Raw genomic sequence first — 72,089 nt, 5'->3', positions numbered from 1 at the left:
CTGCCTACATGTTGCTTAGGTTCAAATTTGTTACCATAAGTTCTAGTGGAATTATTATTGAGATATTTTGAAATCTTAAAATCAGGAAAGTGTGGTGGTGGGGTTTGTAGCTAGAGTCTTTTGATTGAGAATTTCATCAAAGTGTCTGCCCTCATTGTTGTAATATGTTGCATTTAGATTGCAAATTGCAATCATAGTTGTTTTAGGTGAAAAGTGCCATAATGTCGACGTCCAACTCCTACTTCAGGAAGTTATTTTAAAAATTACATTTTTGATGAAATAATAACATATCTCAATACTTTAATCTGCACTTTTTACATAATTATGCAAAACTAATTTTACCAACTTTTGATCTTGTAGTGCCTACACTTCTGACCATTTATACTGAAAGCTTTTCGTTTATTTAGGGTCCGATATACATTGGATACTGATGGTGCATCTTTGATTGTGCGAGCCACCTTACAACTAAATGGTGCTGTAATACTGTCGGGTGTATGCACATGGTCCGGATGATCAATTTCTATTAGTGTGTATGTTCTTGGTACATATCCATAAAATAATTATAATAGTATTTTTGCATTCAATTTGATCTTCTAATACGAAAGAAATTTTCATTGTTATTTTTGAACGTTTTATTTTACAATGAATATATTAAAATATTTATCTTAATGAAAATTTTTAAATTTTTATTTTAGATTTTGTTAGGTCCACAGCTTATAAATTATATATACTCGTTTTTCATATTAGAAGTAGATAATGAGATTAATTAATTAGCTAGTTTAAAGCAATGAAAATATTATTGTTTATTTTATTATCTCTGTTTGGTGAATTTGAGTTATGAGTTGTTTGGTGAGTGCACTAATTTTTAAAATTATCAGGTGTCTACTCTTGCTAAGATATATTTGATGGCAAATTTTGTTGTTGTTGTTGTTGTGAGTGAATAAGCCCATTGAGTTATTAAAAAGGAGGTAACAAGGAGAAACAAAGTACAAAAGATAAGACAACGAACAAAGAAAGCAAAGCGAAAACACTATGCTCACCCGAGGAGATGGGGAGAACATAGTACTGTAGAGAGCAAAAAGGTGGAGGAAGGAGAGGCAATGAAGGCGGCCAGTCGGCCCAGTATGGAGACAGAGCAGGCTCGGCGAAGAAAGACCGCAATTTCTTTCTGAGATCGGATTAGTCGCCGGATCTCTCGTTGTGGGTGAGTCAGATGCAGGCCCAGGAAAGTTTAGGAGCAGCAGTCTTGGTCACCCTCTGAGGTTTCCGATTGGTGAGAGTCTGAATCTGCATGATCCAGATAGAATCCTATTAGCAGGTTTAAAGATTGTGTGCAGTAGATGAGAGCATATTTGGAGTTTGAAATACGATTATTGTGTTCCGGCCCGAATATTCCGGAAGATGCTCTGGAGCGAGGTCCCAAAGAGCTCAGCTACGAGAGTAGAATTAATAGCCCTATCTGATTGGTCGGATGTTTCGATCTGTGGAAGGTAGGGTTTCGTATCAAATAAGCATTTGAAGAAAGACCAAGATTCGATCGCGGAGTAGGCGGTTTAAGAAAGATGGTCAATGCCCGTCTCGATTATTGTTATTGACGTAGAACTACGTACATTGTATCGTTGGCGTATAGGTTTCTGACGCTTTTTGAGCAGTTTTCAGGGTGTTAAATTTTTGTTATCGAGGCGAGCCCAGCAGGAGAATAAAGGTGATTTTGCTGGGGACTTAGTTTTCGAAATTTGGAATAGAGTTGATTGCGAGAGTCTGCTGTCGATTAGAGTGTAAAAGGATTTGTGCCGGTGAAAGTTCCGTCTAATGACGGGGTGGGATCATCACTCGATGGGTGGAACAATCCCGGTAAGTGTAGTAGAAATTTGGCAAAATCATTTTGCGGTGGCGAGATCCTAAAGGAGTTACCACAGGGAATGGAGATATGAATAAATTGTTTTAAAGTAATCCAAGGAGTAAGGCGATCCAGAAAGAGAGATTCCCATCGTGTTTTGCTGACCTCCGGCTCATCTATTGTACCAAAATAGTCTCCATTGCCAAATTGAGTTGATTAAGCGAGGATCGAAAATGGATGAAATGCATAGTCAGTAATTCCGCTAAAGAGATGATTTATTTCTTGGAGGTTGTGAGGAAAGCTTGGGGAATCTACTTGTATAAATAATTAGCTTTAATGATCTTGGACGACAAGATTAGGAATTACAGCAATTATAAATTTCCACCACCATTTTCAAGTAAAGCTTTATTGAATTCACCGGAGATCAGATGCCCATGACCACCCATTGCTTGAGGGCATGACAAATTCTTTCAGCGATTAATCGTCTTATCCCCTTAGTTCCCGGTCGGGAGGACGCTTTCGAGGAGAAAGTCTCTCTGATTTGTCGATCTCTTGTACTTATGACTGGTGGGAAGTTTGAGCCCGACATCGATAAAGCTGGTATAGAGGATAACCGCGGAATTTGAGTAAGAGTTAAAGCGATCCCCGATTGAAAGGTAGGGTGCTCTCCGTGGGTGCGACAGGTTTCTTTGAGCAGTTCGATCGACTGTCGCGTCGGTTCTTGGGTGCGTCTACACGAAAAGGGGTACGCGTATGGTGAGTGGGGAGGCAATGCTGTTACAATTAAAGGATTCTTGCGGGTGGGAGATTCGGTTGTTAACGAGCAAATTAATTGGAATATAGGGCGCTTTTTGAAAAGTTGATTGAAAGGGCCGGGCGGCGACCTTGAAGAGGTAAAGAATTAATTTAACAATTTTAAGATCTTCCATGTCCACCAGCAGGGCGCATGGCAGATCCTTCGATTATATTGTGATGGCAGATGCTATTAGATTGGTCGAGTTGTACAATGGGTACTTTGGAGGTGATCTCGAAGCGATAGAGACATGGCACTAAGAGTATACGGTAAAGAGGCGAAAGAAGAGGAGAGAGAAGGTCACCTTGTCTCGAGACCTCTTTCGCTATGCAGATATGTAACCACCCGCAGAGTAGTGCAGAGTGTGGCATGAGAATTTGAGTTTTAGCTATTTTATGAGGGAAATTTTGTTTGTTTTATTTGAGACAATAAAATTGATCAAGGTTGTAAAATCAATTTTGTGTCAACATACATATATCACGGTATCGATGTACTTAAATAATCTGTAAAGCACTTGCATGTCTCTCGGGGTTCATATCATATGTATGCAACTATTTATCGTATGCTAATTTTATCGGATTGAATGTATGATAGAATTGAGCTTGTAATTTATCAATGAGATTCTCCAAACAAATATGTAACAATACTCTTTTATTTGAAGAGAGACTACAATTTATTCACTACCAATTACCTAATGGCATATTACTAGTTGTGGTCAAACAGGAAACGGAAATAAAGCAGAATCGTTTATTTCCACTTTTTGCTTTATATGTTGCTATCCAATTAGAGTCCTTATTTTTGAGTTTTATTAAGCACTCATAAATCTTCGAAGTTATGTCTATATATCTATCAAGTTCTCATTGTGAAATAAATGTGACAAGCCATGGATTTATTGAGACATTTACCAATTCACGGTAAGATAGATAACTATATCTTGCTTGAGTTCAAATCTATTTTTATCAACTTCGACAATAAATAGAGACAAAGAACACGAAGAAGACCCTCTCCACGGTGAGGTACACAGAAAGGAAAGCAGAAAAATAAGGTGCAGGAAAATAAAGGAACATCTAGGCTGTGCGAGAGCGCTTGGGTTTAGCGGCATCAAGGCTGGCTTTGCCGGATTGTCAAGTGGAGTGTCCTACTCATGTAGCTTGCTAAATCATGGTGGTCGTAGCGATTTGGTTTGGAAACTCTTGCGTTTAGGGAGTTGAGGGTGCTTAATCCATGTGTGAGAAAACTTCGTTGAGAGAGTTGTTGTTGAGTGTCGACAGTTATTGTTGAGAACCAAGAAAGAAGCATAGCGTAATTCTTAATAATTATTAAATAATAAGGTAAAGCAATTAGTTGACACGGCGTGCAATTATTTTATTCGACCCAAATATTCCACATAATGGGCTCTTGAGGGTGAGGTCACCAGGAGGCTACGGTGTTGAGAATTTAGGAGGATGGCCAGCCAAAGTGGTCCGTATCTTAGAGATGGTTTGTGGAGATGAATTTAATTCGAAGATTTGGACGAGAGGGCAACCAAATTGGTTCCTTGAAATCGCTATCTAGAAATGGGTGTTCCATTGTATCAAAAGCTTTGTGCACTGAAGACATAAGCATTGTTTGGAGATTACACCTCTTTTTGAAAAGATTTGTTGAGGTAAAGTAATTTATACTCCCGCTAGCCATACAAAATAATAGGATGCTGTGGTCGCATCTAGTTCAAAATTTAGATGGCGAGACAGCAGCGTGCTACCCATGTGCCACCAGTACTATTTTGTAGAAGGATTTGGTGAAAAAGTTCCGTCCAATGCCAGAATGTGTGCGGTCGTCATGATTATTAGAAACGTTATGGGATTACTTTCAATAGCGGAATAACTCATGTTTATTGTGATTGTGTGAAAAGATTCTTTGGAGCATTGAGTTGTTGGAAGAATTGTGCTAATAGTTATCCGGGGAGGATGTACAATTATTAAAAGAGAGATGGCGAGAGAGATAGCTAAAGGGTTCGAGGTGATCTGTCAAACCATAGAAAGTGTTAGAACCACTTACCCGAGTTTTGGAGATGCATGGGCGAAAAGAGGTAATAAGGTGGGTGTTAACTCCTCACTGTGGGAGAAGATTTATTTTTGGGTGGAGTGTAGAAATAAAATTCTAGTTGAGCTTCCCTTTTTAGTAATTGGCTTTTAATAATCTTGGCTCAACCGCTATTTGGGTTGCAAAGAGGCTTTCACCATCATTTCTCAGAGAGTTTTTGTTGAATTCTTTGAGAAGGTCGTGTATTTCCCAAAGAGAGTTCATTATAAAATTTCACTTAGTTTTTCTTTTTCATTGTGATCTTTTGTATTGTTGTTGTATGTTTGATAATTTTGGTTTCATATGTTGTGAGTGTTGAGATTATTTTGTGGACTAACATAATCTAAAGGCTGATAACATCTCTATGCTATATATGAATGTGATATATTGGGCCATTTAGCTAGGGATGAATACTTTTTATTTAACCATGTTGTGCCCTTGGATCCACTCTTCAAAAATTACCCAAGTCAGGCCATTGTTTGGGCTCTCAAAAATGGCATATAAATATATGCTTGTGATGTGTTTAAGTGGTGTGATGAAAAAGTTTTAGAGAAAAGGATTCTCACGAACCCTGAGTGCACGTTATTTTTGTTTTTATCACAGGAAATCTCCGATGGCAAACATTCGAATACACCATATGATGAGGTAACTTTTTAAATATATTTATTATTACATCCTTTTGACAATATACTTCATATATTTTTGGATGTTTCGTTGATCATGGCATAGTTATTGATTTCAAAAATATTGATTATTATGGGAAATTTCCAGCAGTTATTTGTTACATAATGAATGACGTATTTATATTTAATTACAACCAAGTTCACAATGACTAATTTTTATTAGATAGTTAATTGAACATAGTCGTAGGTATATAATTCGAGATGTACTACCATTTTTATAATTTGAATGCACTTTGTTTTAAACCTGGCACAAGGCTGCCTCCAAATGTTAATATTTCATTCAATGAATCCAATTCATAACTATAACATAAACATTAATTTTTATTTCAGACAATGAAATGGACATGCATGCCATCATCTTTTCTTGTAACCCAAATTTCTTATGCTTGTTACATGGCTCTATTCTCTTTTGATTATATATATATATATATAATTGCATAAATTTTAATTGTTTTATTAATCTTCTTTTTTGCTGTTTTATTATCATTAAATTTGTGTTGCAACATAATTATAAGGAGGCTTATGAAGCTAAATTTGAGCCACTAGAACTCTTAAGTTGTTGAATAATTTGATTCCTTTTTGTTGACAACAATCTGTACTCAATAAAAATAAAATATTCACAATTTTTTTTTTTTCTGGTCAAAGCGTATCTTGTCTTTATCACGAGTTATTTTCCTTGGTTAACAATAATTGTCGTTTTGCCAATATTTGCAGCTTCTTCCATTTTTTTTCTCCCCCATAAAGGGAATAAGGTCGCTTTTGTAATGTTATCCTTAATCATTTAAATAAAATTACTTTTGAATTTTTAAATTTTTAAAAATGTAAATCAATCTCCCATGTAAAATCATTTTCCAAACTTCAAAACATAAATGATTTGATCATTTGGTTTGAAACAAACTCGAAACCCCTAACAACAAAACTTCAACCCTAATTTTTTAGATTATTATTGTCAAAGATTGTGTTTCTTAACTATTTCAATGAATATGAGATTAAGAAACTTGAGTTGCAAATATCATGTGATTAATCTCTTTCTAATACCATTAATTTGTAAAAATCAAATATTTGAGCTTGCAGTCCCGGGTGGTTTTATTGTCTATTTGTTTATAAAAACTAAGTATCCAAATAAAATAAGTATTATCCAAACCACATCACTGGACCAAATCATTAGAATGTTACATTGTAGTGAGATATAGTTCAGCTATTAATTTTAGATTTTATTGTTACTTAGTATTTATTATATACGGCATATGAAAATCTTCTTTCGTTGAGATCAAGCTCATGAGTTTAATATTCCGGGTTGGAACAAATCGATAAGATTACCTTTTTTTTTTACACCCACGTAATTTTATTTTGATCGATTCAAAATGACATAATTTAGAGTTTGTTTGCTGTGCAACATGCATGCCTTGCTTAACATTCATCCAACGAAGGTTTTCTTATATTTATTTTGCTTCTATGGATGCTGTTACACAAACAAAAACTGGTTTACTTTATTTTCTTTCATTTTCAAAAAAAATATAATTAGAAATACTTTTTTAAATAAAATAGTATAAATATTAATATACTAATAAAATAAATAGAACTATAATAGTTTGTTTTTCTTATAATGAAAATGAAGTTATAAATATTATAAATGGATCATCTATAGCAATAATACTCATAGTGATCGGCATTCTGTAGTAATATTCTAGATGTCACTGTAGTAGCCCTGATATTATTCTTATTTCACCTACTGAGGTATTTTTAGACCGTCGGATCAAATCAATCGACCATTCATTCAACTCTTTTAAGCCTATAAATACCCCTCTCACTTGTATATTTTGGGAGATAGAAGAAAAGAGATGAAGAAGAGATAAGATGAAGAAAGAAAAAGAAGTAAATTCTCAAGATGTTTGGTAAATATTCAAATTAATCACTTTATACTTATAATTATCTATGGAAATTTATATAAATGTTTATATTGAGGATGGGTTATTAGTTGCTTATACAATACGTTATCAGCATGAATCTTCTCCTAATCTTGTTTTACATATCCATTTAACTTTAATGTAACTATATTTCAAGTATTTGTATTTTCTTTTCTACTTTCTTCTAATCATCTATTATATTTTATCGAGATTGATTTTTAATGGCAAATATCGCAAAAAGAGAATTTGAAACTCTTCACATTTCTGGGAGTAACTATATATCATGGAGCCTTGATATTAAACTCCATTTGAAAGCAAGGAACCTGGGCAAAATTATTGAGGCCAATAACGATGAGCCTAATGATAATAGGGCGAAAGCCTTAATATTGCATCATATTGATGATAACCTGAAGAATGAATATTTAACCATTGAGGATTCTCAGGAATTGTGGTTATCCCTGAAAGAACGATTTGAACATCTCAGAATGGTCTACTTGCCTAAAGCACGTAATGATTGGTAAAGTCTCAGGTTTCAAGATTTTAAAAGCGTGCAAGAATATAATTCCGACCTATTTAAAATTGTTTCAATGCTACGTCTCTGTGGAGAAGCAATGTTAGAAGGTATGATGCTCGAGAAAACATTTACAACATTTCACGCACGAAATGTTATATTACAACAACAATATAGAGAAAAAAATTTCACAAAATTTTCTGAATTAATTTCTTGTCTCCTTGTGGCGGAGCAAAACAATGAATTGTTAATGCAGAATCATCAATCTCGACCATCTGAATCAACACCATTGCCAGAAATTATTTTTGGGCAAAGAAGATGGCGTGGTGGCGGTACCGGATTTAAATATCGCGGTGGACGAGGATATTATGGTGGTCGAGGATGACACGGTCGTGATTGGGGCCGAAATAATATCAGACCACGCAATAGCAAAATTGATGTACATCAACAAAAGCAACAAAGCCACAACATGGGGTCGGAGACAAAGAGGGATACTTGCTATCGTTGTGGTCTGGAAGGTCATTGTTCCAAAATTTGCAGGACCCCTAAATATTTTGTCCATTGTTACCAAGAATCATTCAAAAATAAGAAAGGTAAAGATATTGAGACAAATTTTGCTGACAACCCCACAGTTGATCCAATTAAGAATAATTCTACAAATAATTTAAATGTAACTGAAAATACATATTTATATGTATCAGATTTCCTTATAGACTAATTTGTAATATATCTTTCTATTATATTTTATTAAAATTATGTTTTTCTTCTGTTTTGTTAGAAATATGGCAGCTGATGAATGCATTATTGATTGCGGAACAACGCATACTAGTTTCATAAGAAAAATATATTTTATATCCTTATCAATGAGAAAGACATGTATAGCCACAATAGCAGGATTATTAGACTTGATTGAAGGTTCTAGAGAAACAACATTGATGTTGCCAAATGGGACATTCTTGCAGATGAAAAATGCTCTCTATTCTTCTAACTCTAGGAGGAACCTTCTCAACTTTAAAGATATATGCCTCAATGGATATCATTTAGAGACGGTTGATAAGGAAGGAAAAAAATATCTTCATATTACACGAATTATTTCATACCAAAAACCTGTACTTGAAAGCTTTTCCTGTATATCTTCAAAATTATATTTTACACCTATGAAAGTGATGGAATCGTATGCAGTATTAACGTAGAATATTAATGACCTAGAGATATATTTAAAATATGGCATGAAAGACTTGGACATCCGAGTGCTATTATGTTGCGCCGAATTGTTACTTGTTTTTATGGATACCCATTGAATGATTATAAAATCCTAACAAACAATAAATATGCATGCTCAGCATGCTCAAAGGGAAAGCTTATAACTAGACCTTTGACAACTAAGGTGACTGGTGAATCTCCTAAATTTTTAGAAAGAATACAAGTAGATATATGTGGAATAATACATCCATCATGCGGACCATTTAGGTATTTTATGGTTTTAATCGATCCATCGACTAGATGGTCCCATGTTTCACTTTTGTCTACAAGGAATGTAACCTTTGCAAGATTATTGGCACAAATTATCAGTGTTAAAGCACAATTTCCAGATTATCCCATAAAGGTAATTCATCTTGATAATGCTGGTGAATTTTCATCAAAATCATTTTATGATTATTGTATGGCATTTGGAATACATGTTGAGCATCTAGTAGCTCATGTACATACACAAAATGGGTTAGCAGAATCATTAATTAAAAAGACTCCAAATTATTGCTCGTCCAATGTTATTAAGGACGAAACTGCCTACAAGTGCGTGGAGTCATGCTGTTTTGCATGCTGCAACTTTAATACGGATCCGACCCACTGCATGTAATTCATATTCACCACACCAACTTGTTATGGGTAAAAAACTTGATATTCACATATGAGAATACTTAGTTGTGCAGTATATGTGCCAATAGTACCATCAAATCGTACAAAAATGGGTCCACAACGCAGATTTGGTATATATGTTGGTTACGATTCTCTCTCAATTATACGATATTTAGAGCCATTAACGGGAGATGTATTTATTGCAAGATTTGTAGATTGCCATTTTGATGAATCAATGTTCCCTTCATTAGAGGGAAAAATGATTACTCAAAAAAAGCCAAAAGAAATTGATTGAAATGCATCACGATTACATACATATGATCCTCACACCAATGAATGTGAACTTGAAGTTCAAATGATCATTAAATTACAAAATATTGCAAATGAAATACCTGATGCATTCACTAATACTAAAATGGTAACCAAATCATATATACCAGCTGCTAATGCTCCTATAAAAATTGAGATTCCTAAGCCTCAATTGAAAGAAACTCAAGTAGAAAATAAACCAAGACAAAAACGTGGAAGACCAATTGGCGCCAAAGATTCAGCTCCTAGAAAAAGAAAGCAGAAAAATAAAGAGAGGGATCTTCCATGTAAAAAGGGGAGGAAATTATGAAACCTCAGAACAAATTAATGAAGAATCAATGGGGAATGATATTTATAAAAATATTGAAAATTCAATTTGCTTTGTAGATGATAGTCAAAGAATGAATCGGCATGAGACCGAAATAAATGATATATTCATCAACAATGTGGCTACAGATATAGAAATAAATACGGACAATGATCTAGAGCCACGATCTATTGAAGAATGTCGACAAAGAAATGATTGGCCAAAATGAAAAAAAACTATCCAGGCTGAGCTAAGTTCCCTATCAAAACGTGAGGTGTTTGGGCCGATAGTATCAACACCAGAAGGGATAAAGCCAATCAGTTATAAATGGGTGTTCATGAGAAAAGAAATGAAAATAATCAAATCACGAGATACAAAGCAAGATTGGTTGCTCAAGGTTTTTCTCAAATGCATGGTATTGATTATGAAAAAACATATTCTCCTGTAATGGATGGAATTACTTTTTGATGTTTAATTGCCATGGCAGCAAGTAATAAATTAGATATACAGTTGATAGATGTTGTCACAGCATATCTGTATGGATTACTTGAAAATGACATATATATGAAATCCCTGAAGGATACACAATAACAGACATTACAAATCATCATCATTTATACTCTATTAAGTTACAGAGATCTTTCTATGGATTAAAATAATCTGGATGGATGTGGTATAACCGTCTTAATGAATATCATATAAAAAAAGGGGTACCAAAATGATAGCATATATCCATGTGTGTTTATTAAAAGGTATACTAACTGTTTTGTTGTGATAGCAGTATATGTAGATGATTTAAATCTTGTAGGCACTCCTTCTAAAATTGCAATTGCAGCATCATATCTGAGTAAGGAATTTGAAATGAAAGATCTGGGAAAGACTAGATTTTATCTTGGCATACAAATTGAACACTTACCCTTGGGAATATTTGTACATCAATCAACCTATACAGAAAAGGTGCTAAAGAAATTTAATATGGAAAAGGCTTATCCATTGAGTACTCCAATGGTTGTCCAAACACTTGATGTACAGAAAGATCCATTTTGTCCACCTGAAGAAGGAAAAATCATTCTTGGTCGAGAAACTCCGTATCTAAGTGCAATTGGTGCATTAATGTATCTTGCAAATAATACAAGACCAGATATAGCCTTTGCAGTAAATCTTCTAACAAGATATAGCTAGCTCTACACCGACACAAAGACACTGGAAATGAGTAAAAGATGTGCTACGTTATTTACGAGAAACTATAGATCTAGGCTTATTTTATCCACAAGAATCTTCATCCAGCCTCACAGGCTTTGCTGATGTTAGATTTCTGTCTGATTCTCACAAAGGGTGATCTCAGACTGGATACATATTTTCTGACAATGGTACAGCTATCTCATGGCGTTCCACAAAACAAACTCTTATAACTACTTCATCAAATCATGCTAAAATTCTAACTCTACATGAAGCAAGTCGAGAATGCCAGTGATTGCGATCTATGATTTGTTATATACAGTCATCATGCAAATTACCAACTGCTACAACAAATGCTACAGTAATTTATGAAGACAACAGTGCTTGTATTTATTAGATACAAGGAGGTTACATTAAAGGTGATATAATGGAGCATATATCACCAAAATTTTTCTACACTCATGATCTCCAGAAAGAAGGCGTTATAGAGGTTCAAAAGATTCAATTTAATGAGAATCAAGCAGATATATTCACAAAATCACTTCCCAAGTGCATTCACCAAAAATTTATACATAAAATCGGGATGAGAAGATTCAAGGATGTAAGTACTCCCGAAATAAATTAAAACTATTTATTTGAGGGGGAGACTGTACTCTTTTTCCCTTTACCAAGATTTTTATCCCAATGGGTTTTTCTGAGGCAAGTTTTTAATGAGGCAGTAACCCTCAAATACACCAAGGATAGTATACTCTTTTTTCTTAACCAGATTTTTATTCCACTGGGTTTTTCCTAGCAAGGTTTTAACGAGGCATATCCTTTGACTGTAGACACCCATGGGGGAGTGTTATGAATATTATAAACAGATGCATACTGCAGCAACAACAATGTAGCAGTCGGCATTACTGTAGCAACCTTCTAGATGGTAATGTAGCAGTCGCCAGTACTGTTACTATTCCACCTACAAGGGTCTTTTGGACCTTCGGATCAAATCAATCCTGACCGTTCATTCAACTCTTGTAAGCCTATGAATACCCCCTTAATTGTATATTTTGGGAGATAGAAGAAAAGAGAAAAAGAAGAGATAAGAGGAAGAAAGAAGAAGAAGTAAATTTCAAGGTGTTTGGTAAATATTCTAATTATTCTCTTTATACTTATAATATATCTATGGAAATTTATATATGTTTATATTGAAGATAAGTCATTAGTTGCTTATACAATAAATGAATATATATTATCATTTCCAACTCCATTGTTGAGGGTTTCTAGCTTGTCCCCATTTATATTTATATATATAAACAATATAAAGACTAGAATTACATATTATTGAATAATTCGACAAAACAAATTCCAATAATAATTCAACTCATAGGATAAAATAGAGTTGAAAAAAAATTAATACGGGGAGGCATTTAATCAATTGGGGTTCTTGTTTCACCAAAAAACTATTTGTCAAAGATCGAATAGATTTGATCACAACTTTGAATATAAAATTTAAAAGAATCAAATATACTACGATAAGTTGAATCATACAACTATAATGAAATATATGATAAATCAACATTTATCGAATCTGAAAAACGTAAATGGTTTCATTTTCATTACTCCAATTAACCAAGTTATATATATATATATATATATATATATATATATATATATATATATATATATATATATATATATATATATATATATATAAAATACCCAAGCATGACTATTGGTAGTGTAAAGATGCAAGTAATGGTTTCCCCATATATGGAGGGGAATTATTACTTGATTTGATGGATACCCATGTTTGGGTATCCATGAGGGGGGATTAATTACCCCATGGAGGGCAATTTGATTCCTGTAAGGAGGGTAACGCCCATTACCCCCAATTTGGGGGTAATGACCATTCTTTTTGTAGAGAATTCCCATTTTACCCCCTCCCCCCTAAATTTCCAATAATTATTAAATTAAGATATTTAATTTAAATAATTAAAATTAATAATGGTGTTTACAATGTTTATGAATAAAAAATAGTAATTAATTAACCAATAATTATAATAATTAAATCATAAAGTGAGAAATGTAATAATATATTTAATTATAATCAAAATTTTATAACTAAAGAAAATTACTACACAAATTATTATTAAATGAATCATGATATCATTATTATTATTTTAAATAATTAATTGTAATAATTAGATTGAATGATAATTACATAATTTAATACATAATTATAATACCTATAGTTAATTTAAATATTAAAAAAAACCCATATGTCATATATAAATATTATTTTTGGATTAAGGGTATAATGGTAATCTTCTAATATATTTTTTTCTAACTTTTTTACATTCATAATAAATTTTTCCTCCAACTAAAAAAAGTTTTCATTTCCATCCCACTCCCTAAGTTTTTATTTCTATCCCCTTCCTAAAGTTTTCATTCTCATTGCCATCCTCATTCCACCTTTCAAATGTTACCTTAATTCTACTTGATTTTTCTCTAATGCTACTTTGTGAATTTTTTGAAATTGTGTTTTTTTAATATATATATATATATATATATATATATATATATATATATATATATATATATATATATATATATATATATATTCAAAGGTAAAGTTCCTAAGATGGTCCATCTATTATAGTCACTCCGCTCTTTTTAGTTTTTTTAATTATAAAAGTTACTAATGTCATCCCTTTATTTTTTTCAATTGGGCAAAACAAGTCCCTCCGTTAGATCTTGCTTATGTGGCTTAAAATATTAATAAAAATTATTAAAATATTATAAAAAAAATTAAAAATTTTAAAAATATAGTAAATATTACAATAAATATTAATTTTTTAAATATTAAAATTTATAAAAATTTATAAAAATTATTTTAAAAACAAAGCACTGCCACATACCATGCCACGTCATTTCAGATATGAGTATGAAACTCCCAAACTCGAAACCCTAAACTAACTATCAAGTCCATCTTCTCTAATCTTAATTCCAATCTTTTCTAATCCCGTTGTGTTAAAAAAAAAAAGAAAATAATAATTTTGATTTTTTTTTGTAATATTTTTAAATATTTTTTAATAGTTTTTAAAAATTTTAAAAATTTTTATTTGTTAAAAAAATTATAAAAATTATAAAAAGATATTAATTATTTTTATAATCATTTATAAAAAAAATATTAAAAATTATTTAAAAATAAAGATTATAAAAAATATTTAAAAAATTACTACAAAAGTATTAATTAATTTTTTAGAACCCGATCTTGACCCAGTAGAATGTCGTAAAAAAAATATCCAAATTAGGGTTGGAGAAGATAGGTTAGGGAGTTAGTTTTGGGTGCCGAGTTTAGGGAGTTTAGGGAGTTAGGTTTGGGTCCCAAATTTTTAATTTTCTTTATAGTTTTTAATGTTTCTTATAATGTTTTTATAATTGTTAATAAATTGTTAATAAATTTTAATTTTTTTATAATTTTTAATGTTACTTATAATTTTTAAAAAATTTTATAACGGTTTAATCATTTCTTATTATTATTTAAGCCACATCACCATGATCTAATGGAGAAACTAACGGTTGTTTGGTAGAGAGACTTTGATTTGCCCAATTAAAAAAATAGAAGGATGTAATTAATAACTTTTATAATAAAGGGATTAAAAGGGTGGAATGATTATTAGGGATGGCAATAATCCCTAAACCCGATTTGACCCGACCCGAGTTTGACAGAAAAAATTTGTTTGACTGGGTTTCTGGTCGGGTTCCTGTAAAACCAGACTAATATAAAGCTGGTGCGAGTGCAGGTATGGGAATCCTGGTACCTGACCCAAACCCGAACTCAAACCCGATCTGAAATTCAATTAACAAATATACCTAATTATATATATTCAATTTTTTTCGTTAGGGATTTGTAAATTCCTACTTTATGGTATTGAATTTGTTTATTTTGTGTTGTTGTTTATTTTCAATTTCGACTTTATGGTGTTCATTCAAACAAAAAAAATATGATTTTGGATAGACATTTTTAATTTTAACTTGGTATTTTAATTTTATTTTAAATATTTTTCAATATGGTTACATCGTGGCGGGTATCCCCGCAGGTACCCGATTACCCGTCGGTACGGGTATAGGTTAGGATTTTAAAAACCTGTCTGATTCAGATTCAAGTATGGAGGTGAGGCAGGGGGTGTGAGTGCAAATATGATAAAATCTGCACCCAATCTGACACGTTGCCATCCCTAGTTACTATAACAGAGGGACCATACGAGGGATTTCACCTTTATTCAATCTACTCTACTTCTAATAGCTCAATTTTTTTTAGTCATATAAATTATGATTTATTATCTCATGTTTTACTAAATTAATTAACTAGAGGACAACCATGACAATTGAAACTGTCCATAGATGTACGGGTGTTCTTCCACTAATTGATGCCACAGACTTCGCATGCAAAAGCAAGAAAGTAACCCCCCAAGAAAAGAAATAATGACTCAAAAAGTAGACCTGTATTTTTATATATAATATGATGTCAAGAATGACATTATAATGCGTTTCTTTCCTAAATATTTTATATTTAAATACCATTCAGAAATGCGGCATAAATTTAAGTTGTAATACTTGCTTCTATATCCGCCATGTCAAGCCATGTGATTTTTTTTAATTCATGACATATATATATTATCAAAAATAGTAAAAAATATGTCTTGTCGGGCATACCGTTTGAATCAGCAATAATAATAATAATAATAATAATAATAATAATAATAATATTTTTTTTTTTAACAAATATGGATTAACCAAGAGCAAAATATAGGCACATGCAAGAAGTTAAATTTTACTACATGTATAAGTTAAGATTTGAATAAATCTTCTCAAAAAAATATATTAAATCCTTAATATATCAAATTATTATTAACATAATTAATAATTTTATTTAAATGAAAAATCCAAATTAAATATTTTAAACCATAAGCAAAAAAAATCATCATCATCAAACAAACCATTTCCTAATATGCTCAAACCATTGCCACTTCACTAACCAATAAAAGAAACAAAACACACCAAAAAAAAGGGCGGTAATCTCACTGGAGAGTGACCCGATCTGATACGGTCACTCTCGAAAACGCTTGGTAGCGGTCGTCCAGATCATCAGACTGGAAAAAAAAAAAAAGCAACGGCTGCCCACGCCCAACAAAACCTTAAAAAATTTTCCTTTCCAGTCCCCCAAACTCAATAAAATATCACAAAACCCCACTAACTCACTCTCAACTCAAACACACTTTTTTAAAAAATAAACCCCTTCTAAATCCTCAAAATTACATCCACCCTCCAACAACAAAACCAACCATAAAACATCACTGCGCATATAAACTAAACTCAACGAAACAAACGAAACAACAAGTCTTCTTCCTTACAAAGTTACAATGCATGCCTAATGCTAATAATGCTAAAGCTAATAAGAAGCAATGCTAACAAAGATAACAATCATTAATAATAATAATAATAATAATAATAATTAATTAATTAATTATTCAACTCTAATCACCAAGCAAACTATTAATGGAACGAGCTTTCACAGTTCCCATCTTCTTGTTCTTCTTAGCACCATTCTCATCTGAAGATGATTTGAGAGTTTCAGTGCTGCCAATTTGGCCGCGGACGCTGTTGACAGTGCGCAACCGGCCTTTGCCAAGGTGGTGCTCGCACAAAGAGTAGCCAACCAGTGTTTGCTGACAGCACCGCCAACCTCTGCCGTTCACCCGGCTGCACCTTGACCCCTCCATCAACACCGCTGGACTTCTCCTCTTCTTTACACCACTTATTATTATTCCTTTCTTCTCTTCTTCTTCTTCTTCTTCTTCTTCTTTGCATTCACTAGTGCATGCAGTGTAACAACTTCAAAATTACTAAATAGTAAGTAAATAAAGTAAATAAATAAATAAATTTACAAACCTGATATTACTATTGACTTGGGAAACAACATTTTTCATCTTTTCTTTCTCATCTTGTTCCTGGAAAAAGGGAAAAGGGATAATAAACAAGAAAAAAGGAGAAGGGGGGGAATGATTGAAAGAGGTGATCAGTGGTACCTTGAGAAGGGTGGGATCTAGAGTAGAAGGAAGGGGATGGGGATGGGGATCTAGTTGGAGATGATGTAGATCCGCATCTGAGTGCAATCGGAGTGGTTCTGGGTCACCATTTGATGGAGTTTGGAGATGGAGAGATGGATCTGGAGGTTGAGAAACGAGGCCTCTTCTTCTGATCCGCATGAATGAGAGATTGGGATGAATGGATGGATGGACGGAGAGATGGGATGGATATTTTGGACAAGGATGGGGTGGGGAATGGGGATGGATTTGGGAGGAGGTGCAAAAGGGCTCCTCAATGCCCCCCCTCTCCCTTAATAATAAATATACACTTTCTTTTGGGCTTTTATGTTAAAAAATAAATAAATAAATAAATATATATATATATATATATATATATATATATATATATATATATATATAAAGTTTTGATAGAGAATGGTGCAGTTCCGGCAATATATATATATATATATATATATATATATATATATATATATATATATATATATATATATATATTATATAAATATTATTAATATGTATTATTATGGTTATATATATGGAGATGAGTTGGAATATTCTAATGGGAAATAATAGCCGTTGAGTTGTGTGGAGATTCGGATTTGGGTAGTCTCTAATTTGACAGATGGAGTTGGGTTGACTGGCTGGCTAGCTGCCGTTTAGTTGTACTCGTGGATTTGTGTTGGAGAAATTTGTGCTAATTCTAATACATGCTCCAAAACAAGTATTTTGGCATGTCAATTAATAATAAGGATTTTTAAGTTTGAGTTGTTAATTAATTGTATTATTTAAATAAAGGTGATTTTTTTTTAAGTGACAAAAACAATAAGCTCCGCTCGCTCGAAATTATCAAATTAATAGATAGATACAGTAATATACCAATTAGGTTAGTTAAATGACTGTATAGAGATTTACTATATGGGGCTAGTTAACATGAGGGGTAATGATAGTCTACCATTTTTACTTAAGATAATACATCAAAGATCATAACTCTACAATAGTAAATCTCCCACAGGTGATCTAGTGAATAATGTATGAACAATAATGCATAATATTCTATACTATTTCTATAATATTGCACAATGCTGTTACTGTACTGATGTCGGAGAGATTGGACCCTCCGCCTCTCCACTCATGCCCATGTGCCTAGGGATGTCAATGGGGCGGGGACCAGCCCGGTGGGGCGGGGAACGGGGGAAAATCCCTCCCCGCCCTGCTCCCCATTGGGATCCCCGCGGGGATTCTCCGATTTTTAATAATATATATATATATCGAAAATAACTCATATGATTAGTTATTTATTTTTTTAAAATAATTCAATATGAATATAAGATTATAAGGACCAAATATTTGGGTTTCAAAAAAATATATTTTTAGTATTTATTAATAATGTTTTAGACTTTTAGACTTTAAGTAATACTAATATTACTCCCTTGTGATGTACGAATATAATTATATGAAAATTTTTAAAAAAATTTAATAAATTTTTTTCTTTATTTTCTATAGAAATTAAGGTAAAATTAAGATTAAATAAAATAAGCTATTTATCAACTTCAAAAATATAATATTTTTATAAAATTAATTTTATTATATATTATGAGATAAAATAATAAAAATTAGTTTAAAACAATATAATTTAGTTTTATGTTATAAATATTTTAATATTATTAAAATAATATTGGTAAAATTTCTATGAGAAATTGACAAGTGTCAAATAGGTTTTCTACTTTAATATATATATATATATATATATATATATATATATATATATATATATGATATATAATATTATTAGAATTTTATGTAATAAAAAAAATTGGCGGGGGACGGGGATTCCCCGACCCCGTGGGGATCCCCGCGGGGGAGTGAGTGGGGATAATTTCTCCCCCGCGGGGAATTTGGAGGCGGGGAATCCCCGCCCCGTGGGAAAGCAGGGATGGGGGACGGGGATCCCATTCCCCGCCCTTGACCCCGCCCGCCCACTTAAATCCCTACACGTGCCTTTCCACTAGACTAAGCCGTGTTTGGCAAGTGAAATTTTTTTATTATACATTTGAAAATACTTGTAAAAGTATTACAACTGTGTATAATAGGAGATTTTTTTTAACATTGATAAATGATCTTTTATACATACTAAATTCTCAACAATTTTTAAAAGGAAATTGAATTTTCGACTTTTCTGCATAAAAATTAATGTCAAATATTTTTTTTTTATTTTAAACAAATTTATATAAAATTAATAAATTATTATTATTATTATTATAAAAATATTTATTTAAAGTTATAAATAAATTTTATTTTTCATATTATTACTTTTAATTTATATTCACTTGATCAATGAATGGACATAAAATAATTAGAATATTTTAATATTTAAGAGTCAAATGAGTGATTAAAAATAGTTAATAATTACAACCCAAGTGTAATACCCCACTCTGATTAGAATTAGGTTTAGGATTTATCCGTAGGGTGAACTAAATGGTGAATAAAATTGGAATTATATGTAGGATTTATCCGCAATGTGGACTAAATGGTCCTGAATTGAAAAAAAAAAAAAAGGGTAAATCATATGCTTATATGTGTTATTTAATTTGAACATAGAAGACAGTTTTAAATCAAATTGTGAAACCTAACATTGGAGGAGTCAAGAATTAAACAAACAATTTCTTACATCAACTCGACTGAGTAGTTACAAAGATGTTATAAAGATGAAAAATATGAGAATTAATCACACATTTTATGTGTGACATGACATTTAATTTGGTGAATCCATGGAGAATAGTTTTGATTATTTCCTCTTAAAAATTTCAATATCTCCTTCACTATCGCGTCAATGAAATAGCAAATCGCTGGTCCCTCCATTATTATGGGCCTATTGTTCTCAAACTGTCCAGCTATGAATTATTATTGTTTTTTTATAAATCATTCTTTTATTTATCACAATGCTATACATTTAAGCATATGACTGACATAGAGGCACATCTTTGACTTACATATATTTAAGTTATATATATATATATATATATATATATATTTAATCAAGTGGATAAATTACTCCAAAGATATATGCAGGTTTTTTAAATGTACCATACACCTTCAAATTTTTTTTTTTTAATTTTTTTTTTTTTTGAATAACATACACAAAGTCGAACTCTAGTCTTTGCCCTAAAGTGTTATTGGCAAATTACATATATTCATTTATATTGAAGTGAAAAGGAAATATTCTACATAAAATTACTTACCAACGTTTCCGTTTTATCAAAATTAATTATTTAAATTATTTAATTTAATTGCAATTAATTAAATCAAAGTCTACTGATAGGGATGTAAGTGTACATACCAATCATGTAATAAAATACTAAAAAAACAGGATGTCGGTCCACACAAAAGAAGAAAATTACTAGTATTAACCCTAGTTCCGAAAATTAGCCTAAACGAAATAGTAATGTGTGTGAACAAAAGAAAAAAAAGAACAAAAACAACGAATACGAAAAATAAGGAGGACAAGTGAGGAGAAGAAATGATGTTCGGGCATAGCATCCCTCTAGGGTTTTGTTAAGTGCAGGACAAATGTTATCTATACATGCAATCCTATTTGAACCGAGAGATTTCCTAAATCATACTAAAACCTTTTTTTCAAGGGTGAAGAGTAACTGAATCAGTGCAGTGCTAATGCAGTCACCACACAATTGAATTAACACTCACTAAAATCTCGATGTGTGTTAACGAGAATTTTTTCAATAGACACAATAGGGATTATCCCTAATCCGAATTCATAATACATATGTGATTTCTCCCAAAATCTATACCACACAAAAAGCACAAAAATACTCATTAACTCACTCGGGAAGATTGAGGGAGACGACGTCTCCAAAGTACCATATTTCTAGACTTACTATTCTATGCTAGGTGGGTATTTCTACTCGTCACAAAGCACATCAAGTATGATAACTAGGGCTTTCGCTACAACAGCAATCAAACATTACAAACACGTAATGAGATTCAAATAATAGGGATTGCAATTTGGAAAATAAAAAAATCACATAGATCCACAACCAATGTCAAAAGATAAAACCCTAAATTTCAACTATGCCGAAACATTTAAAAAGTAAGCCCTCCATCAATGGAGAGCAAGCATTCAAATTACAAGACATGACAAGAATGAATGTAAACATAGAAACCCCCTTCTTAATCGCTTCGGAAGTGAATCGCCTAAAAACTCCTAAGAATTTTCCATGAACGTTGTCAAGGTAAGCTTGATGGTTATGATCTCTTTCTCTTGATGTTGGATCCAAATCTCCTCTTTAAGTCGCCTCTAAATACCTGGAGATTCACCTCCTTTCTTCCCTAACCATGCCTCCAAAAAAAAAATAAAAAATTGCCCTAAAAATCCTCATTAGGTTTATTAATACTCAGCCGCTTACGGGATTAAGGACGTGGCGGTAAGGAGCTGGAGAAGATGCGTCGCAAGCCTTACGGGAACACTTAAGGCCATAATTCCCATCCGTAAGGTCTTCTGTCTGTGTTACGGTCCAAATTACTCCCGTAAGTGCTAGACCGTAAGCTTCAATGTGCTACCCTTTGCGACCGCACTTACGGTCGTAAGCTCCTCTGGATAGTCTTTACATGCATCCTTACAGATAAAAGTCTTGCCCGTAAGGTCCTCTGGTTTAGCTCTAAACTTCCCGTTATGGGCATAAGCATACCCGCAAAGTTCTCTGGAAGAAAAAACTAGGCCGTAAGTTGCTCGTAAGCTATCCTATTTGCCTTATCTTTATTCAGTTGATGCCGAGAGAGCTTCATCTTTTTCGTTTTGGGTCTAGAATGCTTCTTTTAGTTCTCTCTCGTCTTTAAGTGCTACTTGAACCCTAAGAATGCAAAACACACTAGGTATAAAATGATATAAAATAATAGAACATTGAACACTCATCATCTACTAAAGAAAACAATTCTTGAAGACTACTCTGATAGCTCAAGCCTTACTCTTATCCACCAAGCAAACATAGCTACAATAACTTCCCACCATGCATGCTATTTTAGTGGGGAGAAAGCTTTATAGCATACCATCTTGCCATTACACCGACAATAGGCAAATCATTAAAGTCATTAGTTAATGATTCTTTAGTCTATTGACATCAAATTATCTTTTGTATAAAATATTTGTGTCCTCGCTCATGTCGAGACTGATTCAAATCTCACGTAAAGTGAAAGTACAAGTGAATAACTCCTCAACTGTGCATGCCATGAATTCGTTGGATTTGGCTTCATGGCATCTCACACGCACTCCTTCCTCAAAGATTGTTTTGTTTATCTCAACCTCATAACCTAATAAAATCTTGTTAATCTTCAGAGGTCAAGAACATTTAAAACCAAGAGATTATTCTCATTCACTATTGAATCAAGAATTCAAAGCAGTTTATATACAGAGCATTAACCAAGTAACTATAAAATCTAGCTGAGCAAAAAACTAACAAATAACAAATTCCCAACAAACTTTATATACAACTGGCTTATTACTAAAACTAATAAGCTTAATTACTAGAATAACTATGAAGTAATTAACTACCAGCTATTATAGATAGAATATTCTATGACACATATATATGACACATTAAATGTATACACCATTTATATGCTTATCTCCATTATAACTTATAATCATGTAACTGAAGATCACCTCTCTTGTGGTAATTTCTAATGAGGTTCTTACAAGCTTAGTTAACCATTTCCTCTCCTTCCTCATATCCCCTTGGTGGTCATTACAAGTGGATAAGTGTCTTGTTCTTTACCTGCATCTTTAATGTTGGCATAGCAAGTAGCAACAAGACTTTCATTAGTCAAAAATGTGATTTTGTTGATTTGCTTTTCATCTATAGGTACATCATCCCAAGAGCTACAAGTGAAGATTACACAGCTGTGTGAGACTGTTGATCAGCTACAAGATAAAAACAAAGAGCTTCAGGAGAGTCTGCATGAGATGAGAGATGACAACAAGGGGCTTCAGGAGAGTTTGCATGAGGTGAAAGATGATAACAAGGGGCTTCAGCAGAGTCTGCTCGAGATGAGTGCGGAGAGAGATGAGTATCATAATCAGATGTTGCGTCAGATGCAGGATATGATGATGGACTTCGAGGCTAGGATGCTTCAGCGCTCTCACAGTTCACTCAGGACTCACAACCAGCTAGTAATGACCATGATGTTGACCATGTAGATGAGCTTTAGTTTATTTGATATTTGTTACTATTTTTCTTTTGTTAAAGTTAGTTTTGGACATCCTTTTCCTAAATGCATTAATGAAATCATTTTTTGTTAGCTTTATTATTGCTAAAAAATTTGTCATAACAGGTATTATTTATATCAACTTTGAAAATCAATGTGATATTTTTTTTAATTATTTAGTTTTTTAGCAACGGATTACAAACCGATTAATTTGTTTCAAAATATAATTATATATATATAGCATCGGATTTGCAACGAAATAGTTTTTGTTTCTACTAAAAAAACAAATTTAAAACAAAATATGTTCCGTTACAAATTCGTTTCTATTGTTTGGAATGGCAATTATTCCGTTGCTAATCCGTTGGTACATTTTTAAACGGATTAGTAACAACATACATTCAGTTGCAAAATGTAGCAACACTTTTGAAACGGAATAATTTACGTTACTAATTTCAAAATTTTCAAACGGAAGTTTTGCCATTACAAATCCGTTGCTAAAGTCTGCAACGGAATGTTATTTCGTTTGTAATAAATTAGCAATACCTATTTTGCAAACAGAAAGTTTCGTTTATAATCCATTGCTAATTCAATTTAGCAACAGATTAGAAACAAAAAATGCTGTTTGAAAAATGCAATTCTCTTGTACTATAAATGATTCATTCTTAACATGCAATCAACTCCGTCAAACTCTCTTTATGACTGAGAGAGCTACCAAGATAAATCACGCGGTTTAGTGAAATTAATTTAGAATTCATGCATCAATATTTTACAAAGACAAGGAGCAAAACTAATTAAGTGTCAGAGTCTCATATCAACCGATCTGTATATATATATATATATATATATATATATATATATATATATAAGAGCACATCATGCACAACGAATTGAAGTTAATTAGCAACTCTAGCATATATCTCTACCTGAGATGAATTAATTGATTTCCCATCTATGCACTTTTCTTTGGCAGTTGTTCAAGAGTGTCCATCATAAACAGGAAAAGAAATGATGTGAAGGTCACCTTTGAATAATACTTTACATGAAAGAACTCCCCCTTGGAATCCAATTAATTAACAATTTCATTAAAAAGAAGCACATCATATCAGTGATCCATCGCTTCCATGCTGGTCCAAAACCCTAATATATTGCCAAGCAATCAACAAAGATGGACCACAACATATATACTATCAACTCATTGATCATGCATGTTGAGCTTGTTTTTAAGTATCCCTATATGGCTAGGTCAAGGAAAAATAAATTAGTTTTGTTTGTGGTCAATTAGGAAAGGTATTAGCTGCTTAATGCATGTGTGGTTGACCAAGCACTTGATCTCTTCCCCCTCATCATGGAAGAATATTAGCAATACAAGGTAGTCAACAATTATAAGAATATATATATATATATATATATATGTATGTCATCTCCGCATATATATATATATATATATATATATATATATATGCATGCACTTTGTTCCTATATGCGCTGCTATTCCAACCATTCTTTCTAACGCCCTCCAACCATTCTTCCATCCCCCAAAAGTGTTGAACATCATGAAACTATTTCATTATATGATTTACATCTCTCATTTCAACTTGCGCAAATTAACGAACTATACTTTGCTTGCTCCTTGACAAAAGTGTCACTCCACCTTGTTGGACTTACGTTGAAACCTCCTCTGACTGAAATCCAGGTTGGGTTTACGTTGAACCTCCTCTCAAATCCAGAAGTTATCAAACCAAATCTCTCTCTCTCTCTCTCTCTCTCTCTCTCTCTCTCTCTCTCCTCACTCACTCACACACACACACACACACACGCTATATGGCCTATTGATTCTGCCATTAGTGGTTCCAAGTTTAAATGAGAAGAGAATGGTCACCATAGTGGTCAAAAGAAGAAAAAAGGTATTTGATAAATAAATTTTTATCAGAACCCAATTTACATAATGAGTACACTGAACTGATCAGGTTCGGTTACTGAATTGGAAATTTTACTATTTTAACCAAATTAAAGCTGTTTTTATAGTTTTTATTTGGAACTAAAATCTTGAGTCTAAATTTTAAGACTCTTGTAAATGTTTTTGTAAGTCAAAAAAACTGAAACTGAATAATTTCTTAAATTTTTTTTTTTAAGATGAGCGGCTAGTTTGTTAAAAAAAACAGAGGTACGGTGTGCATAAATTGCGGAGCAATTAGAGGTGAGAATCAAATACATATAGACACTGAGACCATCCGTATACAATCACAACTCACACTCTAAAATTATGTCTTCACTCATGATTCGAATTTTTCTTACTTATAAAGAGATCTAATAGGAACCAGTTATAATAAATAACGTGCTGAAACTGAAACTAAAACCAAAACATGAACTAGAGCTTTAAAACTATGATTCAGTTATGGTTCCAAGATTTATAAAACCAAAACTACTGGTTCGAAATTCAGAACTGGAATGGGGTTAGGTCTAATTTTTGAATTGATGATCCATAACAACCGACGAGAAAAAGTCATCTGAGCTGAGTCAGACTGCACCACCCAAAAAAATCAATAATAAAAAACCTGGCTTGGCATTTGACGTGGGCCCGCACATAACATTGTTAGATTTGTGCATGTGGGCCCCATCTTTATATGGAGACCATGTTTGGCAGTTAAGGCACCGTGTTCTATTTGGGTTTTAGCCCCTTTCCAGTGTCCATGCCTCTCTGGTTGGGAGGTTGCTATCACACACAGGAAGAGATCAATCTCTTTTCCTCTTCATTTCAACAATTTAATTGAGACCACCAACATGAGATTCCCCTCATTCCCTTCTTCTTGGACCTTGCTCTTCTCTCTCTCTCTCTCTCTCTTATATATATATATGTATGTATATATATCTTTTTCTACTTCAAACTATGCATTATTTTTACAACTATATTAATTCACCCTTCTCTCACAATTTTGGCAAATAAGAAATTTTATTTTGTCATACATGATCCATCTTCAGTACATTCTCTTTCCATAATCTTAAATTCAAGATTTAATTGATTACCAAGATGAAATTCCCCATGCCTTTTCCTTAAAACAAGGGATCTCATCTTTCCTCTTCTTCTTCTTCTTCTTTTAATCAAACACTATTTTTACAAGATTAATAATCACAATTTTTACCAATAAAATAGGATAAGAATATATATATATATATATATATATTAAAGATGACAAAGCTACATGAAACAAGGAAAGATATTTAGGATACAGTAAACAAACTATAATTGTTAGATATGACTTGTATGAGTAGGCTTTTCAGTTAGGGTCCCACCATGTTTAACTTGATTGCAAGAACAAGGACACAATTAAGTCCATCAAATCTCCCTACATATTTGGCATAATCAATGTCACACTCTTAAAACTTTGAGGTTAAAAAAATAAAATCCTTTTAAACAACTTGAGTCCACATCTTTGGAGCTAATCAGTAATTGACACATCTATATTAATATATTCAAGTTAATTAATTTCAATCTATGATTTTGCAACCACATGCTAAGTACCATTTCCAACTCTGGTTTTTCAACATTCAAACACGCTCTTTTGGCTTTAAGAAATGGTTTTCTTCTTTGTTAGTCAACAAATTAAGTTTATGATTTTTGGTCTTGAATTGTCATGCACCATTGAGAAGTGAATGCATATTGTTTTCAAGCGAGAAGCATGTTTAGCTTTTCAAGTTGCATGTACTATATATATTGACGAAATGTGAATTAACAAGTTATGTGTCAGGGACGTACACATACAGGAGTATAGTTACTATTTCAATACACCTATGTTCTCATTCTGTATGTGTTAAATTTGAATTTTAAATTTTTGACAAAGATAAAAATACTTTACGTAAAAGATCCAATGCTATTAGATTAAGAAATCATTAACGATATATTTCTTATTTTATTCTACTTGGTGAATACATAAATTTGATTTATTGAAATGTTTGCTCTTGTTCATAGTCAACTATGCGTAAATAAAGCATGAAAAGGTTTTTTTTAAGCCTTTTTTTTAATAGATTCAATGTTAGTCTGCATGAATAAAATGAAGAAAAAGTTGTCCTTTGAGAATCAAATTTTGACGTGATAAAACTATTCCATTATTATTTTTCATTTGATGTAACATCCATGATGTAAAACTATACTTTTTAATACTGTTTTGAGCTAAGTTAGGAGATTGTAAGAATCAATATTTCACTACAAGAAAGTTACATTTTAAAAACAGAATATTAGAAACGGAATTTATTCTGTTTGAATTTGCAACAGATTAACAACGGAATAACAATCGTTTTAAATATGATTTTAATAACAACGACTACAAACCAAGATTTAAAAAAATACGATTTATTAAAATTTTTAAAAACTATCCGCTTTCTACTCCGCTTTTTAATGAGAAACTGAATTTGAAACGGATTTAAAAATTAATATATTATTTAAATATCATTAATTATTAAAAATATCCGTTTCTAATCCCTTTCTATTGAGAAGTGACTGAAAACTGGATTTAAAAATTAATATATTATTTAAATATCATTAAATATTAAAAATATCCGTTTCTAATCCGCTTTCTATTGTAGAAAGGGACTGAAAACCGATTTAAAAAAATTAATATATTATTTAAATATCATTAAATATTAAAAATATCTGTTTTCAAATTCCCTTTCTAATAGAAAGGGATTAGAAACTGATTTAAAAATTAATATATTATTTAAATATCATTAAATATTAAAAAAATATCCGTTTCTAATCCGTTTCTATTAGAAAAGTGACTGAAACGGATTTAAAAAAATTAATATATTATTTAAATATTATTAAATATTAAAAAAATATCCGTTTCTAATCCGTTTCTAATAAAAAGGGACTAGAAACGGATTTAAAAATTAATATATTATTTAAATATTATTAAATATTAAAAAAATATCCGTTTCGAATCCGTTTATAATAAAAAGGGATTAGAAACGGATTTAAAAATTAATATATTATTGCTTGCTATTAATGTCATGTTATCATCTCAAATAATTAATACTTATTCCATGAGAAATTATTTATATCAAAGTATTGAAATATTTGAAATGATTATAATTAGTTTAGACTAAAATTTATATAAACTTTAGTTTTTTCTTTCATAGAGTCTTATAAAATTATGTGCAAAATTATATATAAATAAATAAATTTAAAAAACTGCATAACAAGCTAATCTTATGTCAAATAAAAATGTCTTAATAAGCTTGCTTCTCTTCTTCATGTTGCCTCTCTTCAATGGATACCTCGAAGTACCCCCGCCGCCGTGCCGCCGTCGCCGCCGCGCATCTCCCTCTCCTTGCTTATCTCCGGCGTGTTCTTCTTTGTCGGTGCCATCGGGATCGTCTTCGCCATTGTCGTGCTCCTTCGCCCCCCGAGGACACGCTTAGGAACTTCCGGTCAAGATCTAGCGTTGGTGGCGGTGCTGGGTTGGAGGATCGGCCGAAGCTGCTGGGTTTCGTCGGGGTGCAGACGGGGTTTGGATCCGCTGATCGTCAGGCTGCGCTTCGGAGCACTTGGTTCCCTTCCGATCCGGAGGCTCTAGCTCGGTACTTATTCTTCTTCTTCAATGCTTTGATTTTGATTTTTCGAGTTAGAGATTTCAGCAAATTTAATGTGTATACATGGTTTGATTTTGATTTTTCGAGTTAGGCTCTAGCTCTAGTATCTTTGAGGAGTTCGATCATTAAGGGAATTTTAGGGTTCTCATTCCTAGTGCTTGATTTCTCTATTGAAGAGCTGAGAATCCCTAGTTCCCATCCCTGCCTTTTTTCCTCTCAAGTTGTTTGATGGATTGAAAACCTAATTAGATACCAGTTTCTCTGAGCTTAAATGGCTATAGAAAGCTAGAGTTGATAATTTTTAACAGCCTTTCTTTGGCATTGGTATTATTATCTACTAAACTACTACAAGTACTGGATTTGTAGAGGTTTTTTTTTATTTATTGAATTGTGTGTTTTTATTCTTGTTAATTTTTAGATCTATCTATTGATTGTTTTTCTTTGACTGTTAAAAGTGTTATTATTAAGAAATAATTTATATCCAAAGTATGTTAATTAAATAAATCATTAATTTTTTATGGAGATCAATGGCCTCTCCCTAGATGAATTGAATGAAAATGGCTTGGAAAGACTCGAAAAACTATAATCTGAGTTGAAACCATAATCATTTATCATAAGACAATAAGCATGTTCTTCAGGTTCATCTGTATCCTTTATTTTAGGTTGAGAAGAAGAAGCTGAAGGATTTGATTCAGAATTAGTGAATCGAAAGGATGAAGTATGTTTGTCTGTTGGCCAATAATGAATGCCAGTAGGGATCTTAGTCTTAGGAGTAAGATCTATAGACCAGTCTGTTCCTTCTAATAAGGATGGAGAGATAATTTTTCCTTGAATTTCCCTTATGCCTTTTGTTTCTAAATGCTGAAGGACATTTTGGATAGTAAGTTTATAGGCTGTGGCAGATGAATTTCCTAGACGTCCCTACCAAAGCTTTTTGAGATTAACAAATTTTCTCTATCCTGCATAGAATCATATCATTTTGTCTTTATAATTAATTTAAAAAATTTGCAGAAATCCCTAACACTGATTAACATGTTAGGAGCTAAATAACAGATTTCTACTCCTTTTGACATATCTACTTCCATGGAGCCAATTGTGGCTTTGTCTGGAATATTGTCAGATGAATCTACCAATGCAACCATAACTTTGGAACCATATTCATTACGATGGAGTGAATGGATTCCTATTAAGATTAAACCAATGTGAATAATATGATAACCTGCTTCATGCAGTTTATGCTTTGATTCTTGAGCAATGAAGCTCATTTCTACTTGTTTTGTAGAAGAACAGCAAGAAATGATTTCCTCACTTCTATGTTGATAAACCATAGCTTTAGTTTCCCAAAACCCATGTTTATACAGAATTTCTGCAGGCACTAAATTTGCCTTACTTTCCTGCATAGTTTTTAACTGTTGAGCAGGGTCAACCAATTGCTCTAAAATAATCTTCTTTGAATGCTTTTTTCTTTTAGCTTTTTGGAAAACATTTGAATGGTACCCTCTAATAATGTCATGGCTGGGTAAGCCATAACCCATAATCTGTCTTTATTGGTTGATTTGAACATTACATATTCCTGTACATACTTTCTCCATTCATTGGTAATGCAGTCAACAAACTGCAAACAGTGAATAACTTGTTGGGCAAATTGCATATGTTTTGGACTTTGATGGTGAGAAACGAAATGCAATGAAGACCCTGTCCACATTACCCTTCAATCAACATTAGCCATTGTTAAGAAGGACGAATTACTAATGTCATGTATGGGGGAGTCAATGTCTTCAACCATTTTTCAGGAGTCTGATCCATTCTTATTATTGTACCCAGTGGAAACTCTGGCCAGAGGGTCAAATCCTTTGCCTCGCTGTGTAGAGTTCTTGTTACTAGTTCTCAGATAATTGATATTGGAGCTTATAATTTGTAAACCTTCTTGCCATTAGTTTTTTTAATTTCTCAGAAATGCACAGGTCTCTTTCTTAATGATTCTGCCTTTGTGACAAAACAGAAAGTTTTTAGTTCAATCATTTCTATGAGTTACTCAATTGAAATGTCACTGCTCAACAGGGTAGTGAATAATATATGAAACTTGATGCATTCTTTCTCCACTGTACATGATGCAGGTTCTTTCATCGCCGGAGTCTCATGGTATTTCTTATATACTATGTTATCTGATCAGTGGCTGCGGTCTTGCGTACAGGTGAGAACAATGGTAATATATGTTCAGTGATGACTGGATAGCTTTTATTGTCCATCAGTTCTGTTTCACATGGTGCCATGTGTAGATTATTGGGTATGTTCAAACTATATCAATTGATGTTGTTCTCTACTCCTAGATGTTTCCACTTCTTTATGAAAGTTTATGTTTTGCATTCTTTTGTTTCGTCTATGTATTCTTTATATCCTGTTAATGCTTGGCAAATATGCAAATAAGATTAATGCACTTACAGCGACTTCTACCAGCTCTTTTGCAACATGGACACCTCATGCCATGTGATATGTTGTGCTTAATTTGAGATGAATTATGGCTCTTATGACAAAAGTTTTCATCATTGTTTCCTCAATTGTGATAATCCTGCCATGCATAATTTGGTTGAGTCTTTCTTTTAGCTTTGCTTGTAAGAAAAAGAAAAAAAAAAAGAAATATATATATATATATATATATAGATAAATGGAAATTTGGGTTACTCCACACAATTTATTCCATTGCCCCTCAAGGATTGCTTGGCAGAGGAAGTGTGGGAAGGTGTTAAACATAAATACTGGCAGCTAGACACATATTACCTACCCGTTTGTCAGGCTTCAAGTGACTCAGAGTGATGTTTTGATCGAATTTTTCTGTTTTATATGATTTGGAGTATGAGGAATGATATTATCACTTCAAAACTGCAGCTTTCATATAAGATGTGGCTGATGATCTGATCACATTATTAGCATAACCATCTCTAGCACATCTAGCTTGTTGAGCTGTAGATTTAGTGTTCTGGTTCAAAATAGGTCCAGGTGATAGGAATGAACTTTTCTCATTTGTTTGCTATTTAGTGCTGTAGTTCAGTTAACTTAGTGTGTTTCTGCTAGGTGTTGGTGTTTAAGTTATGCACACATTTTTCTCAAGTTGTATTCTGTACTTGTATGCTCACTTCTTTACCTCTTAAATGATCCGGCCACTTCACATTTTATGTCCACTCCTTTTTGTTGCCTATTTACATGGTTCTGCTGGTTCATGTGAACTTTTGTTTTCTGTACTTCCATAGATGGTTGACCACTAATATAGAATCAGATTAAAGTTTGTTGTAAGTCTAAATTCTTATCTAGTTTCCAAATAGATGAATATCATCTTTTATTCGAGATTTAATATCATATCTTTTTTTTCTCTTTGAGATGATCTAACGATTGAAAATACAAGTGTTCTTTTTTAATACAACCAAATTGCAGCCGGATGTATTTCTTTCAAATAAGAAAATGCTTTTACCACACAGACAAATCACCGTGCTATGTTATGGTTTCATTGTAGAGACATGTTATTATGTTATGAGTGGCTGTGATTGGTGCTTCAAAAAGAATGTTTGTTAGTTAACGTTTGGTCCTGGCGTTAAACTTCAAAGTAAGAAATAGTCCTTTCGAATTTGCTATGTTTGACTCTCATTTTGCCTCATGTTAGGAACAATTATTGAGAACTTGATTGCCTGGAGTATTTGAATCAGGTATGTTCTCTCTCTCTTTCATTTGGTTTCCTAGCCATCTGGTTTCCTATCCATTCATTGATCAGCACAAGTTCATTTAGTTTGAACAATTTTTAGATAACTGGTTTCACTTTATACATTTGAGAGCTATTTAAGTCCTACTCTGCTTGTTTTTTTTTCTATGATATGATGGTATCATTTGGAAATATTAAGGTTACCTGTCATAAACCAGGCGTGTCACTTCTGTAGATAGTTTTTCATGCATTCCAGGACCAGGACCTTTTCAAGTAAGCTGTCTCTGATGTGCCTGCAAATGATGTTATGTGGTTTGCATCCTACCTTTTTGTTACCTTTCAATATTGATTTCTGATTCAGTTATCAATTACTGAAACCTAATGCATGAGTCATGACAAACATCAGCTGCTCATTAGTGTCAATTTTTTTGCTTTCTAGTTTGATGCTTTACAGAAATAATTTAGATGAAGCTTATACCCATTATGGTCCTAGGGGTGCAATGAAGCTGAGTTGAGTAGAGCTTTGAAGTGTTTAAGCTTGGCTTGGCAGAATTGTTTGTAAACTTGAGCTCGAAATTCTAAGCTCAAGCTTGTCTCGAATTTGTAAAACTTAGCTCAGGCTCGATTTGAGCTCGGCTCAAAAAATATTTGAGCCAAAAAAAAAATCATATGTAGGGCTGCCAAAGAGCCAAGTTGTTCGTGAGCTACTCAGAGCTCAATTCTAGAAAAACCTCGTTCTTTGAGCAAACAAGCCTAGTTCGAGTTTGAATAGCTAATCGAGCCAAGCACGAGTCTCACACTACTCGGCTCTTTTAAGACTCGTGAGCCTGCATAACAACTCACAAGCCTCCTGCTCGCGAGCTTACTTAAAATTGAAAACTCTCTTTAAGGGCAAGTAAATGAAAGTATATTACATGATTTATGCTTCTTAACATTCTCAATGTTTCTTTCAACTAATTTCAATATTATTTTATATTGAAATTCATTATACATATAATCAAATTTATATTAATATTAATATTTATGTTTCATTTAGTATTATTAGATCATGATTAATGAATTGGCTCGTGAGTGAACTCATTTAGTAAGCTCGTGAGCCTTGATGAGTCGAGTAGTATGAGGCTCGAGCTTAATTTGATTAGCTACTCAAGCTTGAAAGTCAGATTCATGTTGGACTCGTTTGCTTAATGAACAAGTCCCGAACCGAGCTCCTAGCGGCTTGGCTTGATGAATCTCTGAAACTGGTAGTTTATAAGCTTTTTGGATCATGGATAAATTTTTTTGCTTTTTGACAACTTCATTGTCTGTACTGTATGTTTAATAATTATCTGACTTTGTTCTCTCAAGTCATCAACACATTCTATGAATACAGCAGCATTCAACATTCATACATGCAACTAGATAGCTTATGTAATCATTTTTCATATGTTGCCATTCTTAAACATAGGTCATTTGTTTCCCTTAATATCCATTTGTAGAATATAGTCTTTTGCATTTAAATTCTCAAATAAAAATTATATTATTTAAAATAATTGTCTTTTAAAAAATAAAATAGAGAGAGAGAGATACGTACCTTAAGTATATATGCATTAATTAGTCTTAAGAAGCATTCTAATAGACAATTAATTGCTCATCTTGTATCATTATTTCTCTCATTCTTAAAAACTTCATTATATATTGATGAGGTGGAAACCAAAGAAGAGTTCAGGAGTAATGATAATTTTTTTAAATGAGCTGTATTTATTTAGTATGATCTATTCTCAATAAATCATCATGCAGTAGTTAATGCCATCCATATGAGGAATATATTTGCAATCAAGAATGAATAATATGCCCCATCATCTTTATTGCTAAACCAGTGCCTAACTTTTAGCCCCTATATATATATACACACACATGGACACACACCACCAAAAAAAGGATATATAAAAATATATCCAATTCACACCAAGTTCCACATATCACATCAATTAGAAAAACTTCATCACTATCTTTTTCCCCTCTATTTTTTTCTCCTAATCTTTCTATTTTTATTAAATTAGTACCATTATATTCTATTAATATATATATTATTATTTTAATTAATTATTATTATGTCCATGTGTAGGCAATGGGGCTAGCAACAACATGCTTTCCATCGGTCCACTCCAATTGATGGGGCGAAAGTAGTTGAGTTCTCAATTGTTTGTTGGTAAAGAGAAGGTATCACCTCTTTCTTGAGTTCTCAATTCATGTGTAGGCATGGAATTCTCCGGAATTTAAAACTCGGTGTGAGAAAGCTACCGCAAACCGACTCACGGAGATTGCAGGACCTGGATCTGGTATATCCCGACACACATGAGGTTCCATTTCTCATGCTTCCCATGCGGATAGATTGGTAATTTGTTTAATATTTATATAAATGTGCTTTTAAATTATAAAGAATTTGTTTGGTGCTAATTGTAACAAAATTCAATTTGTTGTATTATTCTAGTTGGCGATCATGATGTTGAGCTTTATAGTATAGTATTTGTCGATACTTATTATTTTGTGTTGAACATATATACTTAAATATTTCTTTTTGTATGAATTGATGAGTTTATCTTATTTGTTGGTGTTCTAGGTTAAAAATTTATGTAGCAGGTTTTTAAAAAAAATTAGGGATATAATTTTTATTTTATTTTATTGACTTAAATGTTTGAAACGGATTAGAAACGGATTTATTTGTTTGAATATTGTTTTTTAATTTTAAAAAAACTTTAGGAATGGATTAGGAACAAAAAAGCTATTGTTTCTAATAGGGGAACAAAAATAAAACAGAAAATATTCCGTTTGGAATCCATTTCTATTTTTGTAATTTAGAACGGATTAGCAACACATCTTATTCCGTTTTAATTTTTCAAAAATTAGAAATATAATGCTTTCCGTTTCCAATCCGTTTCTAAATTTAGAAACAGAATATTTTTCTGTTTCTATTCAAATTAGAAACAAGGGTATTCAAAACAGATAAATTCCGTTTCTGATCCGTTGCTAATTCACTTTAGGAACGGATTAGAAACGGAAATTACTGTTTCTAAACAGTAATTTTCTTGTAGTGTTTCCGGCCGGTCTTTAGAAATAATTTGTTGAACACATGAGATAAATTTCATAAAATACAAAAAAAAATTTAAAATAATTAGTATAAATAATAACATATCCTTATTACTGTTTATATATGTGTGTATATATATATATATATTTCAATTTAGAGGCTTGAATTCTCATGCATTGGGAAAATATATTTGAAAAAATAGTATTTTTTTAAATTTAACCAAATAGATTTATCAACCAAATAGATTTATGTCAACTAGCTCATAAAAAAAGAAAATAAGGAAATATAATTTATACTACTAAGATTGGAAGAAAATAAAGTAGACTGTTAAAAATTAACCATAACAGATTTCAAATAATGAACACTTAAAATCATACTCGAGAAAATAATATAATAATCTACATTAGTTCATATAATTCAAAACCCAAAACTAACAGAAAAAAAACTCACTACCTCCTAGTGAAATTGTGTCAAGTCATATAATAAAATCTTAGTTATATGCTAAACAAATTTAATTTGTCAAATTAGGCAACTGTTTTTAATTCAACACAAACGTAACATCTTACAGATGGAGAAAATACCTCACAATTTTTTTTTGAATTAAATGATTAATAAGAAGTAATAAAATCATTTTTTTCAATTTACAGTTTCAAACATATAGTATAAGTGAGAATACTCTTTGGCTTTACAACCTATACAGTTATATTAATTTTATCCCAATATTTTTAAAAAAATAATTTATTTATAAAAAAAATATCTATCTCAAAATTATGGGGAAAAAATCATCATCCAACTAAACGAAATATTTTTATTTAGGACAAAAGGGAATAATTATACACACAATATATTCATGGCGGCCAGCGAAATCACAGATATCAAATTAATTAATTAATTAATTAATTAATAAAAATCACTTTATCCAATAATAATAATAATAATAATAAATTTTAAAAAAATAAAAATTAAAAAAATAGGTTTCTAGTAGGTCATTGATCTCAGGCTAGAGTCCTCTGACCCTGCCACCTCTCCCCTATTCGTACACCTCACCGCCAACAGCCGGTCGTCCAGTCAGCAGTGCACCCCCACCCACACCGCACGTGCCAAGCCCCAGAACCACAATCCCCACTCTATATTAATATTTCCCTTTTTTTCCCTTTAATATTATAAATCCCCATTTTCCCCCCCTCAGATAAAAAATAACAATTTAAAAAATAAAAAAATAAAAAAATAAAAAACCCCCCCTTCTTTTAATATTTAACAACTATGAAGGACTTATGCACTCCTCCCAAATCCCATCCCTCTTTCTCTCTCTTCTGAGTTTCCCTATCCCTCTCTCTTCTCTCTATCTATCCATCCATCCATCTATCCCATCTCATCTCTCATCCCCAATCTCTTGTTCTTCTTCATCCATGAGGATCAGAAGAAGACTTCCTGCATCTCAAGTTCCAGATCCATGTCTCCAAATCCAACCATCTCAACATCCCCAAAATGACATCCTGGAACCAACTCAACATCCTCCAGGAACTACACCACTTCTTGGATTGCACCCAGATGTGGATCTATCACTAGATCCCCATCCCTCTTGCATTCCCTCTCTAAATCCCAACCTTAAACAGGTACCTATCTAATGCTCTCCCTTTCTTGCACTACACCTTCCATGCTTTCATGTTTATGCTTCTTTTGGTTCCTTTTTCTGCAGGTTGTGACTGATAAACTAGAGCTTGAAGAGGAGGAAGACAAGAACAAGAAGAAGAAGATCAAGAAGGGTGATGTAGATGCCAGCAAGATCAGAGATTTCCATGTTAATAGTAATAATAAGAGGTTGGTTGGTAAAAAAGAAAAACTCTTTGGTTTTCACCTTTTGTTTTTTTAAATAGACTACTCTTAATTATACCATTTCCATTTGGTAAATATAAAGTGAAAAAGGAAGTAGTTTGCTTGATTCCATGCATGCCAGCTCTACCCCATCATGACATGCCAAACATGCATCTATTCACACACACTACACACACTCACACACACACACACAAACACAAACACACAAGCACAACACTAGCCAGCAAGCATCTGCATCTGCTTATTATTTTCAAGTAGTTAAGACTATGAATGCATATTGCACTTGGTTGTGTTCATGACTGGTGCAGTGGTGGAAGAGTGTTATCAGGAGAAAGAAAAGCCAAGGCCAAGGCTATTGTTAATACTAGTAAAACAAGTGATGAAGCTGTTGTGAATGTGAGTGTGAAGGAGGAAGAGGAAGAGGAGGAGAGAGTGAAGAAGAGAAGGAGCCCTGCTGTGTTGATGGAGGGCTCACGGTGCAGCCGGGTGAATGGAAGAGGCTGGCGGTGCTGCCAGCAAACGCTTGTCGGTTACTCGCTTTGTGAGCATCATCTCGGCAAAGGCAGGCTCCGGAGCATGAGTAGTGTCCGTGGCCAACTCGGCAGCACGAAGCCAATCAAAACCAATGCTCAGTTATCAGAGGATATCATTACTTCATCCAATGCAATGACTGCAAAGAATAATGGTGATGAAGATGGTGATAACCAAGAGAACAAGTGCAAGAAGATCGGCATTGTGAAAGCTCGGTCTATTAGTAGTTTGCTTGGATAGTTTAGCATGCATTTGTTGATCCTTAGTAATCCTAGTTTCTTTTTCTTCTTCCTCTTCTTCTTCTTCAACTCAAGTGAATGCTGAAGTGTTTGGCATTAATGTTGGAGATGTTGCATGATGCAGTTTGTTTGGATAGTTTTGTTGTGTTATTGGATGCGTTCTATGTTGTGGTGCAAATGCTGTGTGTATGAGTAGTGTAGTAGTATTACTGTATTAGTAGCATATATATATATATATATATATATATATATATATATGATATGAAGGAGAGCATCTTGTTTGTTTAGTGATATCTTGTTTGTTTAGTGATTTGAGACATATTTTAGCTTGTGGTGCAAGTGCTGCACTGTTGTGTTTGGGGTTGGTGCTTGTGGTATTTAATATTAATGTGGAGGTTGTATTTGCAAATATTTTATGGTTTGTGGGCGGCCATGGCCTTTTGCACGGTTGCGGTCTCTTATCTCGTATATCTTTTAAAACATGGGATCCTTTCACCTCGTGGTGAGCTTACCTGCCGATTCTTCGGCATTTTTATACTTAGGATTTGGGATTGAAAAACCTCCCCCTGATCAAGTAAATATGCCTTGCATAGTTTTTTTTTTTAATATAAAATTAATGATATATATATAGATATAAGTGATTTTTTATTTGTGGATTTGTGGTTAATGAAGTTATATAACGGCAGTTGGTAGCGACATAAGGTTTGATTTATTTGGTGGGGAAAGGAATAAATGAATACAAGTTTTTGGGAGACTATTTTGTTCTGTTATTTTTGTCCTTGTTTCTGTGTTTCTGACTCTTTCTCTGTATATGCTATCAACAAGGAAAGCATGGTTACTTTTTAATGTTTTGGAGTATTCAAATAATAATAATAATAATAATGATCAGATAAATTAAAATAACATATAAGAAAAGTATGGATGATAAGTGGTTTAATGACATCGTATTCACAATGAAAACAACTCCAAAGTTATCCACAATTAAACAAATTCTTAACTTCAAATCAGAAGCATTGACATTGTGTCTGACATGGAGCAAATTGTCAATTAAATAGTCATTAAGCCAATTAATGACACGGACAGTGCATGATAAAAACTGTCAACTACTTTTGAAGTCAAGACTGGAATCAGCAGTTCATTTTTGCATGGCTTTGAACAGTTTAGTCTGCATGGAAGTGAATTTGTGTCTTAAGGAAAGGAATGCAAAAGCATTCCATGATGAAGGATGGGCATATAACAAGCATAATAACTGGCCACTTGCATTACTACTTTCTCAAAAGAAAAGGTTTGCTTACTTTTATGACTTTGAAATAAGAGAGGCAATAGCTGGCCATTTGTACTTCATTTTCTGAGCTTATGGTTGACCATTAATGGAAGTGCATGACTAAAGTCACTACTGTCTCTTCAAGAATCCAACTTCCATCATCTAAGATTTTGCAATTTGTAAGTCCATTTTTCATTATTCCTTTTCAACCAATTCTTTGTTTTAATTCAGAGTATTTTATAGGAGACAGATATGACATAAAGCAAGCAACAAGAACCTTTGAATGATCATAATGCAGCTCCAAAAAGATTAAAAGAAACCAGAATCACATCACCCTAGTGACTACGCCCAACTTGAATCATATCATCTATATAGAGGCTTTTCCAAGCTAAACATGCCATTTTCTTTTGTTATTAGAATCAAAATTTTACTGCCTTTATGCTCAATGCCAACTTGAAATAGTAACTATTTTCCCATAACAAAATAAAAATTACACTAAATCAAGCGAAAAAATCGCCAATCAAACACAACTCAAGTCTAGTAATATATTAATATACAGATATTTCAGGACTCACCAAGTTTAACTCACTGTTGTCGCCAGATACTAGAGTTTGAATAACCAGACGGGTGCTTCGGTGTATCTGTCCTATTCGGTGTCTCCGTCCTTTTTAACCGTCTCTGCCTGTACCGCCATGCAACCTGAATGCGGGTTGCGGCCATATACCTCCAATATGGTGATTCATATCTGAAACAATTGTCACACTACGGCATTCAAAGTATTGTTTGTGAAAAACTATTAGGACACTATGAACGTGAATGACAGAATTTTACCTGATTACTCCGCGAACACGCGGGTTCCGTAAGTACCGTGAGAATGTTGCAGTGACTTCTTCAATATCTGAAGCATGGAGTGCAAAGGCTTCAACGTTCGTCGAACATTTGACCATCCTGGTAGAAATTAAACGGTGTCCTGGAACCTTAATTTTCCCTCCATCTGTAATTACAGACATTGTCCCGATACTTTTATTAAGTGCTTGACAGATGTTTTATTGCAAGAAGTATCATGTAAGCAAGAGCCTATTAATTCCAAATTATCATATGACGGATTTCTGAATAACATTAACAAGGTGATGTCAATAGATAATTATATACCTTTGTTTACTGAGGAGTATTCAAGATACCATGTCAGTAGTTCTTCACCACAAACATCCCCTTCTGACAATGGAGATGTATTACCATCAGCTCCAACTGACTCCATTTTACCCCTTACAATGAAGATCATCGTTTCGATTTGGCCTCCTTTATACAAAACATTACTTCCTTGAATGTACAACTTCTGCCTTAATTTTGCACAGATAGCATCTAAAAATGGTTCATCCATACGGGTGAAAATACGAACCTGGAGAATAAAATTGTTGCGTACGTGAGAAACAATGCCCTTCCAGCATATCTAAAGTATAAGGGTACATAGGAAATATCCATCGCCATCTAAACAAGAATTCCCTCATCACAATGATAAGCTATTACTAAATTACTTGCCCACATAAGTAGATTTATTCAAAATTAATATTTCAGAAACTTACTTTCTTGATAAACTGAAAATAGTGGCGGCGTACGTCTATCTGTATGTCCTCAGGTAAACACTCTATTAGCTCTTCTTCATTTATGCCTCTAGTGGCAGCCCAACTAAATCGTTCCGCTTGTCTAACTTGCCTACATTTTTGTCCGGGAAAAGAAAAAGCCACAGGAAAAAAGGAATTAGATCAAACAAAATAAAATAATATAAAGTTTTAACATAATTTCTGAACACGGAACACTGGGAAAGAGGGGCCTTTGGATAAGATGACACGTAATAAAAACAAAAATGCTATCATAAATTGAAGGTGAGATTTCTTCAAGTAAACCAAAAATCTCTTTTGGCAATTAGCCGCGGTTAAGAGAGGGATAAGGAAAGTTTGGTACATGCACTTATTTGTCTGTACTCTTAAATCTATACCAATACGTAGAAAAGTTTGTAACTGGTCATATAAACAAACATAAATTCAATGATCTTGTTTCTTATGACTTACTATCCAAGGTCAGGAAAGTATCCATATGATATGAGTGACAAGAATATAAAAAACACAAGCGCCATCAGATGCAATGGCAATAGATAACATTAAATGATGATATACCAAGTGTTTTAGATTCAGGAAATGGAAAGATAATTTTCAGTAATTTCATTATGTTCATGAGGTAAGGTAAAATATCATTGAACTAAAAATGTGGAATTTGTATCATTAGGATATGCAAAACAAACTTAAGACCAAACTTTCAACATTGAAGAAAAAAGGAATAAAGTATACAAACTAAATATCTAAAGAACAAATCAGTGACAAACCTCCTTAACTCTTCTGGCATACGTCGATGGCTCATCCATTGTTCAACATCACGTCTTCTGAGTTGCATTTCTAATTTCCTTAAAAAAAGAAATTATTTCAGTTTGGATTACATGAGAAGCTATGCTTCTTTTCAAAAGACATGGATCTGAACAACAAACTTGAAATAGGATAATTTTATTAGTACTTTATGTTTAATCATTTCATAAAACTCCCTCTGAACGGTAGAAGTTCCTCCAGCCAAACGAAGATGCACACTAAAGCACAAGGCTATTTCTAGAATTAGTTCTGTAATAAGTCAATCACAAATAATCAGGAGTCATATGAATCAGCTTTGTATACGATACTATTACCGAAGAACATTAAGAAATTTATGCAAAGGTTTTTTAAAATTTTTGGTATAAAAGGTTTAGTTACCGTATGCAGAATTTGTCAAATTTCAAAAAATAAGACATTCACAGATCATAACAATAGCAACTTTATGACATATAGCATGCCCAATTCATTTACTTATTCATTCTAGTTACATAAAGTGATGCTTACTAATTTTTAAATGGAAAAATAATAGTAGACAGTTTTCACACAAGCTCAGGAAAACTGTTAATCCAAGCACAAAATCAAGACACCGAATTAAAGGACTATATTTTGATAAATGCCAAAAGCCTAGAGGAGAATGTTCATGAGTTACACAAGGAAAAAACTGACAGATAATTAACACAACAATCAAATATCAACTAACAAAATGTTTAAAGAATTAAGAACATGACTTTACACATATATGTAAATAAATAAATCCAACACAACATTTCAAATGCACTACATACCGCCTTCCAAGAGCTTGAAGAAAATTCTGCATATTTCCGATGAGCAATGCAAAAAGCAGAAGTCCCAATCCAACAATCGCCATAGTGAACAAAACTTCCCACTCAAAGTAACTTGGAACGAGGTTGCCGGCTAAGGTGCTGATTTGCTTTTAGCAAGCAAGCACATTAGGGAACACACATGCAAATTAGAAGAAAAGAAATTATTTTTCTTACTTGGAAAAGGGAAGAATCACACAAGATTTGCACATTCAAATGAAATCAACAAAGACATTTTAGGGAGAAAGTGACTGCCACTTGCATACAGGAGTTCATTATATTCTTTTGGGCATTATTACCACACCTGATCATCAACCTTTGTCCATAGTTCCTAGTTCCCATTTTCACTCTTATATTATGAACCCCCCTCAAAAATGTGATGCCACAAGCTATGTTATCACTAAGATAACGATACATTGCCATATAAGGGACTGCTATCTTTCCTAAACTACAACTTTCAAAGCACAAAAGAAGAATCTTGCCAATTTGATTGCAAAATTGGGGCATCAGATAAAGTTCTAAATACAATTAGTTATTAGTACTTCTATTAAAGTAACCAAATGTCCCACATAGGTTGAGTTAGTAGATATGGATATGAATATATAAGTCTAGGTCTCTCACTTTATATAGGTTTTGGGTTGAATAGAGTTATGTTTGGTATGCATGTAAAAACTACAAAAGCAAGGGGCTCAGCAGGAGTACCTAGTAGAATTTTAACCATACAAAAACGAGACAACACTAACTCTACATATACTAGAGTAATAAGTACATGGTATTACAGTTACCCACTAGTTGCGGAACAAGACGAAGCAACAATATGTTTACTATTACTTCTGCATACAAGGTCATACCAAATACTATCATTGTGTCATATATCAATTGAATTTAGAAAATACGGAGGGAGATCAAATCAGGATCACTTTCTGAAATAGAGTGATAAACTCTTGGACCAAATCATGTTTATTCACACATGCACACACAAAGAATGCACACAGATAAAGAATAGAGAATTCAGTGTCAATATGGGTTAGTAGGTCGGGTTCAATTTAGGTCAAGTTTGACTCAACTCTTTTATGCTAATCCTAAAACCAAGCTGTTTAATAAACAGGTCAAATGTCAAAACTTGACAAGGCCACTTAATTATATGGGTTATCCCCACCCCATCAACCCATTTATAAAGTATATTATTAAATTCATATCAACCAGACTAACTCATTTAACCCATTTAAGATAATTGAAGGCTTTTTGCATTATATAAACTAAAAAGTACATGGATACCCTCATAAAGATTCTTATATACATATAGAAATCAAAGTCCAATCACACTTGTTATCATTTAATAATGGATAGAAAATAAGTGAAATACTAAAATGTCCTTTTTACCCTTTATATGTCTTCTTTGTCCATTTAACACTTCATACATAATTAAATAAATTATATATTTATTCTTCAATATGATTTGTTTTACATTTGGAGTTTGAACCAAAGTAGTCCTCATCTTCCATGGACTTACTACATAGGTATTTATATGGTATACATAATGATAAATGTGTGTATCCCTGATTTCTCTTCCACTAGTTACAACAAAATTCAGTTTGGTATTTCAAATAGGTCTGAAATATGTGACCAAACACATGTCATGCAAACATCGTAAGAGAACATAACAATACTCGTGATGTTTGATAAAAAAATCATATAGATAGAAGAAACACACTGTATTAATTAATATTATAATCCTACTCTAACAATTGCAAACAAATGATAATAGATAAAAAAAAAAAAGGAATATTAGAGGAAAAGTACCTGAAAACCCCAAAACAGGGAATATATGTATCGTGTAACAATACTATGTCTTGTTGTCAAATTAACAGCTTGTTGATAAATCCCATACTCAAAATGGCCACCATCGGAATTAAAGCAATCACTGGAAATAGAATCATTTTTCCAATCTGTCCAAGTTGGGTATGTATCAAATCTTATAATATGAGGTCTGCGTCCACAATCTATGAACCATTGACAATCAGTAATATTGGATAAATAACAGGCATCACGTAGACATTGATTCACCCTCTGAAAGAAAACAAACAAACAATGAATAAACTTTCCTCTACAACCCATTTACTCTAATGTTTATTTTATAACATTTTCTTGAAAAAAAATAGATGGGAGTATGCATCAGCATTATAAAAAACCGTGCATGCCCAAATGGGAATGCAAGCACATTTAAAATATACAACATTGAATTCACAGGCAGTTTAATGCAGAAGAACCGTGGCCAAAACAAGTAGAATGAAATCATCTCCTAATCATACTAAGCACCGGCTAATAGTATCCTTAATACAAAGAAGAATGAAATCATCATGTACTATGTCTAAATAAAAATATCCCAACAGATGAAAGCATCACATGCACATTATATACAAGGAGATCAATGACCTTGTTCAAAACCTTCCAATAGTCCCAAACCTTAAGGGGCAAATTCTTCATCCTAGGATCTCTAAGCTTCACCAGAAAACTCATCTCATGATCTCTAACATTAACAGGCAAATTCTTCATCTTATAATCTCTAACCTACTGTATACAATCCCTATGCACGGCTCCACGAAAAGAGAGTCATATTTTTTTTGTCACCCCTTGACTAGAATGTGTAGCTCCTAACATGATAGTCACTCCATTTCTAGCAAATTTAACAAAAATACCCTCCAAACTCTTCATAAAGGCAGGGAATTTGTCGAATATTCTATGTGCTATTGGAGAGGCACAACAAAGATTGGATATTGATAAGAAAGACATAGCATAGACCACATGACCTTGTCTGTAGAAAAAATTACAGAAGCTAGGATGTGAAAGTGTATGAGTACAAACAAAAGCACAAAATGTAATGTGGCATCTTTTAAAGTAAATCAGAGAGAGGACCAGTGAAATTTACAGCACATGAATTGCAAACATGAAGAGAGGGTTTCAACAACAAATGGATCAAACCTGTAAGCCAAAAAGGTACCAACATGAGCCAACAACATGTCCAGCCAATACAAACATGAGAAGATTTATAACAAAGTTTGCCCATGCTGACTCAAATATGAAACCACCTGCAGATTGGCCAGCAAGCAGTGGTAGGAATCTGAAAATTCTTGGGATATACTGAAGGAGGATAATAGTGCGTAAAAGATTTTTTGCATAGTTTGCTGATGATGTTCCCACATATTTTGGTATCAATACCAATATCATAAGCTGCATCACAAACAACAAAAATGGAAAACAAATAATGAGCTAGAAAAAAAATATATAGATAATTATATTGTTCTAAACAAGATATGAGAAGGAATATGAAGAATTTAGAAAGGGAGAATATTTGACTAGTGCCTTATTTCTTATGGTGTGAGTTATTCATAACATCAGCCAGTCAACATATAAATATTACCATTCATACAAATATTGCATGATGGAAACATGGCATTGCTCAATAGGATTCAGATACGAGCAGTGCTAAAAATGAAAGATATAAGTCCATTATGACATAGATTTTGACATAAACACATCCATTTGTGATACAATGTACTTTAAATTCATAGAATAGCCCCTTTTAAATTGTTTGGAACTTGTTTGCTTATATACCTCATAGTGTTATTAAAGCGAGAAAGGTGCTTGCCTAGGCGCTCAGGCGAGGCGAGGCGAGGCAAGGCCCTAACAGCTCAACACGCTAGGGTGAGGCGTTTTCATTGAGGCAAGCGCTTTTGCCAAGCGCTACGCATAAAAAAAAGGGCGCCTGTCTTTTTTTTTCCCTATCAGCCCTATATTTAATGCTTTCAATTAGTATTAATTGGGATTTTAAAAAGATACACTTATTAATAAATAAGGAAATAAATTTATGAGAGAAAAACTAGCCGATTTTAAAAAGCCATACTTACAAATAAGGAAGGAAATTAATTTAAAGAAGAAAAACTAAGTGATTTTAAAAAGGCACACTTACTAGTAAGGAAATAAACTTACTAATAAGGAAGGAAATACATTTAAAGGAGAAAAACTAAGTGATTTAAAAAAAACACACTTACGGATTAGGAATGAAATAAATTTATGCGAGAAAAACTAGGTGATTTAAGTGTGCAGCTACTATTTTTTAAAAATAATGAGTAAACTAAGAAATTGACTAATTAATTAGAGAAAATTGAAGAGGCAATAAAAGTTGCACTGTAAATCTAGTGATGAAATTGAAGCTAGCTTAGATGATGAGGATGATGATATTGTAAAGTTAAATAACTCATGAAAATAGAGTTTACATTTAAAAACTTTAGTTCTGGACGTTCAAGAAGTGTTTTCCTTGACTTTATGTCATGTTTTGTCTGACATAATGCTTTACTTTGACTTTAATTATTCCAAAAATTATATCACCCGCACTGAGTCAGAAAATCTTCATCTTCGATGCAATGCAATAAAGAAGTCTAACTCTTTCTCTCGGCTCATGCGGTCATTGATTCAGTAAAAAAGGGGCACATGAAGGGAAAGGGGGACTCGAAAGATAGACAACATTGAATGAAGGAAGTTTCAATTCCCTTGTGGCCGATAACTGGGAAGGCCAGGAGCGCATAGACGGATTTTCCGACTCACTAGTAGGTGACGAAGGGATTTAAAAAAAGGGTCATTTTCATCTTCTGATGAGGCTGAAAATCTTCACCTACGCGTGCACGGGCGCGGAAAAGGAAACGCCAAAGACTTCGGCCTAACGGGAATGAGCAACGACGAAATGACAAGATGAGGTACCCGAGCTGACAGGTACTCCTATAGTCACGGGTCAGAACTGGTGTTCTACCTGAATTTGGTTGCCATTTTCAGAATCATTTCCGTATGATTTTCTCTATCCTGTTCTGCTTCTTGTCCAGCTTCTAGGGACTTCGGCATCACATCGGTTAGCTGATAGCTGAGCCAGCCTAGCTTTGATCCTTGATTGCAAAGGTATAATGATAGTAGGATCGGGATATCCCCGCCCTCCGAACCGGACGTGAGGGTCTCCCCTCATCCGGCTCTCTGCAGGGGAATCTCCACTGCTTATATATATGTATATATATATATACATTTAAGTTATTTATTAACTAGCACTTTACTTCGCTCGGGCGTGCACCATTCGTGGCACCTTTCACCTTGGACAATAAAATGCCTTAGCAACTTAAGGACGCCTAACACTTTTAATTACACTAGTACCTCAGATTTAGTAGATTTTCTTTCATTGATTATTAACATACAAATAAAAAGCATCAAAGCCACAAATTATGTTGATGTTATTTTTAGTGTTCTTTATTTGTTACTCAAGAAAAACAAAATCTATAGACATACACCGATTCTTTCTTTGTTATGCTTAAAACAACCAAAATTTCAAATCAGATTTTGTTTTCTTAATATATAGTATACCTATCAGGTACAGCATCATCTACATCAAGTAGCAAGCATATTAATATTGGTTGATTCCCTTCATACCATTTACGAACAAAAGCCCCTCAGTATAAAAAGCATGTTACTCCTAAAAGAAAACTTTTGACAACTCAATATCACATTTTCTACAACGTGTGAACAAGATACACTGGGGATGGATTCAGATTGCAGGCTTCCTACACCACAAACAATTAGCACGCTGAAAGAAAAAATGTGGACTCTTATAAATAATAACCTTGAATATTTAGATTGCCATGGTTAATTTGCAAATTTCATTGACAAAGAATGCCACACAATATCACTGCAAGTAACAACATCAACACTTTTAAATCCTTAAAGTGAAGCAAAGGATGCACCAAATAACTTCAAGCCTCTGCAACTGAAGAGACTAAATCAAAACATCTGTCTTAACATATGGCCATAACATGATTAAGTAGATACTACAGGCATCTTATATATAAATACTATTTCCATCATATTAATTGTCATCTTGGAAAATTAGAAACAACAGTTAGCTATGGAGGTTATAAACAGGCTAAAGATAAAGAATTCCACAAGAAACTACTACATTCCAAGGAGATGGCATTTAATTATATCAGTTAGAAACTGAATTAGATGACAAACATTGCAAAACTGGTAAGTAAAATTTGGCATTTCATCAACATCCACAAACATTCCAGAGTTGTAACCAGTATTATTACACTGGATTGGTTGGTGAATATTGACAGTGCTCAACTTACATCTACAACACGAATGAGTGAAACAGAAAAAGAAGACAGATACAAAAGGAGAAATTTAGAAACAAGTAAAAAAAAAAAAAAGAAGAAGAAAACACAAATAATGTCAAATGCTAAAAGAACACCACTCAGATTATCAGGGTAATTAGCTAATTAAGCTCAAATCACAATTTTACGCTCAATATTCATTATCTTAGGGTGTCAAGAATATACAAGTCCACAAAGCAATAAAATGAAAGTAATTAAAATATCAAGTATCAACAATTCAAAAGGAATAGTAAAAATACAAGGCTGAATCTCACCTGAGGAAGCGGCAGGACAACAAAAAGATCGATTATAAAATAACCCCGAAGATAGTGTAAGGCAATTTTCTTTGGTTTAACTACTAAATCGCCAGCCCCAACGACTCTAGATTCGGGAGCAACATATGCCAGCCTAAACTGCAACATGATACTTTGATTAAGTGACTAGACAAGCCTTAACCAAAATAATCCACATCATTCATAAAAATAAAAAATAAAAAATAAAAAATAAAAAATAAAAAATAAAGAAAAACCACAAGGTGACCATAATAAGATTGTTAAAAGTTAGCCCCGACGTAGATGGGAACAATCTTTTAGAAAAACCATTTAGAGTAAATTACACTAATTCTCCTTGTTTATTCATTTCTCCCTCAAAAGCATGTCTCCTCTTTTACATCTTTATTTCTATTGATCTAAGCAATAAATTAAACGTGCAGAAAAGATGTAAAACATTTCTAGAAGTTTATTTCTATTGATCTAAAACATTTCTAAAACATTTCTAGAAATAAACTTGTATTGCACAAAAGAAAACCATCTCCAATACAAGTTTATTTCTATTGATCTAAGCAATAAATTAAACGTGCAGAAAAGAATCAAATGAAACGTTCAGATGATTAGATTATGTGAAATAGGTACTGTGCCATGAAAATGCAAAACATTTCTAGACACAAAAAAAAAAATATCTGAAAATGATGACCTTCTTTAAAGATTAAGTTTACAATACAATAATGGGCATGTGACTTGCAAATGCTGGAAATAATCTGAAATAAATGCAGGTAACAAAGGTTCTGTTGGACCACAAATATACCCTTTCATAATCAAACAATAACCAGAAATTCATATAAAACCTGGAGTTGTCATATTGGCAGCATACCTGAAGAAGCATATGTAAAAGGTAGAAGAAATCAGTCAAGCTCCTCACAACAGCAATAGTTGTTGCCAGTGACCAGTCCAACACTATACACTTATCAACCTACGCACACAATGACAAAACAAAGATGAACATGCTAAACTCACAGCACAACCTGTTAAAAGTCATTTGGGAAAGTTCCTAAATTATGCTCAGGTTACAAAAATTTTGTTCGCCAAGTCTTGAGGTTCAACAATTTAGTATCCCCATGCCCTCTATTGCATCTACTTATTATTGATCCTCTCCCATTCTCCAAACTTTTATTCAAGAATTCTTCCTGAAAGCTGTTCTAACTATAATGACCAACTTTTTACTAAATACAGCTTGCCTTTTTTGAACTGAAAAAAAAGTAAAAAATAAAAAACAGAACATATTGCTGATCCATCACATAGGATCTCACTTCAAGAATGCACCTACTTAGTTATTGTTTGTGGACAGGAACAGTATAGTTAGAATCATACAATTCCTTGATAGGAATTATATGATTCATTTCGTTTTTCATACCTGATCGAATCTTATAGGAGAATTGATCAAGAATCAGTAATGAATCGTACGAATCGATATGAATCAGGAAGATCAATGATTCAACTTTTGGATTCCGAGTTTTGAATTTAAAAAAAAAAAAGACAAAATAGCCCATGCAGAAAGTAAGAGTCCACCACAATGCAAATACCAAAATTAAAAAACAATAAAAAAAATCAAAACAAAAAAGAAGAATCAAAAAGATAAAAGATACATAGAAGAAGAATAGAAAATTTGTCTGTCTTTAGTCCAACAGTTATGTATCATCAATTCTGTATTTTGATTTTCTTGTTTTCCATTGCCATCTTTTTCTTTATTATTTTAAAAGTACTTTAAATCAAAATAAGTGATTGTTTAATTAATCTTTAAATTTGGTATACATGAAAATTTTTAAAGATTAATTAAAAGATAATATTTTCTTTTAATAACAAATTAATTTGTTATTGGAAAAATTCTGTCATGGAAAAAAAATCTTTTTTTTTCTTATGTTTCGGTGATTATTTAATTAATCTTTAAATTTGTTATTGCAAAAAAACCTATTCTTGAAACAACAAATGTTTATAAAATTTGTTTATTCTCAATTTGCAAACTTGGGATTTCGATTCACGATTTGAATCTTGAATTGACTGCCTTGGATGGGAAAACTAAGTGTCTTTGATCAATATTATTTTAAATAAGATACAATGAATGCAGTTAAGCTTTAACAATTATATAAAGATACAAGTCATTCAAAAGAAAGCAATGATATTAAATTTTTTCTAGTAACTCTTAGCATACTTCCACTAGTGCAAGAGAAGTAACTAGGAAGGAGAATACTAGTCCCTCCGTTCCTTTTTACTTGTTACGTTTTGGAGCTCTTCTTTATTCCTTTTTACTTGTCACATTAGAAATTTTGTGCAGTATTAAATAGTTTTTTCCAAATTTACCCTTTAATTTAATGTATTTGTACAATTTTCAATAAATCACAATCAACTAAGCATTAAATCATATACCCCACTTAGTGGAGTTTTAAATATGGGTAATTTTGGAAAGTAATGAATTTTTTATAAAATATAGGTAACCAACTAACTTTAACCAACTTTTCTTAATATGTGGAAATTAGGTAAATGTGACCCGTAAAAAGGAATGGAGGGAGTGCTTTACTACCAGATTGATGTATGTATAAGATCTTGCTTAATTAGGATTGTTGGGACTTCTTACTTTTCATGAAGCATTTTGGATAAATAATAAGAAAAATGGATAAACATTGGAAGCCTTGAAAAATTTAAAAGAATTGAAGTAAACATGTAAATGGCTTGAAAAAGAACTAAAAGAAAGAGTAAAGACAAATTATTGCGCCAAGAATAGCAGTACACTAATTATAAAAGATAAGCATTTGTACCATGAATTTGGCACAAAGTAAATGTGGCTATGCTAGGATGAAGTGAATGCCAATGAATTTTGTTCCTTAAAAAGTACTATATTTTACTTGATTTATTCTATTTTGATTAAGCATCAGTTTGTTTTCTTCTCCTTTCCTTTGTTTTTGTTTTATAATTTAAATCAAGTCTAAGCACATTATGCTTCATGAAAAATAAGGAACCTTCTTAAAAGCTAATGAAAATGTTGCAAGCAATATTTTAAAGGGCATTCTCTTCTACAGATATTTGCCTAATACAAACTGTGAGTAAGAGACCACATATTTACATATTTATCAAAATGTTTCAGCTGATTAGATTGCATATGAGGCGGTTAATTCTTCCGTTGTTTTCAGAATAAAAAAGTTTTTACCCACTAAGGAACAATAGTGCAAAATAATCTTTCTCTTCACACAATTGGAATTTCCATAGCTAAGCCAACATACTAAGCGAAAATATACACACAATACACATACAACATCTACATCGACAGCGTTACAAAGTTAAATAAACAGTTTTCTCACAATCAAATTAACATACCAAAAATCATGAAGAAATCTTATTTTATACCTCATACTGGCTTAGTGAGTGTCTAACAATGACAGTGTAATACATGAACAAAAGAAAGCAAAAGCTAGTTTCACTAAAAAAAAAAGAAAAGCAACATACCTGCCGCAGAGAAAGTAGGAAGAAAAATAATGGATCAATGAAGATAGCCACCAAGCAAGAAATAACAAAGAACTTGTTCCACTGCTGGACACGTTTCGTATGAGGATTCATGATTGGAAAATATGAATCAAAAAGATTATGAAATTTCTCCAGCCAACCATCAACATCCTCATAAATATTTTTATGGAGCTGGTCAAAATCACAAGCAATAACATTGTTTCAGATAAAATCAGATAAATTTTGAAAGACCAATAGGCTTTCTACACAGACAATATCTTCAGATCAATTGACAGATAAGGAATTTGAAGTAGGGGATAATACTCCTAAGCAGAAAAACAACCAAGAAACAGCTATAAATCATAAACAGGTATGAGAGATGTAATAGACTTATTAATGATAATAATGGAAGATAATATGACATGAATATAAAATACAGTAAAAATTCAATGAGCTAATCACAAGATCCTGCTGTAAGCAACAAGGGGAGCTTTCCTTCATGAAAATGAATGAACAAATCTATGACCACTACATTAAAAAATAATACAAACCTGATTCAGAGGCAACAAAAATGTAAGAAGACATACAAATTTAATTGTGTGGATGATTTAGTCTTGGCTCTCACATCAACTCTCATGGAACATATATAATGGAAGGAGATTAAGCACACATTGGTAAGTTCATTAAAAAAAAAAAGTACCCTGTTTTTGAGAGAAACGGATTGTTTGTAACCACTTGGTTCTGTTTTATAGGCACCAGGGCAGACAACACAGTTAGGGTTGCTGCAAATTGCCAGAGGACCAGACTTAAGCAAGTGATCATTCCTTTCACTAGCACTGATGTCAGATTGGTCCCTTCTGCCAATTTCTTCAGGTGTGACTGCATGAAACTTGTTTCGTTGTTTGCTGTGATTAGACCCAAAAACATTTCTGCTACTCTTCTGGTTCAAACCACATAAAGGTCCACTCATGGGTATAAACAGGGGATTTCGTTGATTTCGAAGAGGGCCAGTATGAAATAAAACAGCTTCTTCACTCTCATCATATTCAATCGGCGGAGGTATAGACATTGATGCACTTCGGGTGGTAAATCTTTCGAGTTCAATGCTTGTATGCAAATTGGAGGCCCGATATTCATTTTCATCAACCATTTTCAGGAATTACCCTGTAAATATGAAACAAATGAGTAAATAAGAGAATGGACGAATGTTTTGTGTGATTACCAATATATGTTACAGATGAATGATCGGTTCCAACTTCTAACTCACAGTATCATTTGCACAAATAACTGAAGATTTATGAAGGCAAAAGATATGAAATTCGATAATCAACCTACAACAAAATTAGGTTTATTGTGCAAGGATCCAAAGAAAAATCAAAGCAATGCAAGCATCAAATTCAGGAAATACATACAAAATAACTGCCATCTTCCCACTAACAAATTGAGATGAAGACTTAAAACAACCTCCTTTATGTACAAAAAGTATTAAATGAGAAGAATTCAGATTACCTATCCTTCAAATTACTTAATTTCACAGCAAAAGGATCAAATACAAACATCCAAGAAAAACCAGCAGCCCTCCCTAGAAAAATGTAAAACAAAATATAAACCTCCAAGTCCTTTGATTCCACTCTCATAAAACCTAACAAGGATACCTTTTGCAGAATAGAAAAGGAGGACAGTCACAATCAGATTTTTCTTTTTATTTTAATAATGTTTCATTTATTTAAAAAAAACATCTTTTTCACCATAAAGTGGCCTCTGGATCACTAAAACCTCATGAACTACCGTTATCAACACAATCAAAAACTTTTGCCTGGGTCTCAATTTTCTCAGCCCAGCACCAATCAAAGCAAAGAGAAATAACCAAAACACAGACCATCAAAACCCTATTAAAAAGAATCATCTTCTACCTAATCCCACGGTTGCCAAACCTCTTCAACACCCAGACCTCCGCATTTCACGAATCAAAACCAAAAACCCTGCCAAAACCCAGCAAACTCACCATTAACAAAGAAAAAAAAAAACTACAAGCATAAAAAATTCACCTTTCACATACAAATCACCAAAAAAAAGTAGCAGAGAGATGGGAAAACACAAAGACCAAGGTTGGTGAGACTTTCTGCGGGCACATAGAAGCCCTCTTTGGGCATTATCCTTTTGTTTAGTTAGAAGGGGGAGGAGGAAGCTTCGTCCACGGCGTGAGTTGTAGGGTTGTTTGATTGGTGGACAACGACGGAAGAAGACGAGGAAGGAGACTTTGTTGGTATATCAACGAAGCCAAAAAAGTGATCTTTTTCCCTAGTTCACACTAAACACTCTGCCTGCCATCACGAGTCTTCTATAAATATATATATATATATATATATATATATATATATTCTGTTTTATTTTAAGGGAAATTTAGTCATTAGAAAAGTATATATACTGTATATGTATTAATATTATATATAAAGGTACGGAAATTTCTGTTTTATATATGGATAAAAAAATGGGAATTATCATGTGTGGAAAATTTAGTGCGTGCTTGGACTCAAAGGGTTGGAGTTTGACTTTATAAATTAGTGAACTTGACCGGAGACTCCTTTGATGAGTTGATTGGTTGAATTAAATACATTTTGGGAGATATTTTTATTTTTTTTAATAGCATTTATCAAGGATCTCTTCTTCTTCTTCTTCTTATTATTCAAAAATAACAAGTCCTGTTTTATTAAAAAGTTAGGTATAATAACAGAATTGGTCTCTTTACTTTTTTCTTTCTCTTCTCTTTTGATCTCTTTGTTCAGAAGAGACTAAATAGAACGATTTTCAAAAGTAGAGAAATAAGTGGGGCATATTTCTGAGTAGAGAGACCAAAAGAGAAGAGAGAGAAAAATAAATGGACCAATTCGGGTATTATACTAAAAAAAAGTTATTCAGGGATAGTTGGAATGATGATTTATCGATGATCTAAAAATTTATTAATCCGGTAGTGTGTTATATTGGTAATAAAAGTCTTGTCATGTACACAATTATAAAATTTTTAGAAATAAAAATAAAATTAGTAAATTCTTATGTTATGTAATTTTTTTAGGAAAATGATACAGCCGCCCCCAAATGACAACATTATTTATTTAAGTTTTATTATGATTACGTGACATAGATTTATACATTTTTTTATTAAATTATTTGTCAAATTGAACTTTTTGGGCTTTGTATTCCAATGCACTAATATGATAACAACCAATGAACTTCCACTATTGTTCTAAGTCCCACATTTCGGAAGTTATTTTATAATTTTATTAGCATATCTATTTTATTTATTTCTTGGTATTATACCCACTTTAGGTTTTATTATAAAATAGCAAAAATAATGCTTTTCTCAGGATCAAAATGTCCTTATTTTCTTGAAATAATTAAAATGACCCGAATATCTTAATATTTCTAAAAAGACTTTATTTTCTTAAAATGACTAACATGTTCTTTCATACTTTTTAGTACAACAATAATATGCTATTAGTTAGGGTCAAGTATATAAATTTTTTTATTCCATGTTGCTCTATCAAAAATTAAAAGGCTAAATAATCAAAATTAAGCTCTTAATATTTTTTTTTTATATCTATCTCTCTTTTTTTTTTATGATCTTTAACTTCTAACATCTATCTTTTTTTTTATGGGGAGCTACTAGTTATTTGTCAACATGTGCATATCATCTTAAGTGATTGTCTCTTTAACTTATTGGTATAGTACTACTCCTAAGATACTTTCTAATAGAGTTATTTCTTGGTTAATCTTTGTTTGTAATTCTTACTTTCATTTCAACATTCTCATTTTGGCCATCTCCATCTTTTTTTTGGCTCGTATACCATGGCTAACTTAACAACTATTCAATAATACTTATCTTTCAATTTAACAAAGAAAAAGTATATTTAAATCTGTTATTACATATTTTTTTAATATATTTTTTAAGTTAAATAAATGTATTTAAACTTTTTAAAGTAGTTTGGATATTTTACCAATGAAAATAAGCAAGTTGTAGTTTGGTTATTCTACCTTATCGAGTTATATGAAAATATATTATAATGTGATAATTTTATTATTATTTAAACATATATATATATATATATATATATATATATATATATATATATATGTGTGTGTGTGAATGTTTAAGTACTTTAAAATTTAACTATATTATAATTACGGAGCTAAATAAATTAATTTAATTAACAAATCCATTCGTGGAGACATGAACAAAAGACCCACGCCAAGACTTAGTAAACAGTATTAATAAATATTAGAGGAAGAATTCTAGTCTGCACTTTTAAGTTATACCAGTGAACTATTCAATAGCTAATAGTATTAACAAACAGTGCCTACTTTTAAATTTAATAAAGTATTATCACTAAATCACCAACACAATAATAAATTAAATGAAGAAATTGGACCACTTTATTAAAAAGTTGGGTGTTTTTAAGTGCCAATCTGAATAATTTGATGAATAAAAAAACCATAGAGATAAGAGTTCATACCAAATTACCAAATAACAGTAAGGGGCCGTTTGGTGTGCAGGCTTGGAGTGGGAATGAAGCCTTGATGAGCTTTAATCCCTTGTTTGTGTGTGCAGGTATGGGAGTGAGAGGGGTGTGAGGGAGGAGAGAATAACCAGTACACAAGTAATGACAATGCCCCTGAATTTGAGAGGAGTCTCATTCCTTGTTGAAGACTTGATGGTGAAATGTCAAGTTTGCCCCCAAAAAGTAATTTTGCCCACGTGAAGTCTTCTTCTCCTGGTTTTTATCTCCATCTTCTGGTTTCACTGCATCTAATTAAATGGCTTTTTAATGCTCAAATAAGCAAGTAAGTTTTATTTTTAATTCTATTACTTTATATATATGTATATATTCATCAAGTAAAAAAAGATATGTATATATATATATGTTTCTTCTATTTTGACAAAGAAACGTACAATCATGATGAATGTGTTAATATGTTGAATGTGTAATGTTGAAAATAATAACTGATTCAAATAATAAAGAGATAAATAAGTAAATTTAGTTATAAATAACAATTAAACTTAAATATATCACAACCACCTATATATTGTTATTAAAATTAATAATAAATAATTGTTAAACTTAAAAATTTAATTTAAATTTTTAATTATGATAAAAGAAATAACAATGCTTACAAAATATAGTTAAAAAATATTGACATTCTATTTTCTATTTTCTACGTTTTAATCTTAATTTTAATAATAAATAATTGATAAAATAAAATATTTAATTTAAATATTTAATTATGATAATGAAAGTAAAACAATATTTGAAATATTTTATTATTTAAAAATAAGTATTATTTTACTTAAATATGTTATTTATATATAATTCTATTTAATCCTATAAAGGGTATAATAGTCATTTTACCATATTTCTCTTTTTTAACTTTTCTCATTCCCAATGAACTACTCTCTTATACCTTACCAACCAAACACACTCTTCATTCCCAATCCTCCTTCACTCCTCCTCATTTCCATTACTCTCCCACTCCTTTCCATTCTCAATCCGGAAACCAAACGGCCCCTAAGTTCTTGGTCTGATACAATAGAAATAATAGAGTACATGCATCATATAGAGAAGCTAAGAAAGCAGCATTTGCTTAACTCTTAAGCACATTAACAAACTCCAGTAGTCTTTTCCTTATTAACCAGTTTCTTCCAGTATGAGGTGATCTCTTGTACAGTTTCTTCAACCGTTTTCTTAACCACAGCTACTTTGACATTTTTGGTAGATTCAAGTGAACTTGTAGCAGCGACTGTGCTCACAAGGTCTGCCAAGACCTTCTGAATGTCGGTGATGAGCCGGTCCACGAGGCTCCTGCTGAAGTCCTCCCGAACCACCACGCGAAGAACAGCAATGTTTTCGGCATTGGCTGGCATTGTATATGCAGGAACAATCCATCCAAATCTCCTTAAGTTTTCAGAAATGTCAAAAACACTATAAATGCTGCTGTCTTTGAGGGAGAATGCAACAAGTGGCACACCAATGTCCTTGGAAACAACTTCAAATTTTCCTGTCTTCTCAATGCCTTCTCTCAGTGATTTTGCATTCTCTGCGCAATTCTTCATGATGAGTTTGTATCCCTGTTTATAAGAAAAAATAAATAATGTTTTAAGGCTGGAGAGATAGACCATTGTAAATAAAACAATGAAGAGTCTTTGTAGATGTTGAATATATGGTCAGGAAATTGCAGGACCAAATCATGTGTGTTCCATAAACAAGAAGGAAAATTATTGAATATACAATGCAAATTAAGTAAAGATTTACTTATAAATTAAAAAAAAAAAAACCAGAAACATACTTCAAAGCCAAGTCGGATGAATTGGTAATATTGAGCAATAATCTGACTTGACCCTGTGATGATATCAAAATAAAATTATCTCATGAGTAAAAATGTGTTCGTACAAGGGAATTAAAGTGAGGTAAATGAAATATCACCTTTAGAGAAGTTAAGAGTGAAGGTCGGTTGATCTGTCCCAAGATAGTTGATATGAAAAATGAGTTCGTCTGGCAAATCCTCATTGCTCCTCCAAATAACCCAGCCAACACCAGCATAAACAAGACCATACTTGTGTCCACTTACATTGATACTTTTTACCAGGGGCAAACGGAAATCCCATTCAAGATCTGGGTACAGAAAAGGTGCTATAAAACCACCACTTGCTGCATCAACATGAATAGGAGTATCCCACCTGCAAGGCATATTGAAGAATGAGGAAGTCACAGAGAATCTAAATAACATGCTCTTTCCAAACATAAGAAAACTAAAAGAAAAAAGTCACAAAATTCAGGCATTTACTGTTGGCTTACTCAATTTATATAAAAAAACCACCAATTTTAGCAAGTTAAAAGTTGCTGATTGATTACACCAACCAGAATAATCAGTAAAAATCAAGCATAAACCATTAATTGCTTGCAAGAAAAGAGATGGATAAGGATGACACGCAAATAGGCCTACTTATATGAATCCATATATAGTAAACATTTGGTACTATAGAATTACCTACCCAGTCTCCTCATTCTTCTTCGTAAGTAGCTCATTCAGTAGTTTAACATCTTCAAACTCTCCAGTGAGAGTAGAACCCAGGATAGCAGCAACACAAATTGTATTTTCATCAACCAATTCCACAGCCTTTACAGGGTCCATAACATAGTATCCCTCTCTCAGCTTCACTTCCTTCAGTTCTACTTCAAAATACCTAGCAAATTTCTCCCAACACACCTGAATGACAACACATGCAAAGTAGAGCATGAAACCAATAGTCTGGCAACCAAATGGCTAGCTCATAACAAGTTTTAGTGGCAAGTACCTGAACATTAGCACCAGTAATAATGTTTGGCTTGTCATAAGGCTTTCCCTCTGCTTTCCTCTTATTCTGCCACTTCCTCTTGAACGCCAAACCTGCTAGCATTATGGCTTCAGTGTTGGTTATGATTGAAGATTTGAAGAATGCTGAGAAAAAGCTAAAGCTGAAACTGTCCTGGTGGTATTAGTTTTGATTTGAAGGGCTTTTGTGTCTTTTCCAGTGTTCAAATTTCAGGTAAAGTCGTTAGTAGATGGCTGAAAGAAAATGAATGGCTGTGATGGGTTTCATCAAGGAAAGGGAGTAAGTTCGAGGCAGATGCTGAAGCAAAGAGTTGAGAAGCAATGAACGGCTGAGATTTAATAATCACATATAATATCGTTAGTTCGAGGCAGAGCGGTGGTCTGGATGAAGAGCGGTGGAGTTGGTTTGGTTCAGACACGTAGGTTGTGACTAACCTGTTTCTTTTCAGTCACTAAAGTATTGTATAAAAGGCTGTTTTTAATGTTTTGAAAGTTAAGTGTGAATGTTTTTCTGATTTTTCTTGAAGCCACTTCTTGTATGAATTTTCCAGCTTTAATGAGTGAGTTTTTGTCCAAAGTTTGTATAAGGAAGTTGTTGATCGTGATCTTAACACTGTGTGTATTGAATTTCAGAGGCAACCGAGTTATATACAGTCTGGTATTTTTATTATAAGGTTGTTGTTCTATGTTTTGCTGTTTTCTTGTGTTCTTGTGCTTGTGTGATTTTTCCTGATCAAGTGGCTGAGTTCTTCAAGTTTCTTTATATAAGAAACTTGTTCTTCTATAACTAAACTCTCTTCGTAGTGAATATCAGTGGTATCAGAGCTCAGGTTGTTGTGGATTTATAGATGGCTTCTAATTCAGCTACTTCATCTACACCTGATATTTCTCCTTCATTGTTACCAATCTTTAAAGGAGAAGGGTATGAACATTGGAGCTTTAGAATGAAGACTTTTTTCAGGTCTCAGAGGTTGTGGAAGATTGTGGAAGAAGGTATTAGTGAAGAGAAGAATCCATCTGAAAAAGACAAAGAAGATGATGCAAAGGCATTCTTTTTGCTGCAACAGGCTGTGGATGAATCTATTCTTCACAGATTGGTGAGGTTTAATTCTGCAAAGGAAGCATGGGATCATCTCAGAAATGAAAATCAAGGTTCTTCTCGAATGGTTTCAGTAAGACAACAAACGTTGAGACAGAAATTTGATTTGCTTCAAATGAGAGAAGATGAGACTGTGCAACAGTATGTTACAAGGGTTTTAACAGTTGTAAATCAAATTAGAGGTATGGGAACTGAATTGAAAGAAGATGAGGTTGTTTTGAAGGTCATGAGAAGTTTATCATCAAGGTTTGTGCATGCTGTAACCTCAATTGAAGAAGCAAGGGACATGAAGACAATGACCTTGGATGATTTGAGCAGTGCTTTACAAGCTCATGAAGCTAGATACAATCAGTTCTCTGGAAGACATGAAGGTGGGTCCTTTGTAGTTCAAGGAGACACAAGGAGTGGTAGAAATGTGCAGAGAGGAAGGGTTAGAGAATTCAGAAGTAGAGGAAGGTTTGATGGCAATTGGAGAGGCCAGGGTTATGTTGATCAAAGGCAAGTTGGACAAAGACAGCAGAACTCTTCTGACAATAATACATGGCAGAGAGGGAGAATTGGATCAAGACCATTTGGCATGTTTTCAAGAGGGCAAAGGCAATTTGTTGGACAGAGGGGTAATAGAGGGAGTTTACAAAATATTCAGTGCTTCAATTGTAAGAAATATGGTCATACTCAATCACATTGTTGGTCTCAGAACAAAAGTTTTGAAAGGGGATCTAGTTCTAATTCTCAAGATGAAGGCTCTTCTAGTGACTATGGGAATTTATTTTTGGTGCATGGAGGTGATGGAAATGTTTGTTCTTCCTTATGGCTATTGGACAGTGGATGTTCAAATCATATGACAGGAGACAAAAATTTGTTTTACAGTCTAGATGAATCTGTGAAGCATAGTGTGAAGTTGGGCAATGATAAAGATGTTCAAGTGCAAGGGATAGGCTCAGTGATGATTACAGTGCAAGGAGGAATTAAAAAACTGATTCAGAATGTGAAATATGTGCCACAGCTGGCTCATAATTTACTTAGTATTGGGCAACTGACAGCTTGGGATTATGAGATTGTTTTCAAGAAGACTTGGTGTAAAATTATGAATGTTGCAGGTGATTCAATTTTGATGTTGCATAGGAACAGTAAAAATTTGTATCCTATAGAATTTTCTGCTGGTGATGATGAACAAGTGAATGTTGTGGATGGAAGCAAGGGTGATCTAAGTTTGTTGTGGCATCACAGATATGGGCATCTGCATTTTCAAGGACTGAAAATTCTGAATCAGAAGAAGCTTGTTTTTGGGGTGCCAAGGGTGCAGCCAATAGGTGTATGTGAAGCTTGTATTTATGGGAAGCAAACAAGGTTACCATTTTCATCTGGCAAGTCTTGGAGAGCAAAACAAAAACTTCATCTTGTGCATGCAGATGTGTGTGGGCCAATGCAGACTGAATCTCATGGTGGCAGTAAGTATTTTCTGTTGTTTATTGATGATTACTCTAGAATGAGTTGGGTATATCCAATCAAGTATAAGCATGAAGTGTTCTCATGTTTCAAACAATTTCTAGCTTTTGTTGAAAGGCAATCAGGCCAGAAATTGAGAATTTTGAGAACTGATAGAGGTGGAGAGTTTGTATCTAAAGAATTTGATGAGTTTTGCTTTACAAATGGAATTAAACATGAATTGACTGCTCCTTATACTCCTCAGCAAAATGGGGTTGCTCGAGAGAAAGAACGTAACTCTTGTTGATAAGGCAAGAAGCTTGATAAATGCAAGTCACCCGCCAAATTCTTTTCTCAGGGCGTAAGCAGTCATGACAAAGCAGTGTATCTATCTAATATTTCCCCTACACAAGCAAAGGTGGAATAAAAACCCCATATGAGGCATGGTTTGATGTTAAGCCAAAGGTGAATCATTTAAGGGTCTTTGGTTGTATTGCATATACACATCCCTGCCACTCAAAATGTGCGAGGTTAGATCAAAAGGGCCCCGAAAGGTATTTTTGTCGGATATTGCATTAATGCCAAGGCCTACAGGATTTTTATACCAGAATCAGGGAAGCTTGTGATCAGTAGAGATGTGACTTTTTCTGAGAAGGAATTTTGGCAGTGGAAGGAAGGGAAAGCTTCTACAAAGGCAGTGATACTACCAGATATGAGAACAATTTTGGGAACTACATCAGCATCTACATCTGAGCAGACAGAAAATTCAGTATCAGGTAGTGGTAGTAGTATTAATGGGCATAGCAGTAATGGAGGTTCACCAAGCAGGCAATCAGAGCAATTGAGTGATACCAGTGTTGATGAGTCACCTATACAAAGAGTTAGAGCACTGAAAGAAATTTATGAAGGTTGTACTTTTGCTTTGACTGTGACAGATCCTGAGACTTATGAAGAAGCAGTAAAGGTTGAACATTGGAGGCAGGCAATGTCTGAAGAATTTGACTCAATTCAGAGGAATGGTACTTGGCAGCTTTGTCAGTTACCAACAGGGAAGAAGAAAATTGGGGTCAAGTGGGTGTATAAGACTAAGATAAGACCAAGTGGTGAAATTGAAAAGTATAAAGCAAGGCTTGTAGCAAGGGGGTATGCTCAAGAATATGGGGTTGATTATGAGGAGGTTTTTGCTCCAGTGGCCAGAATGGATACAATAAGGATGATCTTGGCTCTTGGTGCTCAAAGGAAGTGGCCAATTTATCAGTTGGATGTTAAATCTGCTTTTTTGAATGGAAAAATAGAGGAAGAGGTATATGTGTCTCAACCTAGAGGGTTTGAAGTACAAGATAAAGAAGATCATGTATATAAGTTGTTTAAAGCTCTATATGGATTAAAACAGGCCCCAAGAGCATGGTATGAGAGATTAGATACTTGGTTTCTTTCTCAAGGTTTTCAAAGAAGTCTGACAGAACACACTCTATATAAGAAATCTGAAAATCAGTCTGAAATATTGTTGGTATGTGTATATGTGGATGATTTAATTTGTTTGGGGGTCTTCTGTGAAGCGCTTAATCGCTTTAAAGAAGCTATGAAAAAAAGAGTTTGATATGACTAGACTTAGGTGTGATGAAATATTTTTTTAGGATTGAAGTTAATCAAAGTGAAAAATGGTCTTCATGTTTCACAAAAGAAGTATGCCAAAGATTTGTTAAGACAATTTGGTATGCAGCATTGTAAGTCAGTGGGTATTCCAATGGCTCAGAGCACAAAATTGCAGTTGAGTGATAATGCAGAAGGTGTTGATGCAACTATGTATAGAAGTTTGGTTGGTAAACTTTTGTATTTGACACACACCAGGCCGGATTTAGTGTATTCAGTGAATTTACTATCAAGACACATGGCACAACCTACAAAATTTCAATTTGGAGCTGCTAAACATGTTCTGAGGTATGTAGTCGGGTACTTATGACTATGGCATTCAAAGATAATAGTAATGTGAATTGTGTGCTTGAAGGCTATAGTGATAGTGATTGGAGTGGAGATACACAAGATAGAAAAGAGCTACATCCGGGTTTTGTTTTTTTCTCTAGGATCAGTGCAAAGTGTGTTGGTCATCAAAAAAACAAGAAATTGTGGCTCTTTTCATCTACGTGCTCGAGTATGTTGCTTTGAATGCAGCATGTTGTCATAGTATGTGGATGGAGAAGATCTTACTTGATTGTGATGTGAATTGTGACACTCCAGTCCAGATCTGGTGTGATAATAAATCATGCATAGCTATAGCAAAGAATCCTACACTTCATGGTAGAACAAAGCATATGGATGTGAGGTTTCACTATATTAGGGAGCTTGTGACAAAGAAGAAGATTCAAGTGAATTATTGTTCTACAAATGTACAAGTTGCTGATATTTTTACAAAGTGTTTGAGTGTTCAGAAGCATAGACAATTCAGAGGTGAAATGGGAGTCTGTCAGCTTCAATCAAGGGGGGATTTTGTTGGTTATGATTGAAGATTTGAAGAATGCTGAGAAAAAGCTGAAGCTGAAACTGTCCTGGTGGTATTAGTTTTGATTTGAAGGGCTTTTGTGTCTTTTCCAGTGTTCAAATTTCAGGTAAAGTCGTTAGTAGATGGCTGAAAGAAAATGAATGGCTGTGATGGGTTTCATCAAGGAAAGGGAGTAAGTTCGAGGCAGATGCTGAAGCAAAGAGTTGAGAAGCAATGAACGGCTGAGATTTAATAATCACATATAATATCGTTAGTTCGAGGCAGAGCGGTGGTCTGGATGAAGAGCGGTGGAGTTGGTTTGGTTCAGACACGTAGGTTGTGACTAACCTGTTTCTTTTCAGTCACTAAAGTATTGTATAAAAGGCTGTTTTTAATGTTTTGAAAGTTAAGTGTGAATGTTTTTCTGATTTTTCTTGAAGCCACTTCTTGTATGAATTTTCCAGCTTTAACGAGTGAGTTTTTGTCCAAAGTTTGTATAAGGAAGTTGTTGATCGTGATCTTAACACTGTGTGTATTGAATTTCAGAGGCAACCGAGTTATATACAGTCTGGTATTTTTATTATAAGGTTGTTGTTCTATGTTTTGCTGTTTTCTTGTGTTCTTGTGCTTGTGTGATTTTTCCTGATCAAGTGGCTGAGTTCTTCAAGTTTCTTTATATAAGAAACTTGTTCTTCTATAACTAAACTCTCTTCGTAGTGAATATCATTCAGAAGATCCCACTGTTCCAACCCCCACAGCTGTTTCATCCTCCCCTATTGGAGCATTGAAGAGATGGGCAATCATATTCACACACCGGTTCTACAATAAAATGAAAAGTTAAGAGGACCGAACATAAATCCGTCCAGTATTAATTGTCCTCACAATCATTTATTGTGAACAAAATAGATCAACCTAATGATATCTTTTCAATTATTTAATTAAGTATTTGATGTTCATATCCTTCATCAATCCATTAAATTAATTATTTAATTGTGTGATATTCATACCACTACACCAATCCATTAAACTTTTATTCATTAGACAATCTTTTGTAATAGTTATATTATAATAAAAACCTAATGTAGTTTTTTTTTTATTGTTTTTTATTTTTTTGACAAAAACGATAAACACCAAATTAAAAGACAGGCAGGTACAAAAGTGCACCAATTACGGTAACTTGAATAACCTCCTAGAGATAAACTCACTTACTATGCAATCCTAGAGAGAAAGACGAGAGGTATTTCTCACACAAAACTCCCATAAAGGGACTAAGTACAATATGAGTTGAGAGGTTCCAATTCGAGACCTCTTAATCACACTACATGGTAGTTACCGCTGGACTAGCCTACGGTTCCCTAACCTACTGTAATTTCATTTATCATTTCAATTATTCATTTTATATATTCTACAATAAATATATTTGTATAGAAAATTTATTTTATTATTTAATAAATTAATTATTTTGACAAATATATATATTTTTTATAAAATTAAATATTATTAATTATTAAAAATGATTTATGTCTTGGTTGATAAAAAATAAATATGTTTTCTCAAAGTAATGAAGAAATTAAAAAAAATAATTTAATATAAATTAAGAGTTTCAAAAAAAATTTCTCAAATTAGAAATATTAATAAAAATAAGTTTAAAAAATTAAAAAAAATTTATTGCAAAAAATATAAAATAAAAAAGTATTTTATCATGTGAAGAAAAAAAAAACAGGAATGTTCAAGAGGTGCAACAAAGTCATTTGAAAAAATGGGTGAGGCCACAATTGATAGCCACCAAATACTCAATGTCCATTAAACGTTTTTCATACTGTGTTTCACCTCCTTTAAATGAATGAAAACAAAAGGAATCTATTTGACATGTTTCTACACAAGTTGCATAAAATAAATTTATAAAAAAAAAAAACATTGTAATGACTACCGGAGATTTCATCACATCAAAACAAACATGATGATACACGGAATAAGCAAACTTGCTTGGTTTTTCAATCAGATAATTCTTTAGTCATTCACGGATTGTATAGTAAAAAAATATTCAAAGTTCAACTCCACACGAACAAGTGAACTTGCTTGGTTTTTTAATAGATAATTTTTTGGTTTTCCACTGTTTGAATAGTGAAAAAATGTTCAAACTTAACCACACAAAACAAGTAAACTTGGTTTTTCAATCATAATTCTTTGGTCTTTCACTGTTGTGTAGTAAAAAATTAATATTTTATCGAGATTAAAGTTTAGGTTATCGGGATCGAACACCCGATAACCTAAACTAAACTTTATATATATATAGTTTAGATTATCGGATGTTTGTTTATATATATAGCAGCACAAAGTAAAAAACCAAAAAATCAGAAGCTTTCATAATTATAGAATTAGGCAAAATGACTTTTGCCTAGAAAGTTAAAACAAAATTAAACCATACAATACAATATTCATCTTGCGTGATTTCAAACAAAAGCAAAGTATTTCATGTTCCTTTTCTATCACATTCTAACACGTATGTTATTATTATTTTATGTTATAATTGAAAAATATATGTCAGACTGTAATAAAAGAGGACCAGAAAATAACATGGTTTTGAAAGCTTGCGAGATGACTTCACCATACCTGTGATCCTTAGCAATCAGAGAAAGAACGTGTGCACTTACCTGCAACTCAGTGGTGACAGGGTACTCATCCATATCAACATAGTTCTTATTGATAGCCTCCATCATAAGCTTATCGCACTCCGGCTCCATCCACGTCGTGACGAAAGACGCAAGATTCAACCTCGGATTGCCATCAAGCATCAACTCACCGCTGATGATTTGATATGCTGCATCACACGTCGTCGGCTTCTCCGGCATCTTGTTCCTACAACAAAAACCCATATATATATATATATATATATATATATATATATATATATATATATATATATATATATATATATATATATATATATAGTTCCAGACAGTTCCAGGGATATGAAAGAGAATTAAGCTAGCATATGAGATCAGATGATTCAGATGGAGCTGCTCGCTAATTAAGGGCCCGTTTGGATTGCGGAATAGGAATAGGAAGGGGGGGAATGAGAAGAAGGGAGGAGTGGGAATAAAAATAGGGGGAAAGAGGAGGATAATAATGAAGGTGTTTGGTTTGAGGGAATAAGGGTTAGGAATAGGAAAAAGTAAGAGAGAAATATTATCAAAATTACATTTATACCCCTTTTGTATAAATAAAATCATTTGTATAAAATAATGAATTATGTTTAATAATAAAAATTTACCATTATTTATTATTAAATATTTAGAATATAATTATTTATTTTAATTTAATATGATCAAATAATTAAAATTAATATAATTAATTCACATATTTAATTAGTATATTTAATTATAATAATTAATAATAAAAATTAATAATAATAATAATAGTTAAAATATAATGATATTTAAATTAATTTATTATGTTAATCAATATATATATTATAACAATTTAAATTTTTAATTTAAATTATTATAATTAATTATTTAAAGTAAAAAATTTTATTAACATATAATTAATTAATAAAAATAAAAAAATCACTTATAAAAATAATTTAAATATGATTATTTATTTAAATTGTAATAATTAAATTTATTAATTAATTATATTAATTTTAAATATTAATTAAATATAAATAGAGGGGTAATATAGACATTTCCATGCTAAGGAGAGCTAAACCCCCCATTTTGTCAAAGAGTGCCACTCATCCACATGCATTAGTCCCATTACCATGAAAAGATACTATTTATGCCTTTCCTGATTACCAAACATGGGCTAAGGATTCATGGGTACATGTGATTCCCACTCCCAAGGAGACAATCCATGATCCAAACGGGTCCTAATTAGTTAGGACGCAATGAGAGAAGAAATGGAAACCTTGGGAGGGGTGTGCTGGCGTAGCGGGAGACGAAGGTGGAGTCTAGCACCCCGGCGTCGATCGTCATCGTCGAGATCACCATCGTTTTCCTTCGAGGGGATCAATGAAGAAGAAGAAGAGAAGGTGGGGTGCTCCATTTATGGGAGTTGTCAGTGGTGAGTCTGGGAGTGGGGTGAAATTTAACCTAACGTAAACCTAGTACGTGGCAGAATAACAGATGGCTGATCCGTGTATTGAAATGTAGTGTACTACTCTAAGTATCCAATAGGAGGGTGACACGCGTCGTATCAGCGAGGGAATTTGGGACAGAAGTGACACACGCTTCTCTGGTGCCGTGACCTGGAGGTATCAGTGTTTCGCAACGGGCATGGCCAAAAAAGCATGGGGGGTGAGAGCTTCGGACAAAACATGATTGGTACTCTTGTTTCTAAAAAAATCAAGTATTTCTTTTTTTAAAAAAATATAAAAATCAAGTATTATATTTTTTTTTTAAAAAAATATAATACTTGGTCAATCTACTCAGAAATACGCCCCACTAATCCCTCTACTCTTGAAAATGACCTAATTTAGTTCTTCTACCCTTAATCTCTTCCCATCTAGTCCCTATACCTTTGAAAAACATGAATGATAACTTCTCTTAATTTATTGATATTATTTTCATAAAGTATTCATTTAAAAAAAAATTGGAGATCCAATACCAAAACCCAAATAAAAATAAAAGTTTTATCAAAAATTTTAAAAAAAAAACCTATCAAACATGACTCATATGTGTTAGTTTTCCAACTTTTCCTTGTGTATCTATAATTTTTCATTTTATTAATATTTATTTAATTGTTTAGATTTTGATTTTTATTTGACATTCAAAAGAAATTCATAGTTTTGTTAAGGTTTTTAACTTTCAAATATATATATATATATAATATGGATAAAACATGAATAAAAGGTGCATGTATAATAATTTTTTTATCGGCCAAAACACACTCTGAATATTTATAAACAAATGCCTTTTTTTCAAACACTATTTAAAATATTTTTCTGAATAATTAAATCTGAAAAATTATATAATGTGATCATGAAAAATTTGAGATTTTTGGTAATGGATTTATATACTCTCTTGTAATCCTATTTATATGTCCAGTTTAATCAATTGATTTTTATTAAAAAAATTGGTTTAAATTAGTTGACACAATTAAATTTATAAAAAAATTAGATTAACTTTCCAAAATTATCTTTATTTTAAAACCATGAAGATTCTATTAATTTCTCTCTATACTTTAATTATATTTTTTATTTCTCTCTTAAAATAGGTTTTTATTTTTTTAAAAAAATATTGAAAACGTAGAAGTATATTAAAAATAAAGGATAAAATTTAAAAAAAAACTTCATAGATTTTCTAGATAAAAATTTTAAAAAACAAAAATCCTTTCAAAAAGGAATATAAATGGGAGCTGATTTTTTTTATATTATATATTTTTTAAATAAATATGAAAATACACAGTTTGATTGATAATTATTAAAAATGTGCACAAAGTACCATGTAAGGCAATTTTTTTTTAATTAACTCACTCAAAACCGTCAAAGTTTGACCCCAAGTAAGAAAAATGGTAAATTTTTTTACCTTTTTTTTGTAATTTTATAATCATTTTTTTAAATATGATATTTATATTTAAGTCTTTATAAAATTTTAATTCAAATTCTTTTTTACAACTCTATTTAATTATCACAATTCATCATACTTATTTTATTAATAATACTTATTGAAAACATATATCATATTCTAAATAGGTGAAAATAGTTACATATATTATAACAAGATTACAACAATTACACTATCTAGATTATATTTAGATCGACTACTTAGACTAGGTACATTAGGGTAATTTCGGCGACTACCTTCATTTCGACATAAACCACAACACTTTGGTTGATCACCTTTTTTTATATCTATTTCATTACGAATCCTTGTGGAACTAGGGTGCCCTTTCAAAGGTTTTCCCATTGTAATGTCAAGACAAAGACGTTGACCATTATACAGGTTCTAGTATCCCTCATTCAACATAACTTGAAACACTTTACAAAATACATTAAAATTATTCTCAAGCTTGTAAACATTATCCACGTATTATTACCAATGTAAATGAATAGAAGTGCATACCACAATAACATGGTGACAAGGGAAATGAAGTGTTTGAAACTCACCACAGTCGCACCATCATGCGCTTAGATCAATGCGGTAACTTCTAGCCATACCACCATGATGAGGTGGAGTCATTTCATCTACCATAAAAGAATTTTCTTCACGATCAAATTGATGAACATAAATGCTACCTGATAATTGTTGATTTTCTTGAATTATTTTTGTTAGTGCTTCTGAGAATGTTTGACGTAATGTAATATGAGCTTGTGCTTTTATGGGAAGATGCCTTATCCCTTTCAATACTGAATTAACACATTCAACACGTTTGGTAGTCACATACCCATACCTTCGACTTTCATTATCAAAGGCTTGTGCCCACTTTTCCCATAGTATATTATCCAGCCACCTTGTCGCCTCTACATCATATTCTCGCACCAAGTCATACCATTAATTAGAATCACTAGTTTTCGAATAACCTACATTAATCAAAATAAGACAAC

General features: G+C 32.7%; 5 protein-coding genes across 13 annotated transcripts; 2 read left to right on the top strand and 3 right to left on the bottom strand.

Moving 5' to 3' along the window:
- Positions 1-16,694: 16,694 nt before the first annotated feature.
- Positions 16,695-17,823, bottom strand: LOC120282358. Its single transcript, XM_039289165.1, has 3 exons — positions 17,522-17,823; positions 17,385-17,443; positions 16,695-17,306 (listed from the first exon to the last, which is right to left on the bottom strand). Exons 1-3 carry the CDS (start codon positions 17,699-17,701, stop codon positions 16,970-16,972), a joined length of 576 nt encoding a protein of 191 aa, XP_039145099.1. The 5' UTR covers positions 17,702-17,823; the 3' UTR covers positions 16,695-16,969.
- Positions 17,824-28,966: 11,143 nt separating this feature from the next.
- On the top strand, positions 28,967-35,520 carry LOC120282277 (probable beta-1,3-galactosyltransferase 14). Of its 3 annotated transcripts, XR_005542925.1 has the most exons (4): positions 28,967-29,332; positions 31,462-31,538; positions 33,000-33,042; positions 35,143-35,520. XR_005542925.1 is itself a non-coding variant. In XM_039289050.1 (3 exons), exons 1-2 carry the CDS (start codon positions 29,022-29,024, stop codon positions 31,511-31,513), a joined length of 363 nt encoding a protein of 120 aa, XP_039144984.1. In that variant the 5' UTR covers positions 28,970-29,021; the 3' UTR covers positions 31,514-31,538; positions 35,143-35,520. The 3 variants fall into 3 exon arrangements, 2 of the variants coding, with proteins under 2 accessions (XP_039144984.1, XP_039144983.1); XM_039289050.1 differs by lacking the exon at positions 33,000-33,042 and having other exon boundaries at positions 28,970-29,332; XM_039289049.1 differs by lacking the exons at positions 33,000-33,042; positions 35,143-35,520 and having other exon boundaries at positions 28,970-29,332; positions 31,462-31,710.
- Positions 35,521-37,395: 1,875 nt separating this feature from the next.
- Positions 37,396-38,925, top strand: LOC120281923. The gene is made up of 3 exons (XM_039288616.1): positions 37,396-37,721; positions 37,805-37,926; positions 38,250-38,925. The coding sequence occupies exons 1-3, from the start codon at positions 37,515-37,517 to the stop codon at positions 38,710-38,712; spliced, it is 792 nt and encodes a 263-aa protein (XP_039144550.1). The 5' UTR covers positions 37,396-37,514; the 3' UTR covers positions 38,713-38,925.
- Positions 38,926-39,550: 625 nt separating this feature from the next.
- Positions 39,551-55,495, bottom strand: LOC120281994 (probable cyclic nucleotide-gated ion channel 20, chloroplastic). 7 transcript variants are annotated; one of them, XR_005542860.1, is made up of 16 exons: positions 55,231-55,495; positions 55,085-55,153; positions 53,872-54,335; positions 53,175-53,363; positions 50,551-50,649; positions 49,677-49,814; positions 46,196-46,444; positions 45,017-45,283; positions 43,178-43,323; positions 42,356-42,433; positions 41,559-41,688; positions 41,128-41,374; positions 40,807-40,969; positions 40,551-40,720; positions 40,007-40,137; positions 39,551-39,876 (listed from the first exon to the last, which is right to left on the bottom strand). XR_005542860.1 is itself a non-coding variant. In XM_039288693.1 (15 exons), the coding sequence occupies exons 3-14, from the start codon at positions 54,319-54,321 to the stop codon at positions 40,561-40,563; spliced, it is 2,316 nt and encodes a 771-aa protein (XP_039144627.1). In that variant the 5' UTR covers positions 54,322-54,335; positions 55,085-55,153; positions 55,231-55,495; the 3' UTR covers positions 39,551-39,876; positions 40,551-40,560. The 7 variants fall into 7 exon arrangements, 6 of the variants coding, with proteins under 6 accessions (XP_039144627.1, XP_039144626.1, XP_039144625.1 ...); XM_039288693.1 differs by lacking the exon at positions 40,007-40,137; XM_039288692.1 differs by lacking the exon at positions 39,551-39,876 and having other exon boundaries at positions 39,892-40,137.
- Positions 55,496-58,659: 3,164 nt separating this feature from the next.
- LOC120281801 (glutamate decarboxylase-like) lies at positions 58,660-69,536 on the bottom strand. Its single transcript, XM_039288493.1, has 8 exons — positions 69,452-69,536; positions 68,197-68,401; positions 66,279-66,361; positions 60,520-60,637; positions 60,217-60,431; positions 59,648-59,901; positions 59,511-59,563; positions 58,660-59,292 (listed from the first exon to the last, which is right to left on the bottom strand). The coding sequence occupies exons 1-8, from the start codon at positions 69,532-69,534 to the stop codon at positions 58,825-58,827; spliced, it is 1,479 nt and encodes a 492-aa protein (XP_039144427.1). The 5' UTR covers positions 69,535-69,536; the 3' UTR covers positions 58,660-58,824.
- Positions 69,537-72,089: the final 2,553 nt, after the last annotated feature.

This window comes from Dioscorea cayenensis, chromosome 18, assembly GCF_009730915.1.
Source record: "Dioscorea cayenensis subsp. rotundata cultivar TDr96_F1 chromosome 18, TDr96_F1_v2_PseudoChromosome.rev07_lg8_w22 25.fasta, whole genome shotgun sequence".
NCBI lineage: Eukaryota > Viridiplantae > Streptophyta > Magnoliopsida > Dioscoreales > Dioscoreaceae > Dioscorea > Dioscorea cayenensis.
This window is presented reverse-complemented; position numbering and strand designations above follow the sequence as displayed.

Coding starts and splice junctions, on each gene's coding strand:
- LOC120281994 (XM_039288693.1), bottom strand. CDS start 54,321: ATGGTTGATGAAAATGAATATCGGGCCTCCAATTTGCATACAAGCATT. Junction 40,970..41,127: donor ATACTCCTCAGTAAACAAAG/GTATATAATTAT, acceptor CTGTAATTACAG/ATGGAGGGAAAATTAAGGTT. Junction 40,721..40,806: donor CGTGTTCGCGGAGTAATCAG/GTAAAATTCTGT, acceptor CAATTGTTTCAG/ATATGAATCACCATATTGGA.
- LOC120282358 (XM_039289165.1), bottom strand. CDS start 17,701: ATGCGGATCAGAAGAAGAGGCCTCGTTTCTCAACCTCCAGATCCATCT. Junction 17,444..17,521: donor TAGATCCCACCCTTCTCAAG/GTACCACTGATC, acceptor CCCTTTTTCCAG/GAACAAGATGAGAAAGAAAA. Junction 17,307..17,384: donor CAAGTCAATAGTAATATCAG/GTTTGTAAATTT, acceptor TGCATGCACTAG/TGAATGCAAAGAAGAAGAAG.
- LOC120282277 (XM_039289050.1), top strand. CDS start 29,022: ATGGATACCTCGAAGTACCCCCGCCGCCGTGCCGCCGTCGCCGCCGCG. Junction 29,333..31,461: donor GATCCGGAGGCTCTAGCTCG/GTACTTATTCTT, acceptor TACATGATGCAG/GTTCTTTCATCGCCGGAGTC.
- LOC120281923 (XM_039288616.1), top strand. CDS start 37,515: ATGAGGATCAGAAGAAGACTTCCTGCATCTCAAGTTCCAGATCCATGT. Junction 37,722..37,804: donor TAAATCCCAACCTTAAACAG/GTACCTATCTAA, acceptor CTTTTTCTGCAG/GTTGTGACTGATAAACTAGA. Junction 37,927..38,249: donor GTTAATAGTAATAATAAGAG/GTTGGTTGGTAA, acceptor TGACTGGTGCAG/TGGTGGAAGAGTGTTATCAG.
- LOC120281801 (XM_039288493.1), bottom strand. CDS start 69,534: ATGGTGATCTCGACGATGACGATCGACGCCGGGGTGCTAGACTCCACC. Junction 66,362..68,196: donor CTGTCACCACTGAGTTGCAG/GTAAGTGCACAC, acceptor ATTTTATTGTAG/AACCGGTGTGTGAATATGAT. Junction 59,902..60,216: donor AAGAAGAATGAGGAGACTGG/GTAGGTAATTCT, acceptor TATGCCTTGCAG/GTGGGATACTCCTATTCATG.